The sequence below is a fragment of the Anas acuta genome, chromosome 3 (assembly GCF_963932015.1).
Source record: "Anas acuta chromosome 3, bAnaAcu1.1, whole genome shotgun sequence".
NCBI lineage: Eukaryota > Metazoa > Chordata > Aves > Anseriformes > Anatidae > Anas > Anas acuta.
In genome coordinates, this window is record NC_088981.1 from 78,825,920 (window position 1) to 78,898,008 (window position 72,089).

Below are 72,089 nucleotides of genomic sequence, written 5' to 3' on the forward strand. Positions count from 1 at the left end.
ACTCCTGGAAAACCTATAAGCCTACAACAAACAACACAATAAAATGAATATTAAAATGAACAGCATGCTGCCATGTTCTTGGAAATACAGGCACTGATACATGAAAATGAATGAGAAGGAACACCTGCTGAAGACCAATTCCATTTAGGCAGAACATGGTGAAGTCATCTTTTTATGCTACTTGGATGCTGATTAGTAGAGGTGCATCCTGAAAGGTAGACCAGTAAGATATTGTATCTAAAAACTTTTGGAGGCTGAGACTCTGAAGTTTAGCAGTAGTGGTGTTTGGGTATCATAGAATTAAAGACTCATAGAATATTGTCAGTTGGAAGGGACCCACAAGGACCATTGAGTCCAGTTCCTGGACCACCAAATACAGGACCACCAAATGGAGTCCAGAGCTCTCAAGGACATGAATTAGCAGTTTTCTCATTATTATACGTAATAAAAATACAACTAAAAGCAAGAAAACAGAAAAATCCTTCACACAAATGCAGAAATAATCCTATTTTAATCTGATTTTTGGAAATCATAAGACTAGTGACTTTTTGTCCAAATATTACAAGAAAACAACAACAACAACAAAAACACATGGGAATATTAGGGATTTCTGTTTATTTGCTTTAGAGCATAATTATCCCTAAGAACACTAAAAGCACAAAAATATGATAAGGAGGCATTCATTCTGTTCTGAGCCAACCTGCCATCGTGCCATATGTTTGCATTTGAAAGTTTAACTTGAATGGAAACATATCTTGGTAATAGTAACTGAGAAATTTGAAAGATCAGATACACTGTTCTGTTATCTGAAGAAACTGAGATCTGTTCAGAGAGTTCTGATCAATGAAACAAACAAACAAACAAAACTAACCTTGTCAGAATATCATGTTAAAAGTATTTGAGCAGAATTTTGTATTATGTCTATCATTCCCATGTTTCCTGGCACAATCTCTAAATGAGATATGCGAGCATGCACCATGCTGTACATGCATAGTAAGTCTAATGCATCTGGAACACATTACCTCTATGGGCAACGTTCAAGTGAGCTGTGTAGCACATGTGCAGGTAAACTGTGCATGCACAGTGGTCATTTGTATGGAAATTCTGGAAAAAAAGACTGAGTTCCTCTTTATAAGTCTGAAGAAAACTACAGATGTTCAAGAAAGGAGGACATATGGCTACCATGGCTACCATGGTTTTCTCTTTTTTGTGTGTGTGTGTGTGTCTTGTTTTGTTTTTGTTTGTTGTTGTTGTTTGTTCATTTGTTTGTTTAGTTTAGTTTTTGAAAGTATGATCATAGCCTCCCTTTCTAAGTCTTACCCATGAAATATATCTGTTTTAGGAGTAATGAGACTACAGTTCAAAGGTTTTGTGCCACTTTGATAGCATATGCATTCAAGTAAGAATAAAGGTTCAAACATTTGCTGGAAATGTTTTCTCAGTTTTCTCATTTCCTGTGTTCCTGATCTGAGCCTCTGCCTGTTGTCCTTTTTCAGAATTTGGATTACTACGATGATGCTGACATAATTCACTAGGGGGTTAAATACTTCTGGAAACTAATGTATCTTGCTAATTTAGACATTAATGAATAATGAATGGCTACAAAGTACCATGTTTCACCAGCCACCCTGAGTTCTCTCTACATTTTCTCCCAACCTTATTTCCCTTCATACCTGATAAAGCTTTACATTTGCGTTTTAGGAGGTTTCATTTAGGTAATCTGGAGCAGTGCAACACAGAATCACAGAATTGCAGAATCACGCAATCACAGAATTGTAGAGGCTGTAGAGGACCTCAAGAGATCATCGGGTCCAACCCCTCTGCCAAAGCAGGTTCCCTAGAGCAGGTTGCCCAGGTGGGAGTCCAGACAGGCCTTGAATATCTCCAGAGAAAGAAACTCCACAACCTCCCTGGGTAGCCTGTTCCAGTGCTCCGTCACCCTTACCATGAAGTTCTTTTGCACATCGCTGTGGAACATCCTGGGATCCATTTTATGGCCATTGCCATTCGTCTTGTCCCCACAAACCACTGAAAGGAGGTTGGCCAAATCCCTCTGTTTCCCACACCTCAGGTATTTATGAACATTGATAAAATCTCCTGTCAGTCTTCTTTTCTCCAGGCTGAACAGACCCAGGTCTCTCAGCCTTTCCTCACAGGGAAAATGCTCCAGGCCCCGTATCATCTTTGTGGCCCTCCGCTGGACTCTTTCCAGGAGATCCCTGTCTTTTTTGTACCGGGAAGCCCAGAACTGGACACAGTACTCCAGGTGAGGCCTGACCAGGGTAGAGTAGAGGGGAAGGATCACCTCCCTTGACCTGCTGGCCATGCTCCTTTTAATGCACGCCAGGATCCCATTGACCTTCTTGGCCACCAGGGCACACTGATGGCTCATGGTCAACATGTCATCCACCAGGTCCTTATCCACAGAGCTCCTCTCCAGCAGATTGTCCTCCAGCCTGTACTGATACATCCAGTTGTTCTTTCCTGGGTGCAGGACTCTGTGCTTGCTCTTGTTAAACTTCATTTGTTTTCCACATGATGGAGGAATTCTTATATGTCTTTGTAGCACACAGACTTGACTGGACATAGCCCTGAGCATCTGCATCTGATCAGATCTGCTTTGAGTGGGTTATTGGACTAGATGATTTCTAGAGGTACCCTCCAGCCTCTTTTGTTCTCTGATTCTGTGACTCTATCATCTGCAAAATGGACAGAGTTATGAACTGTAATTAAATTTAAGACGGTCCCCACACTGTGTAAACAGCAAACACAAGTTATATGAATGCAATCATCTAAAGACTCTTTCCACTGAATAAATGAATATTTTATTTTTTGTTTCAGAGAGAAATGTATGTAAAATCCACACTGACAAGTTCAAATAGCCAAGTACATTTGTAACAGGAGATTTAGATAATATCAGGATTTGGAGGATTGTAAATTACAGGCAAAGATTCAATCCAGAGCACTATGCAAAATGAAATAATAAATTCAATTTCCCAGAAATCAGGAGAGAGTAAAAAAATTCAAGTATAGTATATTTAGTAGAAAAATATAGCATTAAGAAAAATATAGCATTAAGAAAACTTTGGAATCAACTAGATTAATCAAGAAAACTTTTTAAATCAAAAACTTTGTAAATCAACTAATTTAAAATCATCAAGTATTTTAGAATCAACTTTGGTCTTTTTTTTTTAAACGCTTATAATTATAATTATCAACGCTTTGTGTATTTATCTCAAAATCTTTTTGTTCCGTCTGAAAATGAAGAGAAATGTTTTCTTTTTGTCTTTTTTTATATATTGTAAAACAAAATTTTATGTCATTCACAATTTATTTTCATCTAAAAATATATCCAATCTTATTTTTATGATAAAAATAAACAGGGAAACATGATCCCTGCAAAATAATCCAAATAGTGATAAAAGGGTTAAATACAAAGCCTTTACTTCTGATTTTAGCCATCAGTAAGGCGTCCCTATTTACCCTGCAATTATAGAGAAACTGAGAAATCTGTCAGAGCTACAACAGAGTCTAGAGTGAAGAGCAGATGCAGGAAGAAGCTCCAGACAGGAGCCCGGTGGCCATCTGAGAGATCTCTCTGACTTGTAGATTCAGGCTCAGAGCCATAGGTATGCAGATGTGTCATTGCTTAACTAAATCCGATAGTTTAATGGCCTACATGTATGACACTGCATGTATGAGCTTGAGTTCCAGCTGTTTCTGGTGCCACAGCATCACTGTTGTTGTGCCTACTAGATTTTCCAATATGGATTACCTCTCCTTTTCTTTTGGTGTGTCAGTATATATTGTATAATCCTTGCATTATGTTTATATTAAAGCACAAAGTATATTCATAACATGGTTTAGACTAGTAAATGTTCAATATGTCTGAATGTAAGTTATAATATGTTCAAATATTTTTCTATGCCTCTTTTTAACTATTATGTCTTCTGAAGAAAATAATTAATCATGATAAGACTATACCAGACTGTTTCTAAGACTATACCAGACTGTTTCTAAATACATATAAATGCATGAATAGGTGGTGCCTACACCAGAGTGGTGTAGACATCTGAAAGTTAGTTATTTATGTCTAAGTCAAGCATCCCCATGGAATGAGTGGGGATAAATAGGCCCCTGCAGATGGTGAATGTCTTTTCTATAGGATACGTGTATACAATAAGTGAGATGAATCAGTCTTTGTCTGTGCTTGTTTATTATTTCTCTATTTTACTATCTTAGTTGATACGTTTTTCTTGTTTGTTTGTTTGTTTGTTTTCCTTTTAGACCTACATCCAAAAGCACTGAGATGTTTCAGGGATGTTTCTCAGCAACAAATAAAGAATTATAATTTTTTTTAATATATTTGGATCTGGTAACATTTCCCAGTCGTGATGTGTGGCACCCCTAGTTCCACGTTTAGATGGGTTTAACACTACAACATCATCCTCTGGTTTCTGTGCTAAGGATACATGAACACACAGACCACCTATGCCTCTAGGCTCTATGGCTCGTGAAACTAGGACTTTCAGGAGCATTGAAAAAAACTGACCATTGGACTGACCCAGTATAAACATCCTTGTATTTAGTAAATATGTTACCTGATTATTACCTGAGAATTTCAAAATAATTATTTAGAAAAAGAAATCTGTTTTTCCTATTGTTCATGTAAATATAAGGTTAAAACATCATTAAAAACACCTTGAAGTTTGCACATAGTTTTGTGAAGTATAAAAAAGAAAAAAAAGAAAAAGTCAAATAGTAAGTATATCTCCATATCTAACACATTTTATTTTGTCAAAGTAGCATGAGAGGAAGATATTCTTTCTGGAGACAATTAAAAGGAGCGTTGAAGTAATTACATCCATCTTTTCTATTCACTTTTTTTTTCTGCTTTTCATTATATAATTTGTATATATAAACATAATCATCCTAGTGGCTAACAAAGAAAAAATAAATAAATAGGGATTCACTCTGTGGTTTATACATAACTTGTCAAGCTGGAATGTTGGAAACATATTTCTTCTTTCATTCACAAAGAAAGCATCCGATACAGGATACATTTCTTTATTTTCATGTGGCACTACACTTAACTGTGGGTGGTGAGTTGCACTGTGGTGGAGATCTGCCTCATACAGTAAATAAATATGTGAGATAACAGTGCAAAGAAAGAAAAAATACTGAGTGGGGATGTAAAGAAGAAAAAAGTTCCCTAAACATCTGTTCTTCACAAAGGATCAAATTCAATTATATGTTAGACATCTAAACCCATGATGATAATAAAAACCATGAAAATTTTAAAATATTTTTATAATTTCTTAACTTCTGATTCTTCTAAACTTCAGTATTGAAGTTTATTATATATATAATATATTATATATATGTGTGTATATATATTATATTATATGTATGTATATATATTAGAAGGATACAATTATATATTATATCCTCAGGCACCTTTTCTTTCACTGTGAAGCTTAGAAAAATATTTAACAAAACTCAATTTCTGTGATTTTAAAAGAGATGATTCTAAAACCTGGTATTTTTAGAAACATAGTAAACATCAAAAGAGCTTAGGAGACTTATAATACACATGTAGGATCTGACAGAATCAGAATTTCATCCAGAAACAGGATATGTATGTTTATACTCTACAGTTGTTTTAGCAAATAGGTACTTTGACAGAAATCCTCATAGAACTGAAAAGTAGAAAGGTCAAGAAAAATGCAAAATGTAGATGTATTAAAGCTTCACAGGGAATGAAATACAGAATAATGACATTTGCTGGTTAATTTCTTTCAACATTTAATACTTTAACAAACTCTAGGTTAAAGAAAATGCTGTTTAAAACAAACAAACAAACAAAAAGAACAACAACAACAAAAAAAAGACAAAACAAAACAGAAAGAAAAAAGCAAACAAAACAAAACAAAACAAACAAACAACCAAACAAAACCACTGAAACCAAAATGATAAAGAAATTTTATTCTTAGATATAAGTGCATTTTGGGGAAAATTGCAATCCAGATGTTTTGCTGCTATTGTTTTCTTTAAGAACCTCAAACCTCATAGACCAATATTTTAATAATTACTTTAAAGAATACTGTGAAACTTCTTTTCTGTAGCTAAGTAGAAGTATCCCATTTGGCTCCAGAAACAAGGCATCAGAAGAAAGACCTTCTAAGAGTTGTGAGAGAAAGGACTTACCTTTTTATTGACAAATATGCCCCTTAAATATCACATGGTTTGCATAAATGGATTCTCTGTATAAGCAGGATTCAGACCTCACTATAAATCAGAGGAGAAGTGAAGGCTTACAATTTTCATTCTTGCTGCAGTAACATATGGAGATTGCAAACAAGTAAACACATCAAAGCAGAGTCCAAGTTGGAATAAAACATAAAAATAAATAAATAAATAAAATAAAGTAGAGAAGGAGAGGAAAAAAAAAAAAGGACCTAATTTCCCTCATGCTGTTGTTCTGATTTCATTCTTAGTGTTAGGGTGTTTAAGAGTGTCATGGTTTAACCCGGCCAGCAGCTAAACACCACACAGCCGTTCGCTCACCCTCCCCCCTCCCTCTCTGGGACGGGGGAGAGAAATGGATAGTGAAGCCCGTGAGTTGAGATAAAGACAGTTTAATAAGACAGGAAAATAATAATAACAAAAAATAATAATAATAATAACAATAACAATAACAATAACAATAACAATAACAATAACAATAACAATAATAATAATAATAATAACACAATGGTGATAATAGGAAAGTAATAATAATATGTACAAACAAGTGATGCACAATGCAATTGCTCACCACTCGCTGACCGATGCCCAGCCTAACCCCGAGCAGTCCGGCCCCCTTCCCCCGGCTAGCCACCCCTATGTATATTGTTTAGCATGACATCAGATGGTATGGAATACCCCTTTGGCTAGTTTGGGTCACCTGTCCTGGGTCTGTCCCCTCCCAGCTCTTATTGCACCCCCAGCCTGCCCATTGGCAGGACAGAGCAAAAGGCTGAGATGTCCTTGGCTTAGTATAAGCACTGCTCTGCAACAATTAAAGCATCGGGGTGTTATCAGCACTCTTCTCATCCTAAGCCAAAACACAGCATTCCACCAGCTACTAGGAAGAAAATTAATTCTGTTCTAACTGAAACCAGGACAAAGAGTTATAGAATCATAGAATTATAGAACCTTTTGAGGTTGGAAGGGGCCTTACAGATCACCTAGTTCCAAGCATACACTTCTGGCTCATGTCAAGTTTTTTGTCCACCAGAACCCCCAAACCCTTCGCCGCAGGGCTGCTCTCAGTGAGTTCTTCTTCCAGTCATGTTTGGGATTGCCCTGACCCTGGTACAGCATCTTACACTTGGACTTGAATCTCATTAGGTTAACGTGGGCCCACTTATCTAGCTTGTCCAGATCCTTTTGGATGGCACCCCGTCCTTCTGTTGTATCAACTGCTCCACACAGCTTGGTGTCATCTGCAAACTTATTGAGGGTGCACTCGATCTCACTGTCTATGTCACTGATCAAGATGTCAAACTGTACTGGTCCCAGGGCATATCCCCGAGGGACACTGCTCACCACTGGCCTCCGCCTGGACATAGAGCCATTGACCACAACTCTCTGGGTGTGGCCATTGAGCCAATTCTTATCCACTGAATGGTCCACCCTTCAAATCCATATTTCTCCTATCTGGAGATCAGGATGTTATGTGGGATTGTGTCAAAGGTCTTGCAGAAGTCCAGTTAGATGACATTGGTCAGTGTTCCCTTGTCACCTGACGTAGTCACTCCATCATAGAAGGCCACCAGGTTGGTTACACACAATTTGCTTTGGTGAAGTCATGCTGGCTAGTTTTGGATCACCTCCCTGTCTTGCATGTGCATTGACATTGCTTGCAGGAGGATTTGTTCCATGATCTTCCTAGCCACAGAGGTGAGGCCAACTGGTCTGTAGTTTCTATCCTTTCTACCCAGGTCTTCCTTTCTACCCTTTTTAAAAATGTGAGTGATGTTTCCCTTTTTCCAGTCACCAGGAACAGCACCTCACTGCCAGAACTTTTCAAATATGACAGAGAGGCTTGGCAACTACATCAGCCAATTCCCTCAGGACCCTGGGATGCATGTCATCAGGCCTCATAAACTTGTACCTGTTCAGTTTCATAAGGTAGTCTCAAACCTGCTCTTCACTTACAGTGGGAGGGACTTTGTTTCCCTAACCCTCATCTATGGGTTCAGGAACTTCAGCCTAGTCACCACTGAAGACTGAGGCAAAGAACTCGTTGAGTACCTCAACCTTCTCCAAGTTTGTCATTACCAGTTCTCCCTTCACGTTTAGAGGGAGTGCATTCTCCTTGGCCTTTCTTTTCTGGACAAAGTACCTATAGAATCCCTTCCTATTCTTTTCATCCCTTGCCAAGCTCAGTTCCATCTGTGCCTTGGATTTCTTAATCCCATCCCTGTACATCCAGATGGCATCCCTGTATGATTCCCAGGCCACATGTCCCTGCTTTTAGTGTCTGTGCATTTCTTTTTTGTGCTTCAGTTTGACCAGAAGGTCCTTGCACAGCTATTCCACTTTCCTGCCTTCTCTGCTTGCTTTCTTACATAGGAGGGTGGAGAGTTTTTGTGCTCTGAGGAAAACATCCTTAAAGAGTTGCCAGCTCTGTTCAGCTCCTTTGTTCCTAAGGATTGCATTCCAGGAGATCTCACCCACTAGGTCTTTAAACACCTGGAAGATTGCTCTTCAGAAGTTCAGGGTTCTGACTTTGCTCTTCACCAGGTGTACATTCTTCGAGATCACAACGTCAACCAGGGCATGGTCACTGCAGCCCAAACTGCCTCTAATCTTAACCTCTTTAATGAGTTAATCTGTGTAGGTGAGCACCATGTCCAGTAATGTTTCTCCTCTGATTGATTTGTCTAATACATGGGCCAGGAAGCTATCCTCAGCACACTCCAGGGATCTCCTGGATTGTTCACAGCCTGTTGTTTAGGTTTTCCAGCAGACATCCGGTTGGGTGCATGGACAACAGCATGTGAGCATGAAGCTTCTTGTACTTGAATCAAGAAGGCCTCAACAAGCTCTCCTTTATCAGGTGGCCCGTAGTAGATTCCAAGCAAAAAGAATGCTGTTGTTGTTGTTGTTGCTGTTTAAGCTAAGAAAAAACAAGTAAACCACCACCACAAGATCAGTAACTTTAAACAAGCAGCAAAACCATAACAATTTCATCGCAAGTAGGGAAATGCCATAAACTCCCTGGATTTACTGCAAGTTTTACATGGAATATATTCAAAAATAATGCGGATTGGCACAACTATAGAATCCTGTAGTAGAAGAGATCAGATCTGAGTGACTATTAGCCAACTCCAGATTTGCATAAGTAGCTGGGAACAATTTCTAGTAGGTAATTGCTTGACCCCCTACAGATTTTATTGTAGCTGCTTTTAAATAGAAGAAAATATAGTAAAATATTATGAGTAACCATTAAAATTAGTAATGTTTATGCTGTTATAAACCAGCTGCTCTACAGATCATTTCAATGCGATTAATTCAGTAACATATGATAATAAGTTGTCTGCTACAAGCTTGCACTTTTATAATTGAAACCCTGCTTTCAAAAATGCATAAAAACTGCAGGATGGGCAAGAAAGAGATTTAGGATGGTGGCAAACGTATAAATGAGAAGACTGTATTACATAAAACAACCATGATATGGAATATGCTGTATTTTACATTATAAATCAAAATATTTTACCCTGAATTTATGATGGAATGTGAGGTAGATTGTTTATGATTTGTAAATTAATGTGTTTTTTTAGCCTAAATCTTATTTAAGATTATTGCTAATTTCTCTGACATGTTTGAATCAATCCTACTAACCTATCCTGTATTTTCAGAAAGCTGGATATTATGAATCATCTGAGCCTCTGGGTATTTTTATGAACTCACACAGGAAAACCTGCTATATTTTGTTCATCAGTGACACATGAAACAAATTAAAATGAAACATTTTTATACAGTTTTACCTAGTGTAAATTGAAAAGCTAGATCATATCTTAACAAAGATGTTTTTGCTCTCCTAGAACTTCCAGCCCTATGCAGCATATGCAGGTGTCTCCAGCTATATTATATTTTTTAAATATATCAGTTTAAAGCTGGTGACACTGGAAATGACCACAGCCAGATACAGAAACACTAATTGTTAAGTCACATTACAACACTATAAACATAAAATAATGGTGTGTTTGGACCTGTTGAAGTGACTTCAGTTTCACCTGGAAGTTACATGTGAAGTTATCTGCAAGCTCCTTATGCATATGTAAAGAGAAAGAGGAACTAATAGCTAGAAAAGAAGAAAGAAAACCTCACAGCTTAGCTTCTCTCATGTGCAAAGCACCTACAAAATGATTGCATGTTTATAAGCCTTTTATTTATTTATTTATTTATTTTTCTGAACCCTTTAATCCACCTTATACAACATTTAAGCAAATGAACTGCTTCTTTGATCCACAAGTCTCAGTGTAGAGATCTCCCTTGGATAGAGTTTTTAGATTGAAATTTTTGCCAAACATGGTCTGTATTTAGCTTTGCAAATGTCTATATATGGTCTGTAAGCATTTTTGCAACTACCATGTTGAAAAATCGATCTGGCAGTCTAATCCAGAACAGGTGTCCTATGAATGTCTTTGCAAGATTAACACAGTGAGCATAGCCTTACAGACTATTTTTGTAACCATCATTAGTGTTAAGAAGCAAATCCCCTTCCATATTTGCAGTGTGAAGGATCCCATTTCAGCACATGTGCTGTTCTGCTACACAAGAAAGGGGATGGGATGTGGGGTCAGACTGAAATGGAAAAGCTAAACTGAAGAAGGAAGGATTAATGCACTGTAGTGCAGGAGGAGGAGACAGCCGTCAGCAGAAAAAAAGACATGATCTCCAGCTTTATAAATTCTCCATTTAACATACCTCAGTAAAGCTCTGTATGGAACACAGAGGACAACATCTAATAATAAAGAAATGTCATAGCTATTGCAGATTCTGAATGAGTTGTTTATATCTCTTAGCCTAGACAGATACACTTTTCCTTAAAAATTAATACTAAAATAGTCTGACAATCTCATATGAAAAATAGAAATAAAATATCACTGAATGAAGAAGAGCCTAAAGTCTTTTTATCTGTGTAAATATAAACAAACAATTAAAACATTTTTCTTGATTTAACCATCTTCCATATTTTAATCAGAGGCAAAGAAGTTTTCAAAAATCTGAAATAATTAACAGGATAGTAGTAAGAATAGTTGCATTAAATGTTACTAATGACATTAAAATTATAAAAGTATTCTGTGTTTTCAAGAATGTTCTTATGAATATTTTGGTTTGTATAAAAAGGTATTTTCCAACAGAAAGGTTTATTTATTTTTATATTTTTTTTCTATACTTTCAGGCAACATATACAATTTTCTACTCAGATGAAATCACTGGGGATGTAACCTAAATGTTTAATAGAACTAAACTTAATTTTGTGGAAGACAGACCAAATGTTTATCTCTGACTATGGCCACAAATAGTTCACACGGGAACTAAATACTGTCATGTATTTTGTTTTAATAAAGCTACTGTCATGTGGCCCTATGGCCTTCTATCCCAGTACCAGCTGCAATTGTTAGGCTTTTTTTTTCTAGCATAAATGCTAGAGAGCATGCATGAGAGCATATAAATGTATATCTGTTCAACAGTAGTGTCATATATACAATCTTAAATGAACACCTGTATTAATGGAGTCGTCTTTTCTAAGGAATGTCTCATTAAACCCCAACATTTCCAGAGAATGTTACATATCCCTGAACACTCACTCTTACATTAAGAACTCCAGTGTAGTTTAAAAATGTAAAAAAATTTTAGTCAGACATCTTTCTCCGTACTTTGTACAGAGAAGTCCTAAGAGTATACAGTAATTCCACAAACCTCAGTTTTACCTTAGACATTATATGTTGGTTGAAGTTTAGTACAGTCATTTTGCAGAAGTCAAAGTATGACTAAGTAATGCCAATTTTTCCTCTGAATTAACTGGAAAACCCTTTAAAGTTTTGTTGCATTGGCCTTATATACAGGCAAGTTGGAAAATGATAAAGACATAGCCCAAAGCATTGGACTTTAGGCAAAATGTATTCATCAGTTATTCAAACAAATGTCAGTGGTGAAGACATGGTCTTTCCATTACAACAACTAATGAAAAAAAAAAGAGAGAGAAAAAAGAGAGAAAACCATAGGCTACACCATAGGCTACAGTACCTTCTATAAGATGTTAAATGCGTGTGGTGTAATTGCCTGAAGTAACTAGGACAATAAAACTAACATTCACATTTTAAAGAAAATGTACAGCATTGAAGAGGCTTTCAGGGTAGGGCATAGCTGCATTACCTGAGCGTTCCCTAGGCTCCCAACCTTAGATGTTATCGCACTGGGGAAACTTGGTGTGCTAGCCCTAAGGAGCAGTACAGAGTGTAGAGTGGAGTGGAGACACCACGGCTAGGATTTGTAACCAGGTGGGAACTCTATTGTTCTTGTGCACACTGAGACCGATAAGTTGCACTTTTGCCACCCTGAGCCAAGGACCTGTCATGTTTTGACAAATGCTGTACCCTAGTGTACTTTTTGCTCATTATAATATCATTATAATACCAAAGCACACCTCCATCCCAAAAGCTATCCGCCTCCAAGGTATGAGCACCCCTCACGGAGCACGTGCCCTGAATTTCTCAGAGCCTATTACTTTAAACAGAGACAGGAGAGCTTTTCACCAATCATAACTAAGATATGCTTGACTAGAGCCACTCAAGCTCCACCTACATGTAAAAGATAGAAAATAATATAATTTGGCCTAAGAGAGAGGGGATGTTAGGGAAGATACCACCGTCAGGGGAGATACCATCCCGAGGAAATACAACATCCTTAGGACCTCCTGACTCCTGGGATCAGTTGACGGGCTGAGCCTCTCTTCCCCCCCCATTGGGACGCCTTTGGGTGAGATCTGAATACTTGCTTATAAATCTCTCTAGCGTCTTTGACCCTTTTAACACGTTTATTTCTAGGCTGCGCACCTGTAACACCTATAACACCTTTAACACGTGTGTATTTCATGCATGCCAGCTTGCTTTTGCAGACAGTCACTATCGCCAGCAATCCAAAAGAACCTGGTTATCTGTTGCTGTAATAAACCATACTTGATTGCATTGTGATAGCTCTCATTAAGTGCAACTAGAGTAAGGGTGGTTATCCGTGACTGTGATAGTTCAGTGTTCTGAATCTTACCAGACCCCCGGATGGTTAGCGCGTTATTGGTTAATGTCCAACTGGACACCCAGATCCGACTGGTTCAGTACCCTGAATCCGACCAGGCCCATAATGGTTAATCAGCTACACCCCTTAACGCGACAATGCATTAATTTTATTTTCTGCTGAGTACATACCAACTGAATATTTGATTGGTAGGACTTACATGTTAGTCTTTGGAAGCTGAAAAGACCATTTAATTCAGATGCAAAATTTAAAATTCAATTTAATTTACATAAAATCAACTAGCATAGTACACTTCATCTCTTTTAAAGCAGATGCTGAATTATTAAATGTTTTATTCTAACAGGTAAGAATATTATATTTCTTGCTTTGCTCAGATATTTTGTTGTTGAAAAGGTAAACATACACATGGATAAAAAGAAGTTGCCAGAAGATTAGCATATTGACATTATTTCTTATACTAAATTCAGAAATAATTTTTGGATAATTCAAATATCAGACTCAGATCATATGGTACCATACAATTTCCAGCTACTTAGGATAGAAATACTGAAGAAAAAAAAAATAGAAAAATCTTCTAACAACAACAAAAAATGTTGGACCAACTCTTCATTTAGGGTCAACAGGGCTCTAGCAGGCTTTGACAAAAGAATCATTTGTAGCAATTATTCTTAAAAGACTGTTTTTATGAAAAGTAGCTTTAGACCTAACTTTGTACTAGTCATCCACACCACTTTAGGCTTGCATTGCTTCTCAGTGGAGTTCTAAGTCCTGTCTGACATAGCTCATTCGTTATGGATATTGTTTACCTAGACTTCAGTAAAGCTTCTGACACCATTTCCCACAGCATTGTTCAGGAGAAACTGACTGCTCATGGCTTGGATGGGCATACAGTTTTCTGGGTAAAAAGTTGGCTGTGGTGGCTGGACTTAAAGAATTGTGGTTTAAATCCAGTTGGATAAGTAGTGTTGCCCTGGGCTAGGTATTGGTGCCACTTCTTTTATATATCTAATATGTATATAAAATTATAGATCTTTAATATTTTATACATCTTTAATATCTTTACAAATGATGAGGGGACTGAGTGCATCCTCAGTTAAGTATGCAGACAACAACATATGCCGAGTTTATGTGGCAAGGTTTTGGTAACAGTGGGCTGCAGGGGTGGTGTCTGTGAGAACAGTCCAGAAGCTGCCCCATGTTAGATAAGAGCCAGTTTCAGCTGTCTCCAAAAAGGAGCCCAGCTAACAAATGATGTGGTTTGCACCTCTGTGACAGCACACTTAAGAAAACAAAAACTAAACAAACAAACAAACAAACAAAAAATAAAAAATAAAAATAAAATAAAAAAACACACTTCTGCACAACAGCAGCTGGGAGAGTGAGGAGTGAGAAACAGCCTAGCATACACACAGATCAGCTCAGGAGGGCAGGAGGTGCTCCAGGCAGTTCTCCAGCAGCCAGTGGGGAGGCCCCTGGTGGAGCAGGCTTCCCTCTACAGGGGGTCATGGCAGAGCAGATCTCTATGCTGCAGCTCATGGAAGAGCCCCCAGTGGAGCAGGTGGATGTGGCCTGCAGGAAGCTGTGGCCCCTGCAGAAGCAGGCCCCAGACCAGAGCTGCAGCCCATGGAGAGGAGCAGGAGCAGGGGGACTGGTGGGAGCTGCTGCCTGTGGGGGACCCCATGCTCCTGAGGGATGGACTCCATGGTATGCAGCCATGTGGGAGCAGTTCTTGAAGAGCTGCTGCCTGTGGGCAGCCCCTGCAGGCTCAGTTCAAGGACAGCATCCCATGGGAGGGACCCCACGTGGAGCAGGGGCAGGGAGTGACCATGAAGAAGTGGAGGAGGCAAAGTGTTAGGGACTGACTGCAGCCCCTATTCCCTGTTCCCCTGCACCACTTGTAGGGAGGATATAGTAGAGGGTGGATGGGGGGGAGGCATTTTTAGTATCTTTTCTGAAAAGTTTCTCACTTCTCTAGCTTGTTAGTAATAGGTAATAAATTACATTAATCTCCCTATGCTGAGTCTATTTTGCCCTTGACAATAATTGATGAGTGACCTCCCTGTCCTTACCTCAACCCTTGAGCCCTTTTAATCATATTTTCTCCCTCTTTTCCTTTGAGGAGTAAAAAAGCATTTGTGGTGAGTTCAGCTGTCCAGCTGAGTAAAACCACCACCCACCATTTTGGGCAGGAGTATTGATCTGCTAGAGAGTATGAAGTCTCTGCATAGGGATCTGGATAGAATGGATCAATGGGTCAAGACCAACTGCATGAAGTTCAGCAAGGCTAAATGCCAGGTTCTGCATGTGGGGCACCATAAACCCATGCAATGGATGGGGGAGGACTGGCTGGAAAGCTCGCTGATGGAAAGGAACCTGGGGGTATTGGTTGACAGCCAGTTGAATATGAGCTGACAGCATGCTCAGATGGTCAAGAAGGCCAAGAGCATCCTGGCTTGCATCAGGAATAATGTAGCAGGACTAGGGAAGTGATTGTCCCTCTGTACTCAGCTCTGGTGAGGCTGCACCTCAAATACTGATTTCAGTTTTGGATCTCTCACTAAAAAGAAAGATATCAAGGTGATGGAGCAACAGAGAAGGGCAGAGAAGGGCAACAAAGATGGTGAAGGGTCTAGAGAGCAAGTCTTATGGTGAGCAATGGAGGGAACTGGGGTTATTCATCCTAAAGAATGGCAGTCTCAGGGGAAACCTTATCACTCTCTACAGCTACCTCAAAGGAGGTTGTACCAGGGTGGAGGACAATCTCTCCTCCCAAGCAACAAATGATAGGATGAGAGGAAATAGCCTCAAATTGTGACAGGGGAAGTTTAGGTTGGATATTAGGAAAACTTTCTTCATTGGAAGAGTTGTGAGGTATTGGAACAGGCTGCCGAGGAAAGCAGATGAGTTATCATCCTTGGAGGTATTCAGATGATGAGTAGATTAGGTGCTTAGGGAAATGGTTTAGTGGTAGACATAGCAATGCTGAGTTAAAAATTGGACTTGAAGACCTTAGATTCTTTGCCAACCTAAATGATTCTATGATTCTATATTCCATATGCTGTTGGTATTTAAATGTCTCTTTCAGTTGTGGGTTGCCTCAGACATAATTAAGAATACAAGAACATAAGAAGAGCTAATGGTGACCATAAGCAGAAACAGGAGAAATCTAAGACCAGAGCAAACATATGGCACTTATTTTCATTAATTTTCAGGTTGGAAATTAGGAGAAGTTTCTTCTCAGAAAGAGCAGTTAGGTATTGGAATGGGTTGCCCAGGGAGGTGGCGGAGTCACCATCCCTGGGGGTGTTAAAGGAGAGGTTGGACCTGTTGCTTAGGGACATGGTTTAGTGGGCAATATTGGTGGTAGGGGAACAGTTGGATCAGATGATCTTGGAGGTCTTTTCCAACCTTAATGATTCTATGATTCATAGTGTTTAATAGCCTCTGAAAGGTTCACACAACATGTTGTACGTGATTTTTTTTACCTTCCATATTCCCCTGTTGATTCCACTCCCTGGCTGGAATATAGTTCTTACAACCTTATTGTTCTTACAATCCACTATCTCAAACAAACTGCTAGTGATCCATTTGGTGTGCCACAGACCAATTTCCGATATGAAATGTGAGATCATTATCAAACTTTTGTAAGAGTTTTTCAAAATATCTCAGTCAGAGAAAATAGGAGTTTATATGAAAGAGTTTTTCTGAACCTCAGTAATGAACCTGTTTTGTTTTCAATGACACTTTATGTTTTCTCTCGCTTTACATATTCCATTCTGAAGATACATGACTGCTAAACAAACTGAAAATAAATATTTGAAAAATGATCTTCATCACAATTAAAATGTGTCGTCTTAAATATTCCTTATTCAGTTTCAGCACCACAGATTAGCTGGATGCTAAATCTGTTCAAGGATGATGTCAAAACTGGGTAAAACTAATTTGTTATATAAAAAAAAAAAAAAAAAAAAAAAAAGGATAAAAAATGACCATTCCAAAACATTCCAAAGAACAATTTTAAAATATAGTTTATTGAAGTAATCAAGAAAAAATAATGTTTTATCATACACACTACAAACAAAATGTGAAATAAATTTCAATAAATATTTATTTCTCACAGGTGATTTTAAGTATATTTTGGCATCACAGGTATGTGATAAATCACAAGGTTTACATGGTACCCAAGTACATTGAGTACTACAGCAGCTCTCTCTAACTTCAGATGTATTTTAAACCATATTCAGACATTGACTTTAAAATATTAGCTTTTTGATCCTTATCGCCTGTTTTAGGATCATTTTGCAACCAGTAATAGAGATTATTAAGAACAAAAGAAAACATATATTCCATTTTGTTTAGTCACATAAATTATTCAGATTTTTGTTTTGTTTGAATTATATTTTTTCCTATTGGCAAAAGAAACAAGAGAGAGAAATTTTGGCAAGCAGAGCCATGATTTCCAGTGACTGTGGCACTGGAGTATCTGCAATAACTGAGCTAGCTTTTGATCATTAACTGCTGTGCTGTTTCATTACCTGTGCTGTCGAATATGTTTGTAAATGAACTGAAAAGGTGGAGAAGCGAGCAGTAATCTGTAAAAGTCCATTGATGAAACTAAGTTTTTCAAAGTAGTATCTTGTGGAAAATTGCAAAAAGGCTTTAAAACTGGGTGACTGGGAAGTAAAATGTCAAATTAAATTCAGTGCTGGTAAGTGTAACATGATGGTGTTCTTATGGGGTTGCTTGTGAGAAAGAAACCAATGACAATTTCAAATGCAAAATAGCAGAAAGATGGTTAACATTTGCCTTAAGATCTTAGGGAATAGACTCTCTAGTTGTCAAAAAAGCAAACTTAAGATTAGGGACTGTAATGAAAGAGAGAGTAAAAGAAAGATCACAGGAATATTTCACTGCATAAATCCATGTTTCATCTATATCATGAGTACTATACATAGTCCTGATGATGTCGTGTCAAAATAAATACCTCTGGAAAGATTTCAGAGATGGGCAATAAAGAATATCAAAAGTCCAGAACAGCTTCCATAAGATGAAGGATTAATTAAGCTAGGAGTCCTCCTTCTACAGAACATTCCCTCTAGTCCTACTGCTAGTTATCTGCAAGAAGAGACTGACACCCAACTCCCTACAACTTCCTTTCACGTAGTTGTAGAGAGCAATATGTTCTCCCCTTAACCTCCAGTTTCTCATAACAGCCCCAGTTCCTCATAAGACTTGTGTTCCAGACCCTTCACCAATCAGCTTTGTAGCCCTTCTCTGGACATGATCCTGGGCCTTGATGTCTTTCTTGTACCAAGGGGCCAAAACTGAACAGTACCCAAGGTGCAGCCTCACTACAGCAGAGTAAAAGGGGAGGATCACCTCCTTGATTCTTCTGGCCACACTACTCCTGACACAAGCCAGGATGCTGTTGGCCTTCTTGGCCACCTGGGCACACTGTCGGCTCATGTTCAGGCAAGTATCAACCAACATCCCTAGATCCTTTTCCTCTGCACAGCTTTCCAGCCACTCTGCACATCAGTCCATGGAGGATCCTCCAGTTTATGTCTTTAGTGAGCTCAAATAAGATATCCCATGTGTATTCCTTACATTCTTCTGACTGTTCTGAATTAAAGAAGTCAAAAGAATGATAAAACAGAGCAAACAGAGCATTAATGTGTTTCTAGGCATGTTTCTGTAGTGGAGATAAACCAGCAAGATATTTTAAAGCCTGCTAAAGTAAAATGCAGTGTAAATGGAGAGGCTGAAAAGAATGTGGCCGCAAAAAAAATCAGTGGGTCAGCAGTGATAAGGTGGTTTTTATTTCAGGTAGATCAGCATTGATACCCTGATAGATATGTATTGATTCAAAGATCGAAGCTGAAATTTCTAAGTGACGAAGTATCCTTTATTGTCAGCGTTGGATGCACGGGGGATCCTTCCACCTAACGTGCATGTTCGAAGTAACAAACTATCTCATATTTATACAGCAAAACAATGAATATTCTATTAATGCCTATACATATTCATTACCTAAACCCACCTACTCTCTCTTCATATGCTAATTAGCTTATCAGTCTTTGCACTTGCGCAAAGCCTCCCAAGAACTGTGGGCCGGGGTCTTCGGGAGATGGGCAGTGGTCTTTGGGAGTACATACTCATGATGTACTTTTCACCTTTTGCTAAAGAATGCCAAGTTGGCTCAAGTTTTCTCAAGTTTCAGCCTAACTGAGGGTCGACAGATAATGTTTCAATTAACAAGATGCTTCAACATAACAGAGGGTTGACAGATAACAAGATGTCGTATATTTTGTTCTCATTAATTTTTAACCACAAGATTTATTCTATCCTAAAGTGAGTTTATATAATATCAGTATGGGATGATAGATACCTGAAACTGAAAGTGTCAACAGGTTCTGTATATGTCTTTGCAAGAACATGATGGAGTCTTCTACTACTCAGGGATTCTTTCCAACAACCACTGGGCAAATTCTGCTTCATGGAAGCCATAGGTGCCAAGAACACAAGATGATCCTAAAATTCTTCCCCACTAAGGACTTAACAGGGTAAGCAATAGCCAAAGCAATGCCCTCTCCAAATCCTGCACTTTTGCCAATCTTGTCAACTGTATTTTTCTTGAGGGCTCCACAGTGGATTCTTCAGTGGACCTATGTTTGTCTCATAATTCTAGGGCTTGACCCTCTTTAAAGATTCGGGAAAACAGCTTGTGGAGAAAAATGGAAAACTATATTTTTGTTTATTTCTGATTTTAAACCAAAATTACTATTTAGCTACTGACTCTATTTGAGAAAATATCGAGGGATCTTATCAGTCTCCTGGTGGTGGGGAGAAAGAATACAAAGCCAGACTTCTCGGGGGTGCCCAGTGACATCAGAAACCGCTTTATTCTTATGAAGGTGGTTAAACATCAGAACATTTTGCCCAGCTGTTGCAGTTTACAACTAAAAGACAGAATGAAGGCTAATTCTGACATGCTACCAGCTTTGTCAGTTGGGCCTAATATATGCTAAATACAACACCAGAGAAGTTGTGGCTTTTCAGTCTTTGAAGATTGCTAGTTGACCCTCCTCTGAGAAGGGTTTGGACTTGGTAATTTACAGACATCACTTCCCACCTTAACACGATTGCAATTCTGTGAAAGTTTTCACTGTATTGGAGAAAAGCATTAACAACATATAAATAAATCTCATTTTCTTCCCTAAGAGGAATGTAGACTCACTTAAGTTTTGCTGATATACAGATATGATCTGCTGACTGCAACTATGATTGTCGGATAGCCTTGTCTGTTATTTTCTTTAATGGTTATTCAGTTTGTACAGAGACATACAGATACTATACTGTGATCATTCTGCCTGAAGGACCAATATAAAAGTGTGATGTGTATCTTGAGCTAATGACTCAGAGGGAACTTGTTTGGATAATGGCTCAGGACACATTGACTTTTGGTGTAAGTATATTAATCCTGGGTGATCAATAGTACAGCTAGTTGGAGGAAATGAACAACTAATCTCCAGACCTAACATAATTTCATTCTAATGAGGACAAGCCATAACCATAGTGTCCAGGGCACTGTTATGCACTTCATCAAAAAGAAATTATCAAGATAAATGAGGAAATCAGGGTGACCATAACAGGGGAAATAAAAACTATGAAGAGGTCTCTATACAGCAAAAATATTTCTTTATGAGCAGAATGGAGTATGACAAAAATGTGCATGCTGAGGACAAGCCTGGGGTAGGTTCAGATTCTGGTGTGCCAGTGTTGTGCCTTCAGGAAAACATTCCAGAATGCTCACAAGCAGACATCGGTCTGTCAAAGAGACAAGCCACATGGCAGACAGGCAGGAGAAGACAAGGGAGGAGACTGCTATGTGTCATGTTTTTCATTGCTCCAAAATAATTTTCTAAGGTGACAGAGGAAGGTTATTAGTGGGATGGTATGCCTATTTCTGGTATTTATAAAGTATCAAATACCAAAACATTAAAATACTTTTTATTTGAAAATATTTTCAAATATTTATGAAAAAATTAAAAGGGTACATAAAGACATCAAGCCTGACTTTGAAAAAAAAAAAGTCACATTATAACGAGAGATTAATGAAGTTCAGTACATTTTGTTTGATCACAGATGTTATGGAGATGAAGCATAATAGATTCTCTTTTTTTTTTTTCTTTTCTTTTTTTTTTTCTCAGTTGGTGGCTCCTGGATCAAGTAACAAAGACACAGTAATAACACGAAGCTTGAAAATGTAACTCAAAAAGTGAAAAGGAAGCATTTTAAAGTGACTGTAAAGATCATACAAAAGTAGAAACAGCAGAAGAATTGACCTAAAAATCTGATGAATTCTATGCTACTTGCACATCTAACTGTTATAAATTCCAAGTCAATTTAGCTTTATAAGATTTATTTATGGTGTCAATAAAAGGCAAGTAAACAATGCTGGGTGCACGGGGAGTCTGGGCTCCTCCAACACACACATATGTTACATCAGGTGGCTGGTTTCTTTGGTCCTAGGCTAATACATATTCATTCCTACTTCTAGAAAACGCAGGGTTATTATAATTAGTTCCTGGAATCCGAACCCTCCCACTGGCACATATGTATCAGTCTCCAGTGGTCCCTCTGGGGGTCTCTCATGCTGAAGGTTTGTAGTCTTCCTTTCAGGCTTTCTCCTTGTCCTTCTCCTTTGTCCATCTTGGCCGGATATCAGAGACTTGTATACTGTCCCATGCAATAGTCACAATAGTTAGCAGTTATTCTGAAACCCCTTTGTTCTCTTATCCCCGGATATCAGAGACTCAAGGTTTACCCTTCAAACCCTCTATTGACATGAATTGCTGGAACATTCCTTACATAACTATACTGCTAGTTCAAGTAAGCAATGTAGGTCTTTCTTTATCATGTAGGGAAGTGATATACTTTTCTGGAGGGTAATTTACGACGTGCTAAGAGATACATATGAGAAAATGGGGAGGAGAAGAGAGTCCTAGGTTAAAGAACAACCTAGATGTAGTTGGTGAAATTGGGAGAGATAAGTTGGCTTTTGTCAACTTGAAAGTTATGTATCCAGCATGGTATCAAGGAACTTAGAAATTTCTAGTTCTGTGACCTGTATTAAGCAGGAAGTTGATCCTGATCATTCTTTAATGAAAGTCTGGCCTCCTAGAAACTTTAGAAATTTGTGTGTGTTCCAGAGGCCCTTCCCAATCATAGATTTTTAAAGACAGTGCTCAAGATAATTTTTGCAAGACAAGGAAATGTTTTGAAGTGATTTCTCCATTCCTCAAAATACCGATTATTAATATAATTATGATAGTTTTACCCTCCTGGGCAGCTGAACTCCACTACTAAGGCTCACTCACTTTCCCTTCTCAAAGGAAATGGGGGAGAAAATGTGACGGAAAGGGCTCAAGAGTTGAAATAGGAACAGGAAGATCACTCACCAATTATTGGCAAAACAGACTCAGTGTAGGGAGATTATTATAATGTATTGCCTATCACTAGCATACTAGAGCAGTGAGAAACTAAAAGCAAACTAAAAACACCTTCCTCCCATCCATCCTCTACTATATCCTCCCTACAAGCAGTGCAGGGGAACAGGGAATGGGGGCTGCAGTCAAGTCCCTAACACTTCATCTTGGCTGCCCATTCATAGTCGCTCTGAACCTGCTCCACGTGGGGTCCCTCCCACAGGATGCCATCCTTCCCAAACTGATTCTGCCAGGGGCCAGACATGTTTATGGCACTCTTCTTTGAGTGGGTGACAGCAGCCTGAGTATATGTTGAGGCTCTGATTTCAATCTGTTTCACGTGATGGGAAGTACAAAACATCTTCAGAAGATAGTCCTAAGAAAGTCCACCCCAGGCAAAACTAAAAATGTTCTGCTTCTTCCACACCACTCTAGCTGTTTCAACCCAATACAAACATGCTGGAGTGAGAGCCAGGATCCTAACCAGGAACTCCTTTCTGTCCTAGGGCAAGAAAATTCACATGCTACTTCCTAGCGTGCGGCAGGACCCTTTAAATGAAGAAGTGATGTTTCAATGCTTTTCAAGCATGTAGAGTAACACCAAGCAAAAAGAAAATGTTTGGTAACATTTTAGGCAATCAGTATCTTAAATATCCCTTAAACACTGTGCTCTGCCTTAGCTCCTGTTCAGTCTACTCTGCCACAAATCATGGGGCTTGAGATATGTTGCATCAAACAGTTTATCCCTTGACCTTTAGATCCTTCTTTCACTTTAATATATACAATTTGCTCTCCCAACCCATAAATAAATAAATAAATTCTAACAACTGAAAAATGCTTTTAAGTTAAGGCAGAATTCCCTAAAGTACTTCAAATGAAATTATTTTTTCTACCCTCATTATAACCAGCAGAAAGCCAAAGATTCTGTTTAATTTTGTATATATAAAACTTTGCCTAAAGATCCACCTCCAGCTTTACTATCCCACCCTAGAAAGTAATACAACTATAACATATTTTCATACCATAAAACTGAGCACATTCATCAAAGAAAAAGAAAATTGATAGAATCTGAAACAATCTGAGTGTCTAGAATAACTTTTTATGATATGCCTAACATAAAAAGTGTTAAAATGTTCTAAATGTAACATGTTCTAAATATACTAGGACATACGAAAATATAACAAATAGCCTGTGGTAATAAATAATGGACATGCTGTCATGAAATTAAATAATACAAATAAGTTTATTTAAATAATGGAAAGCCAAAGCACAGAATAAGAATTTCAGCATGGCTATGGTAGAACACTGAGAATACAATCCATGATTGTAAATGCATACTTGACCTAAAGTATCTTTAAAATAACGCTGTGGTCATTTTGATTAGTTGCTAATAATGAAAAGCTTTTAGTTGTACAAATGACATTTTTGCTTTTGCATAAACAAATTAAGAAAGCAATGTTTTAAACTTCCATATCCTTTCTGAAGGTATACACCTGGCCTTAACACATGATAAAGTTATAGGGACTGTGAGTAATATAATATTTAATATAATATAATATAATAATTGTGCAAAGTATACTCAGAAACAGAGGTCAGCAAGTAGGCATTGTGGTATGTGCCCCATTTGAGCCACTTTCTTCTGCAGAGTGATTTCATTTTCACACACCGAAGGCTTTAAAATGGAAAATGATATTAATACACTTGGCATTTTATGGTAATGCAATTTCCTTTTGAAAAAATAGATATACTTACATGCATATTAAATATGTATAATAATATAATCGTGCAATAGTGCAGCATATTCACAGATTGGACTATCACAGGAGCTTTGTCAAAGACTCGTGGCTGAATGAGACTGGTATCATTCAATCATTCAAACTGGTGTTGATAAGAGGTGTTTTGTTTTGTTTTGTTTTTGTTTTATTTTTCATCTTGAGGGAAGAGGAAGGTCCATTTGATCAGTTTCCATAAGTCTGGCACTATTATTGGGTTTACAGGTAAAAAATCTATTTCAACATGGTTAGAGCTTTGTGTCTTTTCTATTTTTACAGCCTCCAGAGCCACTGCATTACATACAGTTTATCTAATATACACTATCTGTATAGGCAGAAGTAAAGCTAGGGTTTCACTCAGAGACATCTGCAAATAAATAAAAAAGAATGTGAAGAAAATATGTTCAAGCAAATAAGGATTTTAAAATTTTAGGTTTAAACTTGGAAAAAATAATATTTTTTTGGATTACAATCCACATGAAGAGAAATGCATATTTCTATTGTTTCTATGTTTCTATTCTAAAACATTTGATTCCTTTCTGTCTCTGACATACTTATTTAATTGTGATTAAAAATATCAATTTCCTTTGGAGAGTAAAGAAAGCTTACTTTCTTGACAGTGCTTAATTAAAGACAAAACAACTACATAGAGTGACTGTACATAAAATAAGTACGACTCCTTTATGCTTTGCAGATTTTGCTGTATCAAGCATTTTTGTGTAACTTCCACAGATTTTAAGAACAAATGATGCATGAAACCAGAGAAAATTGGGCCCTAAGTGTGTGGGCGGGTGAAATGAAGGATTTAAAAGGATTAACACTTATCAGGGTATCACATATAAAAGACTTTGTCTGAATAATAATGCAAATCTAGAAGGAGAAAAAAATAAAAAAAATAAAAAAAATAAACAGGTGCAGAGGCACATTAGAAGTAAGATATGTAGTTTTGATATTAAAAGTAAGTTAGAAGCTCAGCCATAAACCTGAAATCTTAAAATCTGTCTGTAAATTACATAACATTGGCTTGTCTTTTCCTGATGACATTTAAATATGATATTCAGAAGTTGTTGAGAGTTAATCCATGCAGCTGAGCTGGACATGGAGAGACGTATCCAAAATTTTCTGCATTATTTAGCATACATTAAAATAATAACTATGCAATGACAAAAGGTGTCCTGTTACACAGATGAGAGAATTCTTTCCCCAGGATGCTTTCCTTGAAGCTATACTAACTAGTAAGAATTGTCAGGACCCATCATTCAATGTATCAGCTTCTGAAAGACATGAGAAAAAAAAAAAAAAAGGTAATCTGGAGACCAGACTGGAAGAGCTCCCATTTCCTGCATCCCCTACTATGAGCCTATGAGCACAGTATTGCAGGGCTTCATGAGATGCACCATGTCCATCCAGCCACATAGAAAATGCCCTTATGATCCACCACAAATAAAGATGACATATACTATGAAGTATATGTTAATATACTATGAAGTATACTTTGTTCCCTGGAACAAAATAATTTTACTGTTGAATACAAAGAACAAAACTATTATTCATGATACAAAATCTGCCAGTCTTACTTTACAGGTACAGCAGAAATATGAAAGACAGAGTGGCATGTGTGTTTTCTGTTAGGAAACCATGTACATTTCTAGGGAACATTTAATTTAAATGCTATTTTTCAGGCTTCGTTTCACAGTGTGACTCTGACTCTGACAAGGATTCTACTCCATAATATCCAAGACACAGGGCAATGTTAAGAACAGAAGGTTAACCACAGTAAATGTATACATATATTCTTTTCCTCCTTCCCCTTTTAGGGGAACTTTAAGAAAACTTCAAGACATTTTCTTTTAGGTGAATAAAATAAAATAAAATAAAATAAAATAAAATAAAATAAAATAAAATAAAATAAAATAAAATAAAATAAAATAAAATAAAATAAAATATAAATGAGCAAGAACACTGAGAGCTCTGTAGACAATGGATGTCTGAAAGCATTTATTAGTTTTATACATATTTACATGTATAGTGTATCTTGTATCCAAAAAATATCAAGGTACATAATAATTAAATTTATTAGCAGTAAAAATAGGAAAAAAATATTTAAATACTTTAATTTAAAGAGAGGAATAGAAAGACACATGAAGGATACTCAAAACAATGAATACAATTACTAAGTCAATCTGAGTACTGTCTTAGAAAAAGAGATCACATGGCCTGTTTTTCAATCAGCCTAAGCAATTCTTCTTACATAATGAAGTTAGTTAAACAAATTATAAAACTATGTATGTAGTCACTTCTAACCTTCATTCTAAATCTTTAATTAGAATTAATTAACTATGGAAGACTCTAGAAGTGTTAGAATTAGTCCTGGAAGTTTTACATAGGTTGTGCACTAAGTGACATTACAATCACTAGACACTGATTAAATAAAATTGCTACTGAGCTGGAAACGTTATTGTGGTGCGAAGAGTTGAAGAAGTTGCCTAAATTCACAAAAATCAGCAGCAGATACTAGTTCCTTATTTGGTGACGTATGTTCAAAAATACAAGGAAATCTCTACTTTCCAATTTTTCAGATTGATTTGTAGGTTTTTACATCTAAAGGAAAACCTATGGACATGCACAAATCCTTTCAGGACAAATACCTAAGACAAATACACAACTACATATAACTATTTGAAAGACAGCAATATATTGCTTTAAATTTCCACGTAACATGTATGAGAATAAAATTTTAAAATGAAATTTTTAAATTTGTAGAGAGAGGAAGAACATCTATTGGATAGTGTTTCAAGAAAAGTAATTGAACTGAAAGTGATTAGGCTTGACATCAGGAGGGGGTTCTTCACAGAGAGAGTGGTTGCACACTGGAACAGGCTCCCCAGGGAAGTGGTCACTGCACCAAGCCTGACTGAATTTAAGAAGAGATTGGACTGTGCACTTAGTCACACGGTCTGAACTTTTGGGTAGACCTGTGCGGTGTCAAGAGTTGGACTTGATGATCCTTAAGGGTCCCTTCCAACTCAGGATATTCTATGATTCTATGATTCTATGATGTAATTTTTGAGTCATCACTTTGATTACTTTTCAGCAACTTTCATGTAAATGAAAGTGAACTTTCATGTAAATGCAATATTGGGGAAAAACATCTAAAATTACAATTAAGTAGCTGATTAAAAAAAAAAAAAAAAAAAAAAAGATTTTTAGTGGAAAAAAAGCTACTCAGTTAGATTATGTCTATTTTTTAGCAACCTCTGTAGAACTTTCCTCATTAAAGACATGAACTGTGTATGTATAGTGAAAGATATAGCTGAAATGCTAAAATAAAGTCAAAAAATATGTAAATATATTACACTATGAAGCAGATACTTAGTAAGTGTCACACCAGTCTTACAAAACAAAACAAATCATCCCAAGGCTTTTTTTAATTAGAGCAGCAGTGAACATTTTCACCATTCTTACAAACACTGATAAGCAACCCTCTCATAACTTCTAATCTTTAGATACCATTTTGGGACTCCTTGCTGTGAACCTGAACGCATTTCCTTAGGTCCACACTGAGGACTGAACCTAAAACACTGACAATTTCACCAGGCCAGTGGGAAATTTATCCTGCACCTGGGTGTTCAAACCAGTCAAGCCTCTGAACTAACTGGCAGTATTCAGAGCAGAAGTATTTTGTTAAAATATTGTTCTATGTGCACTTTTTTATATGGTTTATATGTGTGCTTGCAAAGCAGGCTAGAGGCTTTACTTTATTGTGCTGATTAGACAGCACATGGGGAAGGTACATGCGACTGTGGAATAAGGAAGTCTGCAGAAGTGAGATGCATACGTTTAAGGCAATGGAATGTCTTGGCATGAGGAAAAAGAACACTCCAATTTAATGTTACAAAACCTGATATCTAGATGCATGTTCAAAAAAATGAACAATGCAAAAATAAAGAACACCTCATTTGATTTCCAAACTTATTTTGAAGCCAATAGACCCGATAAAAAGTTAATATTTTAAAGCTTAATTGAAGCAAAGGGTAAGCAGGCTATATTAGAGAAAGGCAAAAAGATCAATGGAAGAAAGAGACAAGAAGAAAACTATTAACCAAAGAAGATATGTATTTCTTTTTATTTAGGTCTAGTTAAAACTAAAATATTAGGTTTAAATTATTTATTTTGAGAACAGTCTCAGATAGAATGTTCACTTTAAAATTAATTTAGTAACAGTAATAGACTGAGGTTCAATGAAATACCAAAGTGAACTGATCAAATCATAAATAAAGGAGAAATGATTAATAAAAATATATATATATTATTCTGCTCTTTGGGAAGAGCTGTATAAGACTAGATTTTGTAGGGACATGAGCTTAGTTCTTTTCTTGCTTTGGTACCTTTTGAAACCCTTGTGCTTCAAAATATTTTGTAAACATTTACAAAATAAGATTTTCTGTTTTAAAACTTACATAATTTTGGAGAGAACCTTTCTTCCTATTTTCCAGCACATGTATTTTCTTTATAATTGATAGGACACTGACATGAAGTATTCAATTTCTTTTTTTCCTTTATTTTGTTTTGTTGGAGCAGACCTTGAAGTCTGGAAATAGCTAGAGAAGTAAAGAAGCACTGAGAAGGAGGAGTAAAGCTTATATTTTCCTGAGCTTTGACTTGATTCTGCCTTCATTTGAGGATTTGCACAATTTGTAGATTTTTACAATGTCTCCCAGACATTCTCTTGAAAGATTATTTATGATAAAGAACAAATACGTTGTTATAGAACTTGAAATCTATTATTGAATAAGCAGAAGTTACACGGATGTTTGTGTTGCTGGATGGGCTACACTGGAACTGCTACATTTATCAGATGTAGGTTATGCTACATCTGCTATATTTTTAACTTTTTTTTTTTTTTAATAAATTCTTCTAGCTTTTGTCTGAGCTGCATACTTTTCTGCTTTTGCTTTCCACTTTATATTGAATTGAATTCCTTAAGGTACCTCCCGAAGGATCCTCTTTCCTTCCTCTTTCCTTTACCTCCGTTAACTCATCTAGTGTCTTCAGTGGGTAGTTACTATCATATTTAGCACGAATTTCTCATTAATCTATGATTCTACTCTCTCTACAAAATAGCAATCTTGTTGCCTACTACCGCTAAATCTCCTTCATGCATCTCAGCCTGTGGACTTTCAGAAGCATAGCTCTGTACTGGAGGAAAAAAAAAAAAAAATTACTTCTCATTTCTCCCTTTTGCAGCTGGCTTACACATTTCTAGTGCATAGGTATACCGGAGTCATAAGGGAGACAAGGTATTTATATTACCTACTTCTCACCTGTGTGCTCAAAAGTGAAACAATGTAAGAGTATGTGTCCTATAATTCTTTCCAGTGTGGCGTAGTGATTTGCATACATTTGGACGTTATGCTTATATCCTGACTGGGTTCATGTAACACAAGATTTAAGTGAAAGTTAGAAGCAATAAGAGCTTATTTCCACAATGTTTAATTCCTTATTTTTTTAAAGAACAACATACATTATTTCAGACAATACCAACTGAATGAAATGATTCTCAAATTGCATAGGATGAGAAAAGTATGGATTTTATTTCTGAAATATTACCTGCATGCTCCTTATTTAGAGATGTGCATATATATATTAATGCGCATTATGATATTTCAAGCTAACAAGATCCAGTCTTAATTAATTAATTAATTGATTGATTGATTGATTTTGGAATCATACAGGATTCAAGACTTCTATACATTTTGTATACATTCAGCTGTTATTTCAATGTTGTCTACATGTTGCTCTCTAGATACAGAGGAAGTACATGAATTTTTAAGTAAAATAAGTGAGTGGGGATAGACAGCTGACTGATCAAAACATGTTAAATTCTGTAAATGTTCAAAGAAAACAGCTCTTCTGATACCCTCTGCAATCAATATGGTGTTATAGTAATGTTGGGACTGGGTCACAAATCCATCATTTCTCTCCAGCTCACACAACCTGTACAAAAACCTCCATTTATGTTCTTTGAACCATATATTTAGCATACTCTTTTGCAACAATACTATATTGTTGCTGTCTGAAACACACAAAACACAACAACAACAACAAACTCTCAGTACTGACATTCTATAAGTTCGCATATGGTACTATGGTACTAAAACATTTTATGTATATGCACTTTGAGATAGATCATATTTGATGTTTGTAATCAAATTATTTTTATCACTACTATGCACTGCAATAATAATTTCATTTTTCTCTGCTTACAGGAGGAATAATCCTAACTCTAAAATGTCAAAACACATTTTTTCTTAGTTTAGATTTAACTGGAATCCAAAACATTACTGGAGCTCTACGCAAGAAAAAAAAAAAAAAAAAAGCCTGAATGTAAACGCACATAGCAACTCTACACGTGTGCACACATACATCTTGGTGTATGAAGATAAAAATTCTGCAAAACACTTCAGTTGATTCTGACTACTAAAAGTGATCATTAATGAGAAAACTAATGGCAATTTAGAAAAATACTTTCAGGAATGGATTTTTGTATCATTGCATTGCCTGAGGCAGGTCACTAGGGTTCTTACCTCAGTGAATCTGTATGTGAACTGCGTACAGAACCCATTCCCTCTGTTGAAAAGTAGAACGTGCATTGATTGGGTTTAAACAAAGGGTTTGAGAGCTTGCACACATGGACAGATGCTGAACCTGAATTGCTACACATGCTTAAAATTATGCAAGTTTTCACATTTGTAGACATATAATGTTATATTGATTATCAGTGCTAGGAACATCTACTCTTTATCACAACATGATGCAAAGGTTAAGTTGTATATGTTCAACAATTTAGAAGCCATCTGTTGACAAAAAAAAATGGTAACTACTGAGTCAACCTGAGGTCAGAGATAAGGTATAGCTTGAAGCAGGCAAAAACAGGCCTTCTGTGTTGAGGCTAAATTACCAATATTGTTAACCGCCCATGAGGTTTCCAACTGGGAGGTGACTAACAGAATGTTCAAGGTGAAATGGCTTCCTTTACACTTACTGGACTGTATTTATGCCGTTGTAGGCATTCTGAAACTTCTATCAGTGCGTATAAGGGACAGATCTCCAAGAAATAATTCATACAGAGGACAAAACAGTTGTTTACCTTTTAAAGTATATTGTGTAAATGATTTAATGTCTTACTTTGATGGAATATTTTGAGAGAGATTAAATTAGGACATTAAGCAGAAAACACATGTAGTCTTATAACAATGCCCTTGCAGTATTGATATTTCAATTGTTTGAATGAAAATATTATTTTATGCATGCTAATGTATTAAGCACATTATAATATACAAAACATGTTATAACACATTCCTGTTTATGAATATAAAGTATTAAATTTATTAGATTATGATTCCTTTGAGGGTGTTCCTAGCAAACATTTTTTCTATTTCTGGTTTTGTTCTGGATTTTATTGTTAATTCTCTCTAGAAATATTCATATAAATGGAGATAAATTTGTAAAATGCTTCCTTGTCTTGCTTGTCTTAATGCCTCATTGTCATGTTGCACGCATATTCTACTAAATCCTTCCTATGATCTTTTTCACTAACTAAAATGGGTAGTGAATCAGTCATTACCTTTGTACATCTTAAACATGTAAATATCCAATTAGTGCTGACTTTGACTTTACATTTTTATTAAGATTCCATCAAATGTTTCTGCGACTGAATCTAACCACTACGTTTCAACCTAAATGTTTAGACCTTTTTTTCAGTTTTGGATTAAAATTATTTGCAAATAAAAACTTTCCAAAATAAGAGATGTAATTAATTCCTCTGTCATGTGATGGCTTTACACCTCACATTCATAGTACCAATGTATGAATTGATACTTCAAATAACGTCACCAAGAAGAGCAGATGAAAGCCTTTTTACATTGTTATTTACATTATTGTTACAATAAAATTGTTTGATCCCTTGTACCAGTTTTATAGTCATTACCAGCATTTATAGTCATTACAAACCCCACGCAAAAACAAAAGTGTACTTCAGAGTCCATTCACATTCTAGGCATATCTCTCAGATACATTACTTCTTATTTAATGTGTCTAATTTCTAAAGATATTCAACTAAGTTTTCTGTTAAACAGGATATAGGACTGAGGGCTTTTATTTTTGTAGAGACACTTCTAATCTTGCTTATTCATAAAAGTTTTTAAAGTGCGTACATTGCAAGTGGATTTAAAGTATCTGAACTGTAATTACTGTCATTAGTGCTGTACCATCTGCATCTTTCAGGAACCAGCAGATTGAACTAATCACCAATAATTGTTTTCAAGATGTTTAGCATATCTTAAATTTAAACATTAAAACAAAAGCTTATATTTGGCACTGATTTCTGCCAAAGTCTTCTTTTCCCAGCATCCTACATCTACACTACTTTAGTGTGGTGGATTAAACCCTACTTGAGCTTCTTTCTCAGCTGAGGTCTGTCACTTAGTTTTGGAATATGTTTGATAGTTTCTGATTTGTATTTTCCCCTTAGTAGCCCATATTGTAGAGCCATCATATATCACTAAAGCAGTTCAAAATGCTTGCTGGGACCATAGCATGGAAAATGAATTACTTTCCAATATAAACACAATGATTCCTTCTTAAATCACCTCTTGTAGTCACTGAAGAAAAGGCTGGGGACAGTTTTACCTGTGTAAACACCTGACATAAAAAGGAACAGACCATTTCAAATTTAATAGAAGTTAACATAATGATCTGACTAAGTTAGAAAACAATTTTAGCTAATGTATGGGTATGTGCTTAGAATAATTTTACTCTTTACTATGTCTAACAGCCTCCTTAGTTTTTATAGTTCATGAAAGTGCTTGGTATCTTCATGTAAAAATGACTGTAATGTACTTCTTTTTGAATACAAATACTCTTAGTTCATATAGTCCATATTTCTATTTAAGACAATTGAAAATAAAGTCATAGAATCATTAAAGTCGGATCCAAGATCATCTGGTCCAACCATCCCTCTACCACCAATGTCACCCAATAAACCATGGCCTTAAACACCAGGTCCAACCTTTCCCTAAACACTCCCAGGGATGGTGACTCCACCACCTCCCAGGGCAACCCGTTCCAGTGCCTGACCTCTCTTTCCGAGAAGAGGTGTCTCCTAATTTCCAACCAGAACTTCCCCTGGCACAACTTGAGGCCATTCCCTCTAGTCCCGTTATCTGAGGGAAGAGGCCCTGGTTCTCCACAACTTCCTTTCAGGTAGCTAAAAGCAATAAGCTTTTTCCTGAGCCTCCTGTTCTCCAGAATAAACAACCACAGCTGCTGTTTAAATGTTTTAATGAAACTGTATTTTTTAATAATGTTTTATAAATTAAACTCAATAACACTCTCTCCAAGCTTCTCAGTGTTTTCTTCTTTTCTTACTATTAAACTTTGAACCTGCAGGTAGCACTCTACATCTGATACTTGTTCATACATGGAGTTGCTTGTAGGAAAATTTAGATTTTAAGCTATTTAGGATGAATGTATTATGCCATCAAAGTTATTTCCTAATCTCCACACAATGTGCTGATATATCAGCCCTCAACATCTTAACGATATATGTATTGTGCAGTCTTGCCCTAAATGCTGCTGATAGAGTAGGTATGGGAAGGTTCTGTCTCCTTCAGCTCTTAAGTTTTATATTAAGACACAGGATAGCCTACATTGTTAAATATCAGAGATAAATCCCTGATAATCAAGGAAATTATCTCAGATACATATCAAATATTCTACTGAAGCAAAACACAAACTTCTCATTCACATTGCCCTACACACACAAGATGTACTTGTATTGAATCTCCTAAGTACTGCATTCACAGTTCTTGCATTAGTGAACAGCAGGGTCAGAACTTCAGCTGAATGCTAACAAAGAAATAGTCCCAACTCAGTATCCGGTCCACAGTATTAAAACAAGTATCTAAATATTAGTCATAGGATAATGCCTAAATAACACTTCTATGGCCTGACTAGGTACTAGTATTTTATTTACAACCATGAAATCACTTTTGAATAAAATAACTCAGTCATTTCTGCTCACTGATCACTGATTTATGTCATGCAACAGTTTTGTGCAATATTGCATTTGTGCAGCCTGATCCAGTGGGTGGCTTGCCTATAGCAGAGGGCTCAGAAGTACATGATCTTCAAGGTCCCTTCCAACCTGAGCGATTCTATGATTCTATGATTTAAATATGTGCCTCTTAGGTAAAGTGAAACTGAGTGAAGATGCACTCCAAGACAGTACCCGTATTTCCAGCCATTAATATAGTTCAGGATGTGTAATCAGACTAGAATTAGGTCAAAACCCCTACTGTGAGATACAGGAAGTTTTACTTCTGTGTCTCAACACTAATTGGTTCACTCTCTTGAATCCACTGTTATTGTTATTGCTAAAACAGGTAGCTTAGGTCCATGTCAAGTTGCATTCAGGACATATCCACAGATGGAGATTTTGCAACCTCTCTGGGCAACCTGAGCTAGTGATAAACCACCTCCACGGTGGGGATTTTTTTTTTTGTTGTTGTTGTTATTATTATTTTTGTATGCGTTCTATTGGAAATTCATAAGTTTCTGCTAGTTCCTACTGTCTCTTGTCCTGTCACTGGCTGCTACCAATAGTCTCTCTTCTTCATTCCCTTCCATAAGGCATTTATACACATCAATAAGACTCTTCTAAGCATCTTCTTCTCCAGGCTGAACAGATCCAGCACGCTCAGCCTCTCTTCTTATGCCAGATACTCCGTTTCCTTAATCATCTTTGTGGCCCTTCAATGGACTCATTCTAGTCAGTCCATCTATTTCATGTAATGAGGAGTCCAGAACTGGACACAGTCCTCCAGGCTGAGAAGAGGAAAAGATCACCCTACTTGACCTTCTGGCAACACTCTTCATAACACAGCCTAGTAAGTTGTCGGCCTTCTCTGCTATTAGGGTACACTACCAGTTCATGATCAATTTGTTGTCCATTAGAATCACTAGGGCCTTCTCTGAAAAGCCACTTTCCATCTTGTCAACTCTCAGCATGTACTGGTGTCTAGGGTTTCTCCACTCTATGTACAGAACTTTGAATTTCCATTGGAATCTGCTTCTTTAGAGATATTCAAAACCCGCTTGGATGCAATCCTGTGTAACATGCTCTATGTGACCCTGCTTGAGCAAGTTGCATGAAGGACATATCCACAGATGGAAACTTTGCAACCTCTCTGGGAAACCTGAGCTAGTGGTTAACCACCTCCGTGGTGGGGGGGAGGGGAAATAAAAAAAAAAAAAAAAAAAATTGTATGTATTCTAATGGAAATCCATAAGTTTCTGTTTGTTCCTGCTGTCTCAACCATTCTGTGATTCTGTGATTTGTTGAGCTTCATGAGATTTCTCAGAGCCCAGTTCTTCAGCCTATCAAAATCTGTCTGAATCGTGACACAATCATATGATTTTTCATAGAATGGCTTGGGTTGGAAGGGACTTTAAAGATCATCTTTTCACCTGCTCCTCCCAGTTTTGGATCATCTGTGAACTTGCTGAGGATGTATGCTGTCCCAACATCCAGGTCATTAATGGGGATGTTAAATAATACTGTCCCCAGTTTGGACATCTGCGTGTACCAGTAGTGACTGGCTTTTGGACTATATGCCATAGTCCCTTGGGTCCAGCTGTTCAGCCATTTTTCAGCTTAGTTCACACTTATGTGACCTTTGTCAGCTTGTCTATGAGATAGATATTGGACCTACTGTGGAAAGACTGAAGTCAGTATAATCAACTTCCACTCCTTTCCCCTCATCCACAAAAGTAGCCATATCATTTTGGAAGGCTATCAGGTTGGTTAAGCGTTATTTACCTTTGTAAATCCATGCTGCCTACTCCTGATCATCTTCTCACCCTTTATGTGTTTGGGAATGCTTCTCTGGAGGATTTACTCCATCAGCTTCGCAGGGGCAAAGGTAAGGTTGACCTGATCTATCTTCTTGCCATTCTCAGAAGTAGGAGTGACTTTGCTTTTTTCCGCTCTTCATGAACCTCTCCCTTTCACCATGACCATTCAAAGATAATTGAATGGCTTCACAGTGGCATCAGCTACCTTCTCCAACACTCATGGACGAAACCCATCAGGCTTCCATGGGCTTATGTAAATATACTTTATTGAAGGACCTGGTCCTTCCAAATTCCAGACTTTCCAGACTTTGGTCTAGATGGTCTGGGATACCTGAAGGTCAGTTTCACTGGTGAAGACTGAGGCAAACAAGGCATTGACAACCTTGGCCTTTTATGTATCATTTGTCGTCATTTCTCCTGACACATTCAGTAAGAGGCTCATATTTTCCTCAGTCTTTTTGCTGCTTATGCACTTGTAGAAACTCTTCTGAATCCTTTTCTATTATAACATATGACATTTGGATTGTGGAAAAAAATATATATTTAAAAAAAAAAAAAAACATATTATTTATTTAATTAAAACTATTTTAAGAAACAGGCATTAAGTTTTTCAGCAACACAAAAGATCTTGCAATGAACTGTTGCACTATGCTAAATAAGTTGTGAAGATCTGTATGTTTATGTGTACCTGCCTAGCGGTATACTGTTTTCATTCAAATATTAACTCCTTTAAGCCTTCTCAACCTATTGAAGATATAAGAGCAAATAATTAAAGAAAAAAATGATTTTACTTCTTTTTTAATATACTTTGTCACACAACTCTGCAAACTCAACATTGGCCATTTTATTTATTTCCTCTGTCTGATTTCAAAGCTTTTGTCAGGTTTGTAGCTTTTTTTTTTTTTTTTTTTTTTTTTCCAGTAGAAATTTTACATAATTTGTTTCCAAGGTAAAACTCATACATAAAGAGCATAGCATGAAGATAGTCAAAAACAAAGGCTGCTGTTTTTCAGATTGGGCTTAGTTTGTTAAAACAGGTGAATGTATAATTATTCTCATACATAATTTATTCTGATTGTTGTTTTAAATATATAAAGAGAACCATATATACTTAGAATATTTGTTATACACAGAGAACAGTCCCATAATGGTGAGGATATAAACAGAGAGATATAAACATCAAGGCAATTTTTTTCTAAAATATGTATTTTGAACAAAAAGCTCAAATTTGCAGATCAATAAACAGAATTAGGATATAATCTGATCACAAAATTATCATAAAATCAAAACATGACATATATCGTTTTATAAGGATTTTCATTCTTATGCATGCATTACCCCTAATCCCTATATGACTATATTTTTGAAGATACAGGTTTTATTTTATTTCATTGAGGAACTCTAGAAGCTGATTTGTATTCCACATTGAGAACTTCAACAAAGAGGTGGTAGTTTTTTCTCTTCGTATGGATTCCTTGGAGTATTACAGTGTAAAAACTGATAAAAGTACACATTTATTGTAAACTAATATATGTATATATACATATATTTATATAATACATATACATAAATTACATATATAATTTATACAAATATAAATTGTATTTGAAACAAAAAGATAAAGTTTCTCCACAAAATTTGCAGATGAGAATGCTACTTTTTTCTAGAAGAGAATACTACTTCAGAATACTGAAGGCATCCCTAACCTGAAGCACTGATTAAACATAAAATTTGGAGGTAAATGCTAGTTCACAACTAGTATAGGCAAATGCTGTTTGGAATTTAGAGGTAACAATATAAGTAGATAACAATAAGAAGTAATAACAATATATCTCAGCTTTTCAATTTCTACTGTTTGTAGTATGAATCATATCCTACATTATGTCTATTGACTCAAAGATTTACAAGCATGCTTTTCCCTTAGAACAAAGAACATATACAATTTTTTGAATTCACATATTGCATTTATTGTCAAAAGATTTGAAGACAACAAAAATTGCTATGTTAAAACACAAATGGGGAATCTCTTATATCCATAAACTTTAGGATAGAAACATAATCCTGAAATACTAAGATTTTTCAGTTCCAAATAAACTGCTTATAACATGAAAGTAATCTGTGATTTATGAGTTTTAGAAAGAAGACATCACAATGAAAAAAGACATGATCAGAGATCATGTGTTTGTTTATATATATATATATATATTTATTTTTTTAATTTATTTTTTTTTCTGTCAGGAAAGTAGCTTAATATATCCACACACACAGTTTGGACACAATGATTATAAAAACAGTTCAGCTGTATAAATAGAGAAAAATAAAAACACAACTAAATGATTCCTCTAGACTGGTACTTCAAATGTCATAGCACTTTGCCTCCTCAACTTAAAAGCACTCTGACTGCAATTAGTCTCCGGGATCTAGTTTACAAAATTATACTTGATAAGATACATAGGTATGATTTCTACAGCATGTGTGTATATATACATATATATATATATTATAGTAGCTAGAACTGACTTAAAATCTATATATTTCAGATTCATTCAAAAGAAACTGGAAGACTATGGATTATATTGTCAGCAGTGGAATAATGAAGTCAGTACTTGCTCTGTTTTAACAGGTCAGTGAAAAAGTAGAAGTAGAAATTATTTTAATAAGGATGACATACTGCTTTGGCATACAAGCAATTAAGTTTTTTTTTTCATATGCTCATTTGGTTGAAATTACCTGTTCATCTAAGCAGGAGAATTTCAGTAATCATTTTGCTGGCTTGAATTTACCAATCATCTAATGAGCAAGCAGTCATAGTACTATATGACTTTGGTGATCAAACGTAACACAGAAAAACGGAAAAGTGTTTAGTTAGATTACCAGCTCATTCTCACCCAGCAACAATTATTTTTTTCAACTTTCTTTGTTTCTAAAGATACTTTTTCTGCTTCCAGCATGACCTGTTCTAAATGAAATGTTGGATTCTTTGTTTAAACTCAACTAAACATTTACTTTCTGTAGTTCATGAATGTGCATAAGCAAAGAATAGATTTAATATTACTTCAGCATAAAATGTAAATGGCCTCTAATATGTTTACACAGTAAGTATACTCTACAGTATGACCAAAGTATGTTCTCAGTGGTAGTAATATATATTTTTTACATTTAATATGACCTTTTTGTCTTTCATTTCCATTTTAGTTTCTAACAAAGGGTATCTTTTCCTTGGATTCTTTTCTTAACAATTCTACATTAAAGGTCACCCAAAATATAGAAACTATATCTAGATGGCTGCTCAATTACAATATTGTACACTAAAATATTTAACTATTAATAAATAAATAAATAACTGTAATTTAATTTCATACAATCTTCTAATTTTCTGTTTAAATGACAAGGCTTCCTCATAGCTAGGGTTGAAATATATATGTATCTATATATAACATTGGTTTATAACTAAACAAGTACTAAATATGATTTTCTGAAATTGTTTAATTTCTGACATACCAAAATATTTCTTACTTAATAACAATGTGGCAGAGGTTCTGATCTTTATGTCATATTACAGTGTCTCAGTGAAGGCATCCTACAGAAAAGGATAGTGACTTTAAAGAGCTTAAAGGCTGTTGTCACTTGCTCTGGGACAGTTCAACAAAGACACTCCTCAGGAGTATCTGGTAAGTCATCCCTGGGAGAGAGAGCAGAAATCTAGCAGACATCACTGTGCATTCTTTCAAATGCACTGTGCATTCCTTCCAATCTGGTGAATGACATTTTAAAAGGGATTCCTGTGAGGCCCTCAATAGTACCCTACAGGGCTTCAGACATGAGAAAGTCAGAATGATCACACTTATAAGTTAAAAGTAAGATTTTCAGGAAAGTTATTAAAGTTGTTGAAGAGTGAAAATAAAGTCAAATGTTTTTTATTTGTTTGTTGGTTTGTCTGTCTTCTTCTTCATTTTTAAAGTATTTCAATTTCCAAGCCAAAACGACATATTCCTTTTTTTTCCATTCCTGGATTTTATATATATATATATATATATATATATATATATATAAAAATAAAAAAAATACACTTAAACAAACAAAATACTTTGCATGAATCAGATGCAAATATTATTGTAACTTCGTATTCTAACCAGTATAACCAGTCTAACCATGAATGTTTAAATTAATGAAGAGTGCTTAATAATTATTATTAATTAATTAATTAATTGTTTGATAATTATTAAGCACTCTTCAATCATTTAATTCTAAATAGAATTCATTAAGAATTTATTATAGAATTATAGAATATATAGAATTTATTATTAATTCTGAATAGTCCTGATCCCAAAGTGATCTAACCAAACGGTGCTACCTTTGTATCACATCTCTAGTGCATTAAAACCATCTGCTTCCCTCTCTAGTACATTGGATGGTTATCTTCTCTTCATATTAAAAATATCATGTTTAATTACAGTACAAATGGGATATTTTGATCTTGAAAATCTGTTTGAATCAGGAGTACCTCATGTTCTTAAAAACAAAACAGAATAAAACAACTACTAGTCTGAGAAGAAAAGATGTAATTTTCACAGAATCACAGAATCACAGAATTTCTAGGTTGGAAGAGACCTCAAGATCATCGAGTCCAACCTCTAACCTAACACTAACAGTCCCCACTAAACCATATCCCTAAGCTCTACAGCTAAACGTCTTTTGAAGACTTCCAGGGATGGTGACTCCACCACCTCCCTGGGCAGCCTGTTCCAATGCCTCACAACCCTTTCAGTAAAGAAGCTCTTCCTAACATCTGACCTAAAATTCCCCTGGCGCAACTTTAGCCCATTCCCCCTCGTCCTGTCACCAGGCACGTGGGAGAACAGACCAACCCCCACCTCTCTACAGCCTCCTTTAAGATATCTGTAGAGAGCGATAAGGTCGCCCCTGAGCCTCCTCTTCTCCAGGCTGAACAAGCCCAGCTCCCTCAGCCGCTCCTCGTAGGACTTGTTCTCCAGGCCCCTCACCAGCTTCGTCGCCCTTCTTTGGACCCGCTCAAGCACCTCCATGTCCTTCTTGTAGCGAGGGGCCCAAAACTGAACACAGTACTCGAGGTGCGGCCTCACCAGAGCCGAGTACAGGGGGACGATCACTTCCCTAGGCCTGCTGGTCACGCTGTTTCTGATACAAGCCAGGATGCTGTTGGCCTTCTTTGCCACCTGAGCACACTGCTGGCTCATATTCAGCCAACTGTCCACCATCACTCCCAGGTCCTTCTCTGCCTGGCAGCTCTCCAACCACTCATCTCCCAGTCTGTAGCTCTGCTTGGGGTTATTGCGCCCCAGGTGCAGGACCCGGCACTTGGCCTTGTTGAACCTCATGCAGTTGACCTCAGCCCATCGGTGCAGCCTATCCTGCTGTTCAGCCTCGAGCAGATCGACACACGCACCTAACTTGGTGTCATCTGCAAACTTACTGAGGGTGCACTCAATGTCCTCGTCATTGATGAAGATGTTAAAGAGGACCGGCCCCAGCACTGAGCCCTGGGGGACGCCACTAGTGACTGGCCTCCAACTGGACTTGACTCCATTTACCACAACTCTTTGGGCCCGGCTAAATATAATTTTCTACATCAATAAACAACAGACTCTATAAAATACTGAGAAGGTGTATCCTACAGTCTTGTGATATCATAATATGGAAAATATATGTTTGGACTTACTGTTATTTATACATTATATATAAGATGAAATTCAGCTAATAGAAAATAATGTATAATACAATGAATTATCTACATGACTTTATGGTTTTCTGCAGATTTATTATGATAACAAAATATTAATTGCAAAAGTAAATAGGAGATCTCAATGGTAATTATATTATTTCTTTTCTTCCTTTTTTTGTCACTGCAAAGATATTTAAAAAAATAATGTCCTGACATCTGTAGAACTACTTTCTTAGCTTTTGCCTCCTAACTGATAGTTAACTGTAGATGTACAAAGAGAACAAAGTAATCTGAGAGAACAAAAAACAATTGACATGACTTGAACTAAGGGCTATAAAAAAGAGATGTACAGAGCTCTGAAACCTTGGAATAAAATCAGCAAAGCTCACACCGCCATTGACATTATGCGTGTAGACTGATTCCTATGAGACTTTTCATTATGTTCACAGAAGACCCTCTTACTGTGCTTGTTCTTGACAATGCTTAAGAAAACGACATTCCAGAATGCTATGAAATTGGAAGCAGAAGAATATTAAAAAAAAAAAAAAAAAAGCAAATTGAAAGTTATACTCACAGTTCCACAGCTATGTGGATCAGTGGTTAGATGGTCAATTATCTGTCAGCAAGTGCTTTTGGAAATAGATTTTCTGGCAGCACAGACCATCAGCCAAAAAATCTCAACTAAGGAAAAAAAAAAGCACAATATAATATTATTTTTATGGGATTATGAAAAAAATGCATGAGATGAATTTAAATTGTACTTTGGCAAGTGCTTTTACCACAGTTTTTAAAGATTTTTCTTGAGACAACTGTCCCCCTACCTCCCCCAAAAAGGAAGAAAAAAAAGAAAATGATTACTCGTTATTTTAAAATTTGTCTTTTTTTTTTTTTTTTTTGTGTGTGTGATAATGATACTGCACTTAGACTAGGTTAAATAATCCCTCCTGCAAGGCTTGCTGTACCTGTGCACATTTATTGTAAACATTCAGTAGGATCAGTAGTAAATTCCCATTCTAGTATATCCAAAAGAGAGACAAAACAAAAACCATCCATGCAAAACAACTCATTTGTAAAACAAAACCTTTATTCTGATGCGTCAGCTAACAGTGCAGAATCATGTCACTGAATATCTTAAATGTGGACTCAGTTTTATCACAAAATAAAGATAACAGTTTGAAGTTATTTAATATCTTGAATTTAGCTTCCTTCTTATCTTAAAGTGATTTTTTTTCAATTCACTGTTTCATCTTTGCTGAGGAATTTAACAAAAGATAGACAAAAATGCCCACTGTCCTACATTTCCCCTTGTTCCCTTTATTGCAAATCCCTCTGCAAGGCCTTCTTTCTCTTTCTATGAAAGGAAGAAGCTTTGTTAAAAGTTTCTGTTTGACAATCACCAAGATTAAAGAGAAAAGAATCATTGTTATGACATAAGAAATGTTATTGGACAATACTCTTACTGTCTACGTTTAATCTCCTGAAATACCAGGTTAGTTTCACTAGACTCCTTTTAAATGTATTTTTCTATATGGAATGGAGAAAGCAAATGTCCTCTAGAAAGCAACTCAGAGCCATAGTACATTAGTGAGAAGGACCATCTGTACAAGAAGAAAAATAATTTGACAAAGAAATAGTGTCCTACTGCGAGGATGATTTACAATATGATAATATAAGTTAAAAAAATCTCTGAGTGATAAGAATTAAAAGTCTGAGTGCTGAGATTTGCCTTTCACATGAAAAAATAATATCATACTACTTTTTGCACATTGAATCAAAGCAGTAGGAAGAGAAAAGAAGGAAGACTTTTTTTTTTTTTCAGAGAAATAACTATGTCCATGCAGACTACTGTTTAGACTAATGTAAGCACATACCCATTGGCAACAGCAATTTTAATCTTCCTTTATGCTTGATCTCAATTAGATATGAGTTGCCTACAGACATATCCTGTTTCTTTAGTTCAAACTGAGGAGGTGCAATGTGTTGAAATTTCCATTCTGGGCCTATGGTTGGTCAAGATAATGTACACGATGGAGAACAATGCTAGGGGTGCAATTTGTACACATCTCTGTTTCCCTAACTAGCACTCCATGCCCTATAAGTTTTCATGTTGTGATAGAAAAGAAAAAGAAAACCATCAGGCCATACTGCGTTCCTTAGAATCCTGCTAGGTAAGACGACAGAATCTGTCACTGACAGAAAGGCTTCTCCTGAAGGTGCTGTTTCTCAAAGCTGTAGATTCAAATAGTTTATAGATTAAGTCTGAGCCTGGAAACTGAGGATAAAAGGGAAAAAAAAAATTAATTTTTTGAGCTATATCTTTTATGGCATACTCAGAATTTTCTTTTCTCTTTAGTTAGTTAGATATTTTCCCTTCTTCTTATACTGCTGAAAATTCAAGGACATGCAGCCTGACACACGAAAAATACAAATTGACAGACATACTACAAATCTGCAACTCAGCTGGTGAAAATAGGGAATATGAACTGAAACTAACCCCAGGAAAAAAATCTTGACCCAACACTGTCGGAAAAAGAGCAAGCCAAGCAATTTCAAAATTAAAGGATCAAGGTGAACTTGATCATTTGATCATTTTTATTGAAGCAATGCCAAATATTTGAAGGCAAATTGGATTTGCAGCAAGGAACTTCAGCACACCAGGTAGAGTATAAGCCTGAGTCAAAAAAAAAATGAAGAGGTGGAAAAACATCAGATGAGATCCTCACTCTTGATAATATTTCTTCGAATAGCACATGTTTCTCAGAGGATCTGCTAAATTATTCTGACTAAGCATCTGAATACCTCTTCAGAGTGGGAGAGGCACTGTAGCTGCTTAGATACATGGATATATTAGCTGTCTTGAGGGACTGTACAGCACACAGGCAGCATTTATTTTGTATTCTGTCTGAGAAAATAGTAGTGTTCCAACTAATGTTTGTAACTACTTACAGCAACTAAAATAGCACTAATGTCTGCTCTGGAGTCCTATAAATCTAAAAGGGGTGAAAAGAAGATGATGCACAATTAGCTTTTTTTTTTGTTTTTTTTTTTTTGTTTTTTTTTTTCTGTTACATTCTGCCGCTGAACGCCTTGGCAAGGCCTTTATTTATTATTTTATTTATTTTTTATTAATGTAAAAATATTTACTTGCTAAATGAAATCTCAATGCTGCTCAGTTAATGCATTTCTTCTGCTGCTTCTGCTTTTGCGTCTTCTGCTTCTGCTTCTTTGTCTGCTTTTTCTACTTTTTCTGCTTCTTCTACTTCCTGGGATTTTATGTGAAAGAGCACAAAAAATAGGTATCTCTTAAGGTCTACATAGAATTCTTCAAATGCAGATCAAGTATCTAATTATCATTATTCTTACTGCCTAAGGTCTCAATAAATAAAGAAAATATAGATGAAACATTTAAAATGAAAAGAACATACTATAAAACATAGCTACTTTTCTGAATACACTCAGGGAGTTACTTATTTAATTCAGCTGGATGGCAGCAAGCTATTTCTGTGACTAACAAAGGATTCTAATAAATTTCAATTTACCATGCATTTTGCACATAGCTTCTATCAGCAAAATCTCATGTTATCACCATGTCTTTTTTAGGCCAACAGAGCCAGAGATTTATAAGGATTTAGTCTTTTCCACTGAACACAGCTAAACCATGCACATAGAAATCCTACTGCCTAATGAAATTTTTAGTTTTGAATGAATTTTGCACAACTTCATCTCTCTATTATAAGCATGGCTGTATTCAAGTATCTAAGAAAGGAATAAGGAAAAGTGGAAAGTCATCCCTCTCTCTCTCTCTCTCTCTCTCTCTCACTCCTCTCTCTCCTCCCCTCCATGAAGTCGAATTCTCTGTGCTGCAAGCATGAAGCAAAAAATGGACCACTCCCTGCCTTGTCCCCCTGGCTCAGGCCCCAGGATCTTACTGAGACATATCTGCTTGTTTCCTCCAGCTCTTCTAGTTGTTCCTGTTGCAACTGCATGAATGCATAGTAATGCATTCATGTTGATGATATACCATCGATAAAGATGAGGAATAAGGCAATACAGAGAAGAGGTGAAATCATATGGAGTTATGCAATGCAGCACTTTTAAAAGTGGCTTTCAGAGAGGTCACTTAACTAACAGAAAGGAAAACACAGGACCACATCTGTGATAACTAGCTCTACCCAGGAGTTAGTTCACTTTATTTCTGTATGGAGTTGCACACTGCGATGCTGAGCAATGATAAGTGGTTGGCATAGGAGAGTTAAGTGTCTCTCAGTGTTTGCTGTAAACAGCCTCATGCATTTGAAATAATGTTCTTAGGTCAAGTCAGATTATTTGGTATCTTGCTTTTTTCCAGCTTGATACTTCACTCAGGCTTACACTGTATTTCCTTAAGAAGGATTTTGTACGGATGTTGAGCAGCATCTCACACTCATTAATAACTTTGAGACAGAATAAAACTAAATAGAGAAAGGGACAGAAATGTTTTTCCTATTCCTATTTAAGGATGCAGTGATAGGACACTATACTCATCAGTTCTGTGAAAAGCCTGACTTTTCTCCCATTGTCTATGGCTTTAGTGTGCCCGTTATTAAAGAAGTGAAAATTTTAATCAAGTAGTACTGGGTGAAGGAGGAGGAGTAAGATGTGGTGGAGAGCTTTATCCACTTTTCTGCTGGTCTGGTCTCCAAAGATAGCTCCTGCTCTTACGAGATGAGACACAGACAACCCTACTTTGTCAGATGTTCCTGCTGCCTGTTAGCCATTCCCAGTGACTGTTTCTGCCACTGCTATGCAAGGCACAGCAAGGACATTATAGTCCCCCTCCTTTCCATGCTCCTAGACAACCAGTTCTGTTTGCCAACAGTTTGCTATGTTACTTGTTACGATTACGTGTTTGTTCAGTTCTCCCATTAATGTCTACTTTAATTTATGGTTTTCCAAAACTGTCATCTTTCTTCTAGAGTTAAAAAAAAAAAAAAAAAAAAAAAAAAAATAGAGAGAAGCAAAACTAGTCAATGTTCTTTATGTGCTACACAAGGGACGGGAGGAATTTTACAACATCCAAGATTAAAAAATGAAATGCTCAGTATGGCAAGGCTGTGGAACATCCTTTGAAAATGTAGGTCTTAACTAGAAGATGCATTTGTCCACTTATTTTCTTATTAATCACCTAAAATTGAAAATTTGCTCTACTCTCTATTCCTTAATCTTACAAATACAGTACACCAAAAAATGAAATTAATAACACTACTAATAAATAAGACCACTTTTCAATGCTCTTCAGGTTATTTAATATTTATCACTGAAAACATAAAAAGAACTAAAAAACACTTCTGTTAATTTTGTCATTACTATAATACCCTTTAAAAGGATAATCTCACTGTAAATAATATTGACAGTATACCCTTGAAAATTCTTTTGCTAAGACTGGATTTTTCTACTTGAAATATTCACCTCCATCTTTTCTAACCAGCTGAAAAAGGACCATTATAAAGAGAGAGATTTGATATAAAATAGAAAAGTTAATCTTAATCATTGGGAAAAAAAAAAAAAAAAAAGGAAAGAAAGAAAGAAAAAAAAAAGTCTAGTTATACCTCAAAGTATTTGCTAAGCAGGAGTGTGAAAAGTTGAAGAATGTGATCTTCTGAAAGGGACCTTCCTGAACAAGAGTTCATATAGTAAAAGAACAGGAAATTCCATCAAGCAGAATAAAGATAAGACATAAAGTTGTAAGTAAATAAAAATAAGAAATTGAATACGAATTAGTGATCTAGATAACTTTCATAACCTGAGAGAAAGAAAGACATACTCTCACAGGTCATGATTATTTACATTTATTTCCTACCCAAACTATCATTTACAAGTATCCATGACAAGATTTAGTAAGCTCTCTCATTTTTTTGATGTTTTAAGTTAATTATTATAGATCTCACCCCAAATTAAGAACATGCATGCATAATCAATACTTGAGTGTTTCCCCTGGGAATGACATCTAACCTACAGTTAGTCTTCAATATACCTTTATTTTACATACATTTAAATTGACTTTAAATACATATTATTTAAATCCCCTGTAAAAGAGACCCCAGCAAAATAAATAGTAGCAAAAACTGCTGTAAACTAACACAGCCAAGCCAGAACTAAATTTCTGTATGCATGTTTTTCTCTTGATGACAGTAGTATGTGAACATTATAGTATATGTTTGATGTTACTTATTCAGTTCTCCTAATCAGCCTATTGCAAATGATTTGTCTTTTTTTATTTGTTTATTTGTTTATTTGTTTGTTTTTGGTAAAATCAGATATCCAAGATAAGTAAGTTTCATCTTTTGAGAAACTATATTTCATATAGAACACAGAGATTGGAAGATATATTTGTTTCACTTTGTTGATTTCTCCTTTTGAAGCCTTCTAAACTAATGCAAACTATCTAGAGCTATCTTAAACACTGGAAAATGACTTCTTGAATACCAGGAAAAAATGAATTTTTGAAATCAGAGTCAAAAAAATGTGGTAAGTAATTGGTAGATGAAGATCTCTCTCACATGGAGATCAAATCCTGCCAGAATAACAAGGATTTGTGTAAGTTTTATGATTTTAGTGTGGCTAGAGAGAAGGACAAACTGAAATGTTCGGTCCAAATGAATTATTTCAAAAAATATATTAGACGTTAAAACAAAACAAAAACAAACAAACAAACAAACAAAAACATGAGCCAGACACTGAGAAGCTAAGAAATAGCTGGACTTTTACATCATCATTTCTCTTAAAATGAAAAACATAATGAGAGATGGAAACCTCAATAAGACATTGAAGGCTGTATCATAAACACAGAGACCTATTCATCTCTTAGAGGTGAACCTCCAGTCAAAAATCAGGTGATTGTTATGGATTTCTGAGGAGTAAAATCCAGTCTTGAAGGTGAAAGAGCAACAGAATTCATAAAAATAACAAGATGTCTATCAAACACAATTGTTTGTTATTGACTGATTTTGAAAACAATAAAGAAAAATTAAAAAGTTTTTTTATCAGGATTTCAAAAATATTCCGCAATGGGAAAATAAGGTTGATTTATATTTAAACCATGCTAAGGCACACAGGAACTATGCTAAGGCACATGGAAAATAAGGAGGTGACTGGTGACAGCTAACACGGCTTCAGTAAGGGCAGATAATGCCTTACAAATCTGGTGGCCTTCCATAATGAGGTTACATCACTGGTGGACAGAGGACGAGCAAATGACATCATCTGCCTGGACTACTGCAAAACATCTGACACTGTGCCCCACAATATCACAGAACTGTCTAGGTTGGAAGAGATCTCAAGATCATCGAGTCCAACCTCTGACCTAACACTAACAAGTCCTCCACTAAACCATATCACTAAGTTCTAAATCTAAACACCTTTTAAAGACCTCCAGGGATGGTGACTCCACCACTTCCCTGGGCAGCCCGTTCTAATGCCTAACAACTCTCTCAGTAAAGAACTTCTTCCTAATATCCAAACTAAAACACCCCTGGTACAACTTAAGCCCATTTCCCCTCGTCCTGTCACCAGGCACGTGGGAGAACAGACCAACCCCCAACTCTCTACAGCCTCCTTTAATGTACTTATAGAGAGCAATAAGGTCACCCCTGAGCCTCCTTTTCTCTAGGCTGAACAAACCCAGTTCCCTCAGCCACTCCTCGTAGGACTTGTTCTCCAGGCCCCTCACCAGCTTCGTCACCCTTCCCTGGACTCGCTCAGGCACCTCAATGTCCTTCTTGTAGCAAGGGGCCCAAAACTGAACACAGTACTCGAGGTGCGACCTCACCAGAGCTGAGTACAGGGGGACAATCACTTCCCTAGCCCTGCTGGCCACACTGCTTCTGATACAAGCCAGGATGCCGTTGGCCTTCTTGGCCACCTGAGCACACTGCTGGCTCATATTCAGCCGACTATCAACCAATACTTCCAGGTCCTTCTCTGCCTGGCAGCTCTCCAACCACTCATCTCCCAGCCTGTAGTTCTGCTTTGGGTTGTTGCACCCCAGGTGCAGGACCCGGCACTTGGCCTTGTTGAACTTCAAGCAGTTGACCTCAGCCCATCGGTGCAGCCTATCCAGATCCTCCTGCAGAGCCTTCCTACCCTCGAGCAGATTGACACACACACCTAACTTGGTGTCATCTGCAAACTTAGTGAGGGTGCACTCGATCCCCTCACCCATATCATCAATGAAGATATTAAAGAGGACTGGCCCAAGTACTGAGCCCTGGGGAACGCCACTAGTGACCGGCCTCCAACTGCATTTGACTCCATTTACCACGACTCTTTGGGCCCGGCTATCCAGCCAGTTTTTAACCCAACAAAGCATACGCCAGTCCAAGCCAAGAGCAGCCAGTTTCTTCAGGAGAATGCTGTGGGAAACGGTATCAAAAACCTTGCTGAAGTCAAGGCAGACCACATCCACAGGCTTTCCCTCACCCACTAAGTGTGTCACTTTGTCATAGAAGGAGATCAGGTTTGTCAAGCAGGACCTGCCTTTCATAAACCCATGCTGACTGGGCCTGATTGCCTGGTTGCCCTATAAGTGCCGCGTGATGACACTCAAGATAATCTGCTCCATGAGTTTCCCTGGCACTGAAGTCAAACTGACAGGCCTATAGTTTCCCGGGTCTGCCCTCCAGCCCTTCTTGTAGATGGGTGTCACATTTGCTAGCTGCCAGTCGACTGGGACCTCCCCCGATAGCCAGGACTGTTGATAAATGATAAATGATGCTAAGCGGCTTGGCCAGCTCCTTCACCAGTTCTCTCAGTATCCTCAGGTGGATCCCATCCAGCCTCATCGACTTGCGTACATCCAAGTGCCGTAGCAGGTCACCAACCATTTCCTCATAGATAGTGAGGGCCACATTCTGCTCCCCATCCCCTTCCACCAGCTCAGGGTGCTGGGTATCCAGAGAGCAACTGGATTTGCCACTAAAGACTGAGGCAAAGAAGGCATTAAGCATCTCAGCCTTTTCCTCATCTTTTGTAACAAAGTATTGCAGCTGAGCTAGCAGTAGCCACCATTACAGGAGGTGTTCGTATGGGCGGGGGGGAACGCTCTGCCCTTCCTGCTTGCCCTGCCTGTGTGAACTGCCGCGCCACTCCCTTCTGATGTGCCACACACTGTTTGCCCTCCCGGTCGCCATGCTCCTGGTCACTTGCGCTCCCTAGGGGCAGCTTTTGAATGGCGGGGGAGGGGGCGCTGCTGGCTACGCCTCGTTCTCGCCTCGTTCACCTCCCTCGTGAGGGCTGCTGGGTCTTGGCAGCTCCCTCCCTTGAGTGGGCTCCATGCCGGAAAAGTTAGCCCTGCCCGTCCAATCCCCCGCTCCGCTGCAGAACACGTCTGCCCTGGAGCTGATTGCCTTGGCAAGTGGCTGTGAAATGGCGGTGGCGCCCAATTTAAATGCTCTGTCCCTGACGCTGTTGGCTCCGCCTTCGCTGCTGGCTTGTCTCTGAATTGTCTCTAATATACTTGTCTCTAAATTGGAGAGTCATGGATTTGATAGATGGATCAGTTGGTGGGTAAGGAATAAGCTGGATGGTCACCCTCAAAGAGTTTCATTCAATGGCTCAACGTCCAAGTAGAGATCTGTAATGAGTGCTGTTCCTCAGGGGTCAGTATTAAGACCTTCACTGCTTAGCATCTTTGTCAGTGACATGAACAGTGAAATTGATTGCACTGTTGGCAAGTTCGCTAATGACACAAGCTGTGTGCTGAGATGGTTGACACACTAGAGGGAAGGGATGCCATTCAGAGTGACCTTGATGGGCTTGAGAGGTGGGCCTTTGTGAACCTCATGAATTTCAACAAGGCCAAGTGCAAGGTCCTGCACCTGGGCTGGGGCAATCCCAAGCACAAATACCGTCTGGGTGGAGAATGGATTGAGAGCAGCTCTGAAAAGAAGGACATGGGGGTGTTGGTTGACGAGAAGCTCAACATGATCCAGAAACATTCACCGGCAGCCCAGAAAGCCAACCACATCCCAGGATGCATCAAAAGAAGCATGGCCAGCAGGGTGAGGAAGGTGATTGTCCTGCTCTGCTGTGCCTTTGTGAGACCTCACCTGAGTACTGCATTCATCACTGGGGCCCCTAGCATAAGAAGGACATGGGCCTATTAGAAAGAGACCAGAGGAGGGCCATGAGGATGATCAAAGGCCTAGAATCCCTCTGGCACTGGCAGTGGAAAAGATTGTCCAGAGAAGTGCTGGATGTCACATCCCTGGAAGTGTTCAAGGCCTGGTTGGATGGGGTTTTGAGCAACCTGGTCTAGTGGGAGGTGTCCTTGCCACGGCAAGGGGGTGGAATTACATGATCTTTAAGGTCTTCTCCAAACTAAATCATTATATGATTCTATGGTTCTTTGAGTATATGATTCTATGAAATATCAACTCAAGCAACTCAGGTTGCTTGGTTAAAATTAATTCAGGTTTCTTGAGTAACAAAACTCAGCTCTACGACTCTACAATTCTATGACTGTGATTCTGTGATTCTATAATTGCAAATCTTGCTTACAGAAAAATATTAGAATACAGTGAAAAACTGAAATAAAAAGAGAACTGTGAAAGAATATATAAAAAAAAAAAAGACAGAGGCTTATATGAAAGTTTAGAACTGCATGAAGGTTATTTGAGTTTATGTTGAATACAAATATCAGAAATGTAGGAAGATGCAAAGCGGACAGAGAAGCAGAGTGCCGTAAGACCTATTGAATTCTCAGCTTTAAGAATCATTTGTTTTGTGAACTTTGTTGAAATATTTAACCATCTCAAATTTCATTTTCCCATAAGAATAGACAATCTTATCATCGTGAGTACTGAGAGGCTTAATTTAATTTTGCCAAATCCTTTTAAGTACTTGGTTGATAAACATGACATGAGTATTGCCAACTTCCATTTTTTTCAATGACTGTTAATGATGGTTGCTTTTTTTTTTTTTTTTTCTTTAGGTTCAGCTTCTGGAGTTATGGGATTGTTTGAAAATACTGGTTATTGGTTTTCATTAAAAACATTATTTCTAGGCAGAAAGTGCATCAGAAAGGCAGATATGCTATGGTTTTGTTTTGTTTTGCTTTGCTGTAGGTTATATGTCATTACGCACACACTGGAGCGCATCTAAGGAAAGATAATTGCAGTTTTATATGAAGACCAGTCTTTTTTTTTTTTTTTCTTCTTTTCTCCTTTTTTTTTTTTTTCTTAATTTGTGGTGATACTTTTTACAGGTTATTATTTGAAATAGAAGAACAAGCCTTGTTTCCACAAAAATAGTATTTGAGATGATGAATGTTGAATGGTTGGAAGAAGAAGCCAGGAGCTAAGACTTCATAGCAATGATAGGAGAAATCCTAGTTACCTCTCATTATTTAGTATTGTCTCTAAACAACAATATACAGATTTTTGTATGCCCTTCTGTAGTGCTTACCACACTTCATGAATTTTGCATGGAGCCTTGAGCATGAATAGCCTCTTGGGAAACAGATGCCAAAAAATGTTTAGTAACATTTTAACAAATAACAAATTATCTGAATTTGAGCCACCAAGACCTATATCTGATTCAATTTAAAATTCTCCATGCAGTCTCTACCAATATAAGAATGATAGGAATAATTTAATATCATTACATATTAAGACCCAAATTAATCCTTTAACACGTCTATGTTATTAGGCTTCAGGGTGACTTACCTGTACATTTCAGGAGTTATCTATGCATTTCAGTGGTCAAGAGTTTGCACAAGGAACAGAAAAACATGTTTAGCATAATGTGAGAGTATGTTAGGCAGAAATACTTGGATGGTACTGAGTACTGCAAAATGCTCTATGAATATCAGCAGAAATAGCCCTGCATGTCTTAAGACCTGAACGAGAGATATGTAAAATCAGACTGGGCAAGTTAGATTCCATATGGGCAAAAAAAATGGTCCTATGATTAGATTAGGTCCCACATATTAGATGATCTAATCAGTGCCTTTGGTTGCTATTTTCTGTGATTCTGGATGTCAAAGGAAAATATAATGCAAAATTAACAAAGACATACTATCAAGTACAACTGAAGTATAATAAAAGCATTTAAATTTCCTCAAATGATACTTCAAGCTTTGCTAATTTTGATGCTATATCAGTCAATAAAAATCAGAGAGCAATGGTTTCATTTTTTTTCCCCAGCAAGATGACATAATTTTCCATTGCACTCTTTAATCAAATCTACTCTAAATTGAAAAAAAAAAATGTTAGATTCAGAGACACACCAAGTAAGGATCCATAGGAAAGAAGAAAAATGTATTTGGGGAAGCTCGAATATATAATAGAGAAAGATAGTTTTTTTTTCCGTTCATTTTACTTTTTTTTTTTTTTTCTTTCTGTAAATCAAGCTAAAGAAGGACAAAAACTCTGACAGAGAACGGGAAGAGAGAAAGTGAATCAGAATCAGAAATGCTTGGAAAGAAAAATAAAAGGTACTGAAAGCACAGAGGAAATGTGAGTAAAATTTTAGCAAGAAGGGAAGCAAAATACCTAATCTAACACAAAAGGTGGGGATAGATAAAAAGAAAATGTTTGGCTACAGCAGACCTGATTATGCTTTAAACAAATAAAGAAATGTCATTACGTTTTAGGCTATCTGTCATTAGATACTAGAGTACTGCCTGGTTTTCATTACCCCAAGCTGTAATGCCTGATTGATATTACCATCATACAATAGGGGAGTCCTGAAATTTTTTTTACTGAGTCAGAAATTTAAATTAAACAGAGAGGAAAATAAAAAACCTTCTCACAAAATTTCAGATCATAAAATGCGTTGAATTTATCCCCTTATCTCAGAATAGAAACAGCCCAGGGTCTAACAATATGAACCATGTAAGAATAAATATACGCGCACAGTAATCAAAGGGTAGGATTGCATAGAGATCATCAAAGAATTATCTTTGAAGTCCAAAAATAGGTGTTAAGCAAGTTTAATCAGGCAAAGTCATCAAAATTGCATATCAGTTCTCCAAAACTGTGCCACCAATTATTGTATTTATTATGTAGCATAAAAGTATATTTAATGTGATAAAATAAAAAGTCATACATATTCAACATATGAAAATTAACTTCAGTTTACTTGAATTTAGAATTTCACAATAGCTCCCTAGAGTTGTTGAATGACTGAAAAAAAATATTTGAAATAGATTTAAATAGATTTTTTTTTCTTTTTTCTTAGAATAACATTTTTTTTTTAATACTCTTTTTTGGGGGGGTGGGATAGCCCCATTTTTTACAAAAATGTTTTGGTTTTGTTCATCACAACAGTCTAGGATAATGATATCATTTTGAAAACAGTAAAAATAACATAAAATTGAACAATTCTGTTGGGAGGGTATCTTTATAAAAATTCCTACTTCCTTTTCCATAATGAGTTCCTCTCAGAGCAGTAAGAAATTATTTTTTGCCAAAGGTTTGATTTCCAGGGACTCTGTTGTATTAAAAAAAAAAATAAAAAAAATTGCATTTTATTGTTTTCATGCTTGCTATCACATTAAAGCTTTTTAATAAAGTAAGGAAATTCTATAGAGCCCTTTAATTCACCAGACAAAGGCACATAATAGTAAAGCTCAAATTGGAGTACGTTTGTTTTCAAAACTGACTACAGGAGGATGCTAACCTTACCAAGACAATAAATGTTCTCTGAATCTCAAATTTTAGGATAAGAACATCTCTTATGAGTTATTGTAACAATAACTGCTGTAGATATGTTCAGTTTTATTCCTGTTGAAGAACTCTTCTCTTTTTTTCCCTGCTCTCCTTTTATTCCTCCTATCATCTCTGCTCTCCTGCTCTTCCCTATTTTTATTGACCCCTCAGTTCACTAGTGTCATAGAAGCACCTCATCTGACATTTGGTATGACAGAAGAAGCCAGAATGAGTGTCAGAGAAAAAGAGTGTTGTTCCTGAAACAGAAGACTGGAACTTTTGCTCCAGAACAGATCTAATTCTGAAGGTTATTTTCTTTTTTCGTCCCTCCATCTCTCGCCCAGTAAGGATTTCCATTCTTCATTTGTACAGAATGCCAAATCAACCATTATAATTTAAAATTCAAATAACTTCTTCCAGGGAGGATGTGAACGCTAACATGAATATTTCTTTTTATAATTTTTTTTCTTTCCCCCGGTCCTCCCCCCTCCCCCCCTCCCCCCCGCCCCCAAATTAATGAACAGTTTATTCATTCAGTATTAAAAACTAATTAAAATTACACTTCAGTTCAGTCAGAGGGAATAGGCCTACTTCAGCAACTATTGAGCTGAATTTTATAGTTAGGAGGAAAGACTAGATCATGAGGATGGTCCCTTCTGACCACAGAAGTAAGGCTTCATTGCAGACAGTATAAGTTATTCTACAGGCTCTGTTGATGTTATTGGTCTCTGTCTTTCCATGGTACAATGCAATCAGCATCAATGTTTACACTTCCTTTGTTTCTTCTTGTTTCCCTGTGGATTCACTGTCTGCAGCACTCTACTCACATGTAATATTTACGCATTCTTTTCCCCTTGGATACTTCATATCCCTTTTAGGATAATAGATCTCTTGAAATCAACTCACATCAGACCACCCAGACAGTTCCTTCTCCTCAAATTTGCACCCCTCCAGTTATCTATTATCAATTTGGATAGAGCGTCCACAGCTTGTGATTTCTGGAATGCATTATCATACTTTCAGCTTATTTTAATCTATTATTCAGATGACACTTTCTTACAATTACACTTTATTAAGGAAGTATGCTTAAATAACAATTTGTTTACTTAGAGCTATTTTTTCTTACTTTGCTATTTTATTATTCTGAAAGTATCTTGAGAATACAACTGTAAAAGTATTGCTTCTTACTTTATATGTGCTGAGTAGTAGACAAAGATTTGTGCATGCCTAAAGAAAACTACCTACAATCCTGTAATGTTTATTTCAATGATTTAGGATCGTAGAATCATTAGGGTTGGAAAAGACCTCCAAGATCATTTAGTTCAATCATCCCCCTACCACCAATATCACTCACTAAACCATATCCCTAAGCACCACATCCACATCCAAACTTTTATCAAATACCCCCAGGGGCAGTGACTACACCACCTCCCTGGGCAACCCATTCCGATACTGAACTACGCTTTCTGAGAAGAAATGTCTCATAATTTCCTGTTCTGAATCTGGCTGGGATGCAGTTAATGTTCCCTACAGCAGCCCATACAGTGCTGTGCTCTGCACTTGTAGCTAGAACAGCACTGGTATCACACCAGCGTATTTTCTACAGCTGAGCAATAGTGGCACCCCATCAGGACTCCCTCCAACCCTTCCCCAAGGGCCAGCAGGCTGGGGGTGGGTAAGAAGTGAGGAGGGGACATCACCAGAGCATCTGACCTAAACCAACCAAAGGGATATTCCATACCATATGATGTCACACTCAGCAATAAAAGGTGGGAAAGGGGAATAAGTGGGGAGGAGTGGGCTCTCTTTATGAAAATGTGATATATGGAGTAATAATTCATGTCAAGAAGATGGTTAATGTTAATAAAGAAGGGGTAGATGTGGGAGTGTGGCCATGGGGGTCAACAAGCCAAGGCTGCAATGAAGTCATAACTGTATTAATGAGAGATGTGCTCCAGTCTCTTGATCAACTTTGTGGCCCTCCTCTGGACCTGTTTTAACAGCTCCACATCCTCCTTGTGTTGGGAGCTCTAGACCTGGACACAGCACTCCAAGTGGGGTCTCACAAGGGCTGAGTAGAGGGGGACAATCACCTCCCTAAACCTGCTGTCTCTTTTAACACTTTTAGGCCTTCTGGGGTGCAAGCATGCACTGCCAACTAATGTCAAGCTTTTCATCCATCAGAACCCCCCAAGAACCTCCTTCTTTGTTTATTGAAGGAATAAAATGCTAGATTTTTGTTGGTTTTGTTGTTTAATGTGGAGAAATATTTTTCCTGAAGTATGTGACAAAATATATCATTGTGCATTGATCTATATGTAGTTTGCAGTAAACGTGATTTGAATAAATTTAATATTTTCAATGTTATATACTGTGTACAGTGATTTCTAAGAAAGAAAAATGAGTAGGAATTAGCTTATAAAAATAATCAAATGTTAAAGTAAAAAAAAAATAATTATTATAATTATGATTATAGGATTAAAAAGAAACAGAAACATGAAAACAGAAATAAAATTTAATGTGACAAATATGAAATAAATTTACAAAGATGACCTTACAGTACTCACTGAGGTTGCCAAATAAATAAATAAATAAATGATGTAGATATTTTCTATGTGCAATATAAAGAATAGTCTTCCGGGACACTGTAATAAAATAAAATAAGCAGTCATGAAAAGGTTGGTGAATCTGTGGGCACATTTTCAGTAGGCAGAGAAAATCCATACATCATTAATCAGTCATTAATGGAATAGATTGAAATATCTTCATTTTAACAGATGCTAGACTAGATGAGGGTAAAAGTCTTTGATGTCTCAGCTAAGTATCATTGCTTTGATTCTTCTGAGTGTATCTTATATCCTTCAAGGCTTATTAACTGCTTCATCATGAGCTGAAACAGTTTCTAATGCTATAGCATGACTTGAAACACAACTCTAAATTGTGGTTTCCATTTGAAAAGTGTATTAAAATGGAACTAGAATTCAATGAACCCCCTGAGAATCCTTCTGTTGGTTTCAGCCTGCTTCAGATTGTACACGTGCTTATGTCTGCATATGAACAGAGAATATGCTCTTGCAATAGCATCATTACCATAAAGGAAGAATGGTCCAAAAGTTAGAGAATAAGCTTAGGCTTCAATTCCCACAACTTCTACTTTTTTTTTTTTTTTATTACCTTTTTATCTTATTTAGGATTCTTCTTATTATAATTATTATTTTTATTTTTTTTTTACTCCATAGCTATATTAACCTTTCCAGGTGTCAAAGTCAACACAGTCGGTGTATTTATATCTGCACTATCTCAGGCTAAATGCTGGCTGGAAGAGGAAATGTCTAAATCATTTATGTTGCCTGAGAAGTACTAGACATCTTTTCAGATGAAAAGGGCCATGGACGATGTTACATGGAGTCCAGCTGCCTTATGCCCCTAAGTCTACTTGTGCATTGAACAGGCAATGCTAGCACTCCTAGAAATGTGACTGGACAGGCTCCAGACACCTCAGTCTTCTGAGCCTGAGACACCTCAGGCTTCTAAGCACTAAGAAAAAGAACTAATGTTCAAATGAGACTATGAGGGATATTGGTGCAAATTCAGTTACCATTAATTTTTTGTACACATTACTCACATGAACCTCTACTATACTCAGATTAATTTATTTCATGTGAAAAATCAATCATATATATATATAAAAATAACCTCAAAATTCTAATGCAAGCTGTCAATCATATCAAAGTTTGTTAGTGACATATACCTCCACCTAACAACAGAAATCAAGATTTTAGATGTATAATGTATAAGCAAGTCACCAAGGACTGACTGGAGTCTCTTTACGGCACCTATATTGAACTGGCAGAGGAAGTTTAAGATTATTCTACCAGTTACATTCTTACCATAATCATCATTTCTAATGCAGAGAAGAAATCACGTTTGAACCTGTTTGATAGGAAAACAGATTTATTATAAGAGAGTAGCTGGGGAGCAAACTCACCATAAGTAGTTCTGAATGAAGGTTGCACTTCAGTTGATTTCTCAATAATTATAAAATTACTGATTAGCATGACATGTGGTGGATCACATTGTGCCTGAGTCCCTGGTAAAATAAAATAAATAAATAAATAAAATAAAGAAAAAGAGAAAGGTATCATACCTTTGACAGCCTAGCTGGAGATTAATGAAAGGTCCACACAGGAATAGCTCTTTATGATTACAAGTAGCAAAACACAGAGCAGAAGTTACGGAATTATGGAATATATTGACTAGCTCGTCTAATGGCAACTATGTTCCTGAAAATCTTCCCTTTCCATTCCTTAAAGACACACAACAGTTTAAAAAGCAATGGATTAGAGTGTTTGTTAGGTATTGTAGTTTTTAGGCTTTGTTTTTTAACATTATAATAATATACCATGTTCTTAATTGTTTTCAATTCACTGGATTTTTATTTGTTTCAGTGGTCCCTGTAACAAAGGAGAGAACTGATATGATGACCTTTGATGTCACTGATTTTAATTCCTCCTCACCTGGTAATGTCAAAATTAAATTGACCTGAATGTCAGAAAAAACCTCTATAATAAATTGGTACAACATGAGAACCCAGACAAAGAAGCACTCTGATTCCTGTTGCAGCTTTCTCTTCTCCCTTTTTTCCTGCCTATCGCGTATCAATGCTCCTAATGTCCCCATACATAAAAACTTGTCACCCCTTTGAAGAGGCCTAGGTTCACTGCAGCAGTGAGCTGGGGTGACACAGGCCTCAGAATTAAGAAGTGAGTCTTATTTGAGAGTCCTGCTAACAGGGGCACCCTGACTGCAAAGTTGTTTGCTGTGTGGAAGACAGTTTTTCATTCCAATGCAGTTGTTCAGCTTGCTAACTGAAACCCAGTCAGAAGCTCCTAACTGTCCACAGACAAAACATAGAGAAGGGGAATGTCTGAATTTCAATTCCAGGAGCTATTCTTAATCTCTGCTGCAGTTGTCCTCTTAGTTTCCTGAATTGAAAAAAGGTGGTGAATCTTCTCTAAAAACATGCTTTTCCAGCTTCCACTACTGGTACCTAATCAAAGTTTCTAATAGGAGGTACTGTTTCCTTCTGCTTTTATTCTTGGAATTCCCTCCACCTTTATTTATTTATTTTTATTTTTTTCTTTCATCTGCTTAAAATCCTGTTTGAAGACTTCCTGACTTAATCTCACCACACTTTCTCTACTTCTTTTCTAATATTTAAACATTAATCCTTTTATAAATCTTAATATAGTCTCATCAGAAAATCCCAGTAGATTTTTTCCCATTAAGTAATTTATTGATTGTAATATGCAAGTCCAATAATAAAAAGTTATCCATGATTTCATTTTGAGCTGCATTTTGCTGAGAAGTTATTGAAACCTTTGCTTCTGAATCCTTTCATAAAAAATGTTTCTTTTGAAATACTTCTGATTTTCTTCTAAAGGTTAAAAAAATCCCAATTAGAAAGTAATTCCATAATAGAATGTATCATTCTATTTAAAGAATTTATCTTTCTACACTGTTCTTTGTCAAGGGAAAACAAAAACAAAAACAACTTCAATTACCAAATAATATCATTCTTTCATTCACTTGCTTATTTGTTGATTCCCTCTTGTATTGGGTTTATAATGGCAAGGGTTTGATAGCAGGGAGGCTGCAAGGGTGCTGTCTATTAGAAAAGTCCAGAAGCTGCCCTGTTAGATAAAAGTCAGTTTCAGCTGGCTCCACAAAGAACCTGCCTCTGTCCAGAGCCCAGCCAATGAGTAATGAGGGTTGGGCCTTTGGAGGACCAGATTTAAGGAAGGATAAATACTGCTGCACAACAACAGCAGGGAGAGTGAGGAGTAAGAACCAGCCCTGCAGACCCCAAGGTCAGTGCAGGAGGCGCTCCAGTCACCAGAGCAGAAGTTCCCCTGAGGCCTGTGGAGGAGCCCCCGGTGGAGCAGGTGGATGTGGCCTGGAGGAGTTTGTGGCCCATGGAGAGCCCCCGTAGGAGCAGGCCCCAGGCCAGAGCTCTAGCCCATGGAGAGGAGACCTTGCAGGAGCAAGGGGTTTGGCGGGAGCAGCCACTCATGGGGGACCCGTGCTGGAGCAGTTTGCTCCTGGGGGATGGACCCCGTGGTATGGAGCCATGTGGGAGCAGTTCTTGAAGAGCTGCTGCCTGTGGGCAGCCCCCACAGGTTCAGTTTGGGAAGGATGGCGTTCTGTGGGGGGGACCCCACGTGGAGCAGGGGCAGAGAGTGACCGTGAAGGAGCGGTACAGACAAAGCATTAGGCACTGACCACAGCCCCCATTCCCCTGTGCTGATTGTAGGGAGGATATAGAAAAGGGTTGATGGAGGGGAGGGGAAAGGGCAGGTGTTCATGGTTTACTTTTTAGTTTCTCACTGTTCTAGTCTGTTAGGGATAGGCAGTTAATTATATTAATCTCCCTATGTTGAATCTGGTTTGCCCACGATGATAATCGGTGATACAGTAAATTGGAATACAGTAAAACCTGCTTCACCCCAGCACAAGACTCTCTATTTATGCAGTTGATTATTGCGGTTTTGTCAACTGATCATATAATCATAGAATCATAGAATGCTTTGGGTTGGAAGGGACCTTACAAATCATCTACTTCCAGCCCCTCTGCCATTGGCAGTGACACCTTCTACCAGTCCAGGTTACTCAAAGCCTCATCTAACCTGTCCTTGAACACTTTCAGGGATGGGGTATCTGTAGCTTCTCTGAGCAACCTGTTTCAGTGCCTTGCCAGCCTCATAATAAAGAATTTCTTCTGAATATCTAATCTAAATTTACGCTCTTTTAGTTTAAAGCTGTCACCCCTTGTCCTGTTACTACAAGAAATGGATTTCACTGTTGTAATCATACTTACACAAACTGAATCACCTGCACTGCAGATACATTTTGCTTTTAATGTAGATATTGACTAAAATACATAAAAATCTTCTGGAAGAATTGGAGCTGACTTCAACTTCTTTTCTTCACAAGTCTGATAACAATGCAACATTGATCTTGAGAGCTCAGAGCCCCACTGTTATGATTATTATCTGAAACGTCTTTGTTCAGGACTGTTACAGACTGTATCCTTCATACTATTGTATATGTTGGGTAGTCCAAGACACTGATTGCACATGTGTTTAGCAATTATTCCCTATCCTGCAATGCTTTGTAATCTCTCAGTCTTTACACTGAATAAAACCATTGTGTCATTTCAGATCCCCGCCTACGCTATTAATTTACTTTTGCTGTGAAATTATCTGAATGTATATCCAGGGGTGACAAGTAAATCTGAAAAGTGTTGCCTTGCACAGAAGGGAGTGAAGTACTTTTTAGATGGCATAGAAGTTTCCCTTACAATTTGTTAACTTCTTGAAAGAGGGCTTTCATCTATGAAGGAAATAGACATTCTGGCTCATGAGGGCCTGACTTGTGTACGTGCAAATATCTAATGTTTCATGCATGTGTATGGGTTTACCTATTCCTGCCATACAGGCATTCCTGAGCACATTAACTGTGGATATAAATGCAAACACAGTGAATTTAGTACTTAATCATCAGATACTTGTAGCTTTAGCAAATGCAACCAGTGACTGTTTGAGATCTCAACTTTTATTGCCATAAGAATTTTTTTCAAACCCTTAAGGACAAAATCATTAAAATGTGCATGCCAGTGTTTTTGATGCCAGAACGTAAAGCTCTCCCCAAACCCCCAAAGTCCCAAAACACTTTTCTCTTTTTTTTCTTTTTATCCAGTGATACAACTGGATGAGTGAGGAAAAGGGAAGTAGATGACTCATAATTTTTAAGCCTTAGAGTTCAAAGAATTCCAATGATTCATGGCTTCTCCTGCATAAGCATTTGCTGCAAGAGTACAGCTCAGTACACTCCATTGGTTAGTGGCTTGCTTTATCATTTCTGAGTTAAAGTTATAGCAAATCAGGAAAACAAGATTTAGTATTAGCTGCTTTTGTGATCCACCCAAAGTTAAAGTATGCAAATATGTAACAATTTATGGGAATCATTTTTTAAAAGAAAATATTAAAACAAAGAATAATTATTAATGCTTACTGTAGTCAATCATAACTGCAGATGTTATGTTCAAATTTTCAGGTTTTGTCCTTTCTCATTTCCAAATGCCATCCTACTCAGTCTTCAGTGCTGTACACAGTTCTCTTAAGCATAAAGAATTATGTTAGGAATGAAGGGAAAAAAACTCAATATGTAATTATTATTTCTAGAAAATGTTTAGAAAATAATATAAAAACAAATAATACAAAAACAAACATGAGTTTGACTTCAGTAATTGTAATATAAAATGCAAAGGCACAGCTCTGGAGTGCTTCACAATAAAACATCTTCAGTACTAGTGTTTTCTTGTTTACTAACTAAATACAAAATATTACCACAGAAATTATTGCTACCTGTTTTCTGTTTCTAATTATTTAGGTTATATAGACCTAGGTTCATGGGGGTCTCTGATGTGTTGTAGAATCTGTTTCTTTCTGCACAAATTATAATATAACTTGCTTTAGTTCAAAGTAGTTCAGGCTCAAATGTCTAATGACAATAGCTGAATATAAAGGCACCTAACTTACATCTACTTCCAAATCATTTTACTCCTAAACTTGGCCTTGATGTCTCCTCACTACTACTGATATTTATCAGAAGTGTTTTTGTTTTTGCTTTTTTTTTTTTTTTTTAATAAAAGTTTCCTGGTAAATTGCTACAGACGGCTCTATCAGAACCTAATTATGACTGTGGAGCCAGAAAATAGATTGCATTTCCCATACATTATTAATGTTCTTCAAATCCTCATTTGTCATTTTCAAGGTTATGTAGAAATGACATTCAAGGAACCCAAACTCCTTACTAAACTCATTTTTACAATCCAAGTCTTTTATAACACTTCTTACAAAGCTCTTGGATAATATTAAAACTATAACAGCATTCTCATGGGATTGTACAGAAACCATAATGCTGTAAGGAAATTATTGATGATGAAAATTAAGCTCAAAAATTAAAAATAATTTCATTAACAGGCTTTAACTTATATAATACTGAAGCAAATGTGTATTTAAAGAAGAAATTAATTTTATAGGACCAACTGTTTTTTATTACATGCACGTTAGTAATTAGACACATTATGGCCCTTAACTAATACAGAATCATGTTACTATAAGGTGATATAAAATATTATTAATAAATGCACCCTGCTGCTGAGTATTTTTAGAACAAGAAATCACAGCTCAAGTGGTAACCATAAAATGTACTGTTTGGTGTCTTTCCTTTCCCTTCCCCTTTCCCTTCCCCTTTCCCTTCCCCTTTCCCTTCCCCTTTCCCTTCCCCTTTCCCTTCCCCTTTCCCTTTCCCTTTCTCTTTCCCTTTCCCTTCCCCTTTCCCTTCCCCTTTCCCTTCCCCTTTCCCTTCCCCTTTCCCTTTCCCTTTCCCTTTCCCTTTCCCTTTCCCTTTCCCTTTCCCTTTCCCTTTCCCTTTCCCTTTCCCTTTCCCTTTCCCTTTCCCTTTCCCTTTCCCTTTCCCTTTCCCTTTCCCTTTCCCTTTCCCTTTCCCTTTCCCTTTCCCTTTCCCTTTCCCTTTCCCTTTCCCTTCCCTTTTCCAGCTGATACTTAGGCTTCAATATAACACCGTATTCATCATCTTGTTATTTATTCTAACACTCAAGAAAATAAGTTTGAAAAGGAAAGTCAAATAAATTGATGTGGAATTGTCATACTATCTACCTTCCACTTGGACTGGTGATACATCAAGAAACATGGGAAAAGTCTGTGATGTTTGACTTTTATTTTACCTTGGTAATTCAGTACAAAAAAGGAACTCTTCTTTATTTCAGCCTAAGTAAACACCAATTGCTAATGGAAAAAGTGAGCATTCACAGTTATCTGTGATGAAAGATGAGAAAAAAAATGTTTATGAATGTAGTAGATACCTAAAACATCTGAAAAGTATAAAGCTTGTCTCTTTGTATTCACCAGTGTTTATACTAGCTGAAGCTATAAACCAGTTGCTAGAAGAAAAAACTATAATAAGTCAGATACTGGCCTGTAACTGGTGGTGACTTATCGCAGAGTTAACCTGAGAACAGCTACTTAAATTTATACAGTACCTTATCACGCCGAGCCATCTTATGATACTTTACAATATTACATTAAAATTGAAAGGTAATCCTTTTTGCAGATTTACTGTTCAGATAAAATGAGATAAAATCCAGAGGTCCAAATTCAGCATGTGTGCAACTTCTATCATTTCTGTATAGTTACACAGAAAATAACTACTCCACTGAAAAACAGTATGTCTTATATTTAGATCTAAAAAAGGCAGTTGCAGGATAGTCCAAATTAAAAAAAAAAAAAAAAAAAAAGTAAAAAAGTAATTTTCAGTAATCCTTTTGCTATTATTTCAGATATTTGGATTTGAGTAGGAGCTTATTTTTATTATTCTCTCATATCACAATTCCCCATCTTCTTGATCTTGGTGAGACATTGTTACTTTGCCAATATATGTGTGTGTATTTCAAGGAGACACTATGCCATCATCTTTAGTTGATATAAACATGATATGGAAACATACAATATTGCAACTTCCTCATGATATAAAGAAGGAAAGAGGGTTCTAGAAAGGATTAAACTTCATTTAAACAAAATACCTTTAATAGTCAGAAAACATGAATCTGAATCAACTCATTTGTTTTAGCAAATTATATTTTGAATAGAGATGGGAAAATATTGTTTAAATTAAGATAATAATCTGATTAACGTATCAATAAACAAAATTAATTAAAGAAATAGAATAATATTTTTAAACAGAAAATACGGTCAGTGATCATATCAAATTAAAGATAAAAAAAAAAAATAAAAAAGCAAAAGCTAGAGGACAGAAATGGGTAGAAATTTGACAATTACAAAGATGCATGTGACCAGAGAAGTACAACTAACTTTGATATTGAAAAATATAGGTGCCAGTTTAGGAGTTCAGTCTGTCTAATACAAAGAACTGATAGCAGTCTGAATTTTAGGGCATTCAGGATAAATACTGAAATACAGAGTTGACTAGGAAAATGTGACTACTAAAATCTCCAGAAGACTTATGAGGGGAACGTGTTTGCATGACATGACCTTTGGGACTGGAGCAAGGGAGTATGTACTTAAAATTTCATAGTCTTAGATCATAGCTCTTGTAATTCAATCGCTGCTTAAAACATTTGCAAAATGATCCATCATTGCAAGTGATAATACTTTGATAGATAGCTTGCCACCTTTTCCTTTTTTTATTTTTTTCCCAGATGATCATTTACCTTTTGCTTTTTATTCATTGCTAGGTGCACAGTGCAATTTATGACTTGAAAGATATCACGATATATTGCGATATTTTTTCTTTCTCTATATAGTCTCTACAAATTTATAAACATAAAGTTTCACTCCAATCACACCAATATTCATGGAGTACATCTAGCACAACATAGCCAAGGGAAGCACAAGCAGGCCAAGGAAGTAATTGTCTAGTTTTACCGTATGCTGGTGCAGCCTTGAGTGTGCAGTTTTGGGTGACACAATATAAGTCAAACTATTAGAGTGTTCAAAGGAAAGCAACAAAGATGGTGAACTCTCTAGAGGGGAATGTGTACTCATGTGGCTGAAGTCCCTTGGACTGTCTAGCTTAGAGGAGACTGAAGGGAGGCGTCATGGCGGCCTACAGCTTCCTCATGAGGGAAGTGGAGGGGCAGGTATTGAGTTCTGCTCTCTGGTGACTAGAGATAGAACTCAAGGGTTTGGGGTTTGTAATTTGTAATTTTGTAATTTGTAATTTTTCAAAGAACACTTTTTGAAATACTTAAAAGTTACTTCCCAAATAATTACAAGATCACTACCAGTGGAAAAGTTCTCACATATTTTTTTGCATAAATATTTTTAAAAGTTATCCTTTTTTACATACTCTTGAGAAATCAAAACAAACAAACCAAACCAAAACAAACAAAAAAACCTCCCACCTTGATATCTATAAAAGAATGAAAAGAAATGAAACCTGCAAAGTACATAAGGAGATTTTATTCACAATTTAATTTACAAATGGCTATATTTGCATCAACCGAATAGCTAACATTTTAATTTATTGTTTAGCCAATAAATGCCTATAATAGTTTTTAACTTTCCCCATAGATTATTCCCTTCAGATGTCTAATCAAAGTGATTGTCCTTCCCTGAATTCCCTCCAGTTCTTCATGTGATCTGGATAACAAAGAGCCCAGAAGTGCGTAAGTATTCTATATATAGAATATATATTCACATATCATATAGAATTTTCATTTGTCTTCTGATTTGTTTGGTTTGTATATTACAGAAGGTTAAAAAGCCTGTTTTTCAGTTTTTTCCTCCATCACGTTATATTTGTTTATAAACAGCTCAAATCTTTTTTTTTTCTTTCTTTTTTTTTTTTTTCCTCAACATACTGTCCACTTAAAGCCCAAAGTCCGACTCAAGGTTATATATCAGTGTTACTGATGTGTTATCTCACATCTAAGAATATCTGGATTATTAATTCCCAGAGATACTTGTGTGCCGGTTTGCAGGCTGAAGCTCATTTAGTTATTTCCAGCTTATACTTCAATACTTAGTTTATCATGTCTTTTTATATTTCTAATTTCTCACTTTTTTTTTTTTACTTTTTTTTTTTTTGCAACAGCTCCTAATTTACTATCTGAAAATGTAATTAATGCACTGTTCATTTTTTCTTCCACTTCATTACTAAAAATAATTAATGTTTTGTTTGTTTGTTTGTTTGTTTGTTTAATCCTACTGAGGCATAAATATATTATGATCCTTATTGTAAGGGCTCATCTGAAGCTCTAAAGGTTTAAAGTGAAAAAAGGATTTAACAAACTTTAATTAACTAAACAATATACTTGGAATACAAAATGACGTCATGGATCTGACAACTTTTTAAAGGAAATGCAGCTGTTGCTTTTAGTTTCTCTACAGAGGTCCTTTATTGGCTTGAAACATTAGAAATATCTTACTCACGGAGTGAGTATAACTCCAGTCTTCATGGTAATCTATTTCTTCACCTCAGCTAGTCACACTGGAACTACCTTGAAGAGCTTAACCTCTGATATTTTCTTTCTTGAAAGTCTCTGAGCATAAAAGTAGACCTCATCCTTTGTGGCCTTATCAGCATATAACTATTATCAACTTATCAACTTATAACTATTAGTAATACTACAAAAATTTACAAAAATCCTTTTTGATTTTGTTTCCAGCTGAACTGTCCTTTTCAGAGAAAAGACAGAACACAAGGAGTAAGAAGAACCCCTTATCCATTATTTCGTCTGTGTCAATGTTCTTAAATTAATTTTGTCTGTAGAGGAGTAAAACCTGGGTAGCTATATTCTTCGTCTTAATGCTCTCTCAATCTCCAGTTGTTTTCTTCAAAGGAAATATCTGATTCTGTCTTTCCTTTAACATGAATGTATCTTCCTTTCTCCTGAATCAGTGTAAATTTCTCCAGGCTTGTCAATAAATTGCACAGGTCTGCTTCGACTCTTGAAGAACTGCTTCCTATTAGTTGTTTTGAACCAGGATCTAAATAGCTTTCTAGTCAGAGCTTTCTAGTACCTGTGGCATATGATGCAGTGAATGATTAGTCACCATACAGAGTCTTGATGCTGCTCATGCATTTGTGAGGCTTTATTATATCTTCCTCTAATTACCCTTACCTCTAGTTAGAACTTTTCCACACTCAAGAGTCTTGAACTATTTGTATTCTTATTCATATGGATGTTTTTTCCATTCTGCTAATCCTCCTGGTTGCCATCTCTGAAAATTTTCTTAGGTCTATATAATCTTTTGAGATAGAGGTCCATAAATGAAATCAATATTCAAGATGTGGATGACCCATACATTTTTCTTCTCAATGAAACAATAATTTTCCTGTGCAATTCCTACATCTGGTTAGCTTTTCTGCTTCCTGATGTGCTTACAGCTTATGTTTTTACAGAACTATTTTTCATAACCCAGAACCATAACCCATGCTCTGGTTTAGAACAGTCAACTGAGAATTGTTCTAAAACAACTTCAATCAATTCAAATTGTTGATTCAATTTTTGTCAAATTTTGATTTCTTGTGTGTATTTGTTTCTTGTGTCTGTGTATGTGTGCACACATGAATTTACATGAATCATTTCACATTTATCTACATTGATTTTAATCTGAAAGTTTATTTCTGATTTTTTTCCCCTTTTGAATCTTCCTATTGAAATAAATGTGATATACTATAGCTTATAAAGGTATTTAGTTTTCCTATATGCTCCAGTTTTTGGAGAAAAACTGGAGAGTACTGGACAAATCCACTTTGACTTAAGATGAATAAATTGAATTGCATTTTTATTAGCTTATTTTCTGTCTTGCATTGTTTGAAACCAGTTAGTATTTTTCAATGCAGACAGTCTGAAAAGCAGGAATCCCAGATTTCTTTGAAGTTGCACTGCTTTCTTCTTCTTCTTCTTCTACAACTTCTCATACAACTACAGTATTTAATATTAATTTATCATGATATGCTGCCATGTAATTTTTAGACTGTATAGATATTTGACAAATGCAAAAGAGACAGTGACATGAGGATGGCTGGCAAAATAGAGTGTCAGAGAAGTAGTTGATGAATTGTTTTGTACTCACTCTGCTTTCCTCTCAGCTGGGAAGATAATGTGAAGTTCCTAGAATCATAGAATATCCTGAATTGGAAGAGACCCATAAGGATCATCGAGTCCAACTCCTGGCACCACACAGGTCTACCCAAAATTTTAGACCATGTGACTAAGTGCACAGTCCAAACGCTTCTTAAATTCAGACAGGCTTGGTACAGTGACTACTTCACTGGGGAGCCTGTTCCAATGTGCAACCACCCTCTCGGTGAAGAACCTCTTCCTGACGTCAAGCCTAAACCTCCCCTGCCTCAGCTTAACACCATTCCCACGGGTCCTGTCACTGGTGATTAAGGGAACAGGTCAGTGCGTGCCCCTCCACTCCCCCTCGTGAGGAAGCTGTAGACTGTGACGAGGTCTCCCCTCAGCCTCCTCTTCTCCAGACAGGCCCAGTGACCTCAACTGCTCCTCATATGTCTTCCCCTTTAGGCCCTTCACTGAAAGATACAGACTCCTGATGGCACTTGAATGGGAGACGTTTATTGCCCTTTTTCTCTACTACATATACTTTCCCCATAGCCCTACACACTGTCCACGTGCCTGAATCTGTCACACAATTGGTTAGAGACCCTCAGACACGCACCTCGAGCCAGCCAGCAGTTGGCCACTGCCCAAAGCTCATCTTTAACACTGTAGCCAATTTACTTTATCTCAACCTCAAGTTTTTAATTCTACCACTTGTTTCCTCATTATCTCAAGGAAATCAAATTTGTTAGGCAAGACCTACCCCTCATGAACCCATGTTGGCCGGGATGTAATGCCTTCAGCTTTTTGCATGTTCCTGACTTCCTTAGGCATGAGGAGAATGGCTGTAGAACCCAGATCCTTATGATTACCTACCAATAGCATACACCTAATTTATTACATTTATATATATACATGCACATGTATGCACAGACACACACTTACACGCATGCTCATGTTATTCATCCTCATTGAGTCAGTTGAATTTAGCATGCTCCTAGGGCTTTTACGGACCTTAGAATAATGTCTTTGTCTTGGAATGTTAATACATGTGAATAGTAAGGAATAAGACTCATAAATGCTAGCAGAAAAGGAGGACTGGCAGTACAGACATAAGGTAGTAATCTCCTCTGTTCCTGTCTCAGTCTAATTTTCTTGTCTTCAGGAGTTGTTTAGCTGGACTAAGACCAGTGACCTCTTACTTGAAGGACTACACTACAATAAATATGCTTACCTTTTCAGATTCCCCAGGCCATTTAGAAGATGAAAGGTCTTGTAAAGCCACTGAAAGAATGGTTCTTGCTTTCATTTCAGTGTTACTGGCAGTACAACCTGTTCGAGTTGAAACAAAAAAAAAGATTTCCTTAACCTAAGGATTTTAAGGATAATTTTAACATCAAATAAATACAAAAACATGTGGGAATAAGAGCAAAATGAAGTGAGATGTCATATTAGAGAAACCTATGTGTAAGACATTTTTAATTATTTTAAAATTTATCTGTTTCTTAAGACAGTGAATGATGAGTGGAAAGA